The sequence below is a fragment of the Rhamphochromis sp. 'chilingali' genome, assembly GCF_963969265.1.
Source record: "Rhamphochromis sp. 'chilingali' genome assembly, chromosome: 2".
Lineage (NCBI taxonomy): Eukaryota > Metazoa > Chordata > Actinopteri > Cichliformes > Cichlidae > Rhamphochromis > Rhamphochromis sp. 'chilingali'.
This window is the reverse complement of record NC_137930.1, coordinates 40,023,571-40,074,300: the sequence shown is the minus strand read 5'-3', so window position 1 is coordinate 40,074,300 and position 50,730 is coordinate 40,023,571. Positions and strand designations below refer to the sequence as shown.

Genomic DNA, 50,730 nt, shown 5'->3' with positions numbered 1-50,730 from the left:
TGCCCCAGAGGAGATCGAGACAGAAGACAGTCCCGACTGATCCACCACGTTGTTGGTCTACTCGAGGCATCCTCTCTTCTTCCAACAGAAACAGGAAAGCCACAGTCCAGATGTTCACAGACAACAGCTGCTTCCTTCCGAGTCCATGAATCGCCCTTCACTGCTCTCCACTCTCCCTGATGTTTCAGCTCCAGTATTCCTGCACAGCGACTGGCTCCTCCCACAAGCTTGAAATCATCAGACTCTGAATAGAAAAGGAATTTATGTCTGAAAATATTAAAATCAAACTTGGTAGATTCTGCTCCAGCAATTCTTTAAATCTCTTTTTTTCTCTTCTTACCTGTTGACTTCTCTTCAGCCTGGGCTCCTGAGGAGGACATGAGAGAAAACTCATGAACATAAAGAGCAATTCTGAGTGGAGATCAGTCGAGGACAGAACAAACATGCCAGTATACTTTATGTTTTGTCAGTGTGCATGTGAATTAAGGATCTGAAAACACAGCTCACTGTACAAATGAAAACACCACAATTAATGATTTTTGAAAATCAACAAAAGAAAAAATGTTCTTTGCCACATTTATTGAAAACCCACAAACGTGCAGGTTCAACAAAAACAAAGAAAGCAAGAAGCGTGTCCAGCATGTCTGCCTTCAGCACAGAGGCCGACAGAGACAACTTCTCCTTCTGTTGTTATATAATACTGATATTCTTACTTTTAATTGTATCTGACGTTAATTTTATGCACCAATTATTCAGCAAGTTGTGTCCAAATCCTTCAATAAAAAAAGTTACATGCTTAAAAGTGTCATACATTTTTACCTTGTACAACATGTGAGTGTATAAGACTGCTTAACAGTTACACAGTTTTTAGTGAAGTCTTTGGAAGCAGAGATCAGTCTTCATGAAGAAAGTACAAAGTCAAAATTTGTGGTAACCCTACAGAATCAATCATCAACTACAAAGCACACGAGAGTTATCTCGACAGAGTTATAGTCAAGGTCAATGTGTAGTATCAGAAGCAGTTAACATCATGATGTATTTAAAATCCAGGCAGCACATAATGTCAGTCACTGTAGTCAGTTGTTATTCTCTCAGAGCAAAGCTTCATGTACACGTTAGAATGAACCATTAATCTGAGAAAATCATCATTCCCAGCATCGGCGTAGTCGAGTTTATGTTTAATCACTCAGTGCAGAATCAGAAGACCCACATACGTATCAGCAAGGTGACAAGTAGGGACTTTTATCCTTTGGCTGCTCAGTTCAAACAAGCAGAGACAAAGGCTCCTTCAGCTCTGCACCACTTTCATCAGGTCACCACACTGTTCTCTTTTCTTCCGCCTGGTATCACCAATTCAACTCAGTCTTCTTAATCAACGTGCTTTAGACGGTGACCACAAAGCAAGAGGGCAGTGTGCTCATAGCTGCTGTCTGCCACGTTCTCTGTGAGCCTGCAGGGTCCTCTGGATACTCCAGCTGATACCCAGAATGTTATGTGTGTCGTGTCATGTCATGTCATGTCGTGCGTGTGCGTGTGTGTGTGTGATCAGGTTCTTTAATGGTCCAGTCAACTCAGTGAATACTAACTGGGAATTTTTAAAGTACAGTCTATTAGATTATTCTGTTATTATATGTTACCTTATATATGTAATCAAAGTAGTTGAATTAGAATACTGCTGTAGATCACATTATACCCTTTAATATAGAGTGTGTGAGCTGTATGTAGTTTAGTTCTCATTATACTTTTGAGTTAACAGAACATATTCACATATTAGTTCATTAGATAAATGTGCATCACTCTGTATCCTTGATCTGCTGGGAATGTGTTACACTGTTTTCTTGACATGCTTAATTGTTGAATCATGAAGAGAAGGTTGTAAGCAGGAGACTCTGTGTCTAAAGACAGGGGAGATAGATAGACCACATTCCACACCCCCACCTTACAGAAAGCAGAGAAACAACTGCCGAGGTCATAACTTAGGCGCTGTAACAGAGAAAGAATGTGATGTTTTGGCTTTTACGACTAGCTGGGGGCCACTAGAGACTATAAAAAGCTGAGCAACCCGTCACCATTTTGAGACATGTGCCTGACCCTCTGGTAGCATCTCTCCCGTCCGGACGTTGTAATGCTCTGACTGTTGAATTGTATGGAAATAAATGATTGTTGATTGAGCATTGATACACCGAGTATTGTCCCTCCTTCAGCCCAAAGATTCAAAGAATTGGGAGATTTCAACAACTTGGTGCCGTGTGACCCGGATCTTTGGTGTGCTGAGGAGGTGTAGATTTGGCCTTTGGTGAGATCGTGGGGCAAAGTGAACAGAAGGCCGGCCTAAAACAGAAAGGTAAGCACAGCCTGTTGTATTATAAATACCAAATGTGCATATTGGGCTTTCCAAATTAATCTGTTCGCTGAGTCACAGGTTGAATTCCTCGTTTCAGTGGTTGAAATTGTTGTGTGCCTGTCCCCTGACGAGTGTGAAATTAAAATAAAGAGGGAATTTGGAGCCACATAGAGATAGACGGGCATAATTGGGTGTATTACTCTGTGGTGTAATAAAAATAAAAAGGAGAGATAGTAAGAGGTGTGCAGTGGAGAATTATGGAGGAGTAGAGAGAGGAATGTGTTGGGAGACTGGCGTACAGTTTACACTGTCAAGGTAGGCGTGTTGCCTGCTTATCGGTTTAACAGTGATGAAAATGAAATTAAATAAATCTCTTAGTGTGTTAATACAGGAAGCTGCGGACCTGGACCAACTGCCCCCACAAGCACAGCGGCCGAAGCAAAATTATAGGTAATGGGAACCACACCCAGCACGAATCAGCAGCTGTGAAAAAGACAGCAGCGAGGAGAGAATTAGAGGAGAAATTAAGAGAAGTTTTAACACATAAAATTGGGGCCAACGGACTTGTGGAGGTTGGGAAGGCGTCCGGAGCATCACAACAAAAAGGTGAAACAAAAACACACACAAGCAGAGAAATCTGAGAGAAAGGCTCCTTTTAAGGTAACGCCTAGTTTGAGAAAAGATAAAATTAACCTGCTTTTATACAAATGCACATACACGCAATGAAGAAACAGCTTACACTCATGAACACGTGAAGATTTTCCAGCAAGGTTAAAGAAAAATTAACATACTTAAATGATGAAGTCTATACATTACTGACAAAGAAACCCTCTGGGTTGCAGGACAACAATTTAACTAAAAAAAAAAAAAAAAAAGGAACACTGGTCTAACCAACCAGGCAAGACGCAACAAATTTAGTGGTAAAAAGATTCAAATTGTGACATGTTTTCTGTTGATTGATTAATAAAAGTGATTACTGAATGAAAGAAAGTTCCTTTTTTGGGTTTTTAAACATGATCTTAAGAATTTTAATATGTACTTGTGTTGTCCTGTCAACTTGGTGGGTTAGGAGTTGATTATATCGGGAGAGAAAAAAAAAAAAAAAAGGGGGGAGAGAAGGCTGACACAGGGCCTGGCCCCATTGTCTCCCCTCTGAATAACACAGCCAACACAACATCATTTTCCTGTTCGTTTGTTTTTGTTTTTTGTTTGTTTTTGTTTTGTTTTGTTTTTGTTTTTTCTATACATATTTAATTACAGGCTGCTTTGCCGGCCCTGAAAGCCGAGGCTGACTGGACTCCTGCTCTCCCCCATACGTGACACTGACCAAATGCTGCAACAGCTGGACCCACAACAACGACCTGAGAATGTCAACAGACCTGCAGGAATGTGATCTCATGCAGCCGAGACGGAGAGCACTAAACCTAAGGCCCGTTTCACTACACGGGGGAAAATTCCCAGACTGCGTCAGCTGACAGAGCTGTGACGAGACGCCCGCCAAGCCCGAATGAAAAGTAAGGCCGAGCGAAAGAATGCTGACCTTGATAACTTTGCATTCACACTGTGCAGGACAGTGATGGACCAACACGGATGATCGGGTGGCGAAAAAGGGCGTGACCGAGACAAGAGGAGTAACTGAGGACAGAAGGCACCTCAGAATGGACAAAAACACAGAAGAAGATGCAGGTTTCACCTGCGGTGAACATCGACACTGGAGAAAGGACTGCCCCAATTGGGGTCAGAACCAGGACGGACTGAATTTTGAGCAGCAGCAGCAGCAATGGTCGCAAACAAACTGAAAAGGAGGGGGGCAGGACCCCAGGGCACGCTTCAGGCCGTGGTTTACCCAGAACACCAGAACAGGAAAGTGATGAACACAAACACCCACACAAACACACACATCTACATGCACTGACTCAGAATGAAGAGAAACAAACACACACACACACACACACACACACACACACACACACACACACACACACACACACGTCTCCAAACACACAGATTCAGAATGAAGTGAAATACACAAAATGAACACGTGCACTCGTTGAATGAGTGAGAAATGACACACACACACACACACACATACACACACACACACATTGGAATGCTGATTCACTGAGAAGTGATCCAAATACACACACACACACACACACACACACACACGCTGATGCAATGAAGAATGCTTTGCTTATGCTGATATGCAAAATGCTGCACACAAACATCCCAATGCATAATTTTTATGAGGAGCCATTGATTACTTAGAATGTGTTATATGTCACCCAGAGGGCATTTATGTAGATTTTAGGAATAAGGTCTAAAAAGTTTGGTTATGAAAACAATGTCTGTGCGTGATGTCTGTTTATGGCTCAAGGCCTTGACTGAATTCTTTGCTGTGCTTCACACAGCCCTGATGAGGAACAGTGGCACAGAGTGAAATTGATGAATTAATAGTGTAAGTTTAGGTCGGAGTACGGCATTTTCTGTGATTGAGTTTTAATTCAAGGAGGAACAAAAGGTGTTACGGCACCTGAGGTTCTCATTCCCACACAATATTGTCCCGGCAGGAAGCAAAATGTTCCTGTGAATTTCTGGTTGATTGTTTGGTTTTGTTTAGCGCTAGCTTGATTTTATCAGTGAGCTTTGGCTTGTGTTCTTTCTCGTAAGCGAGAGAGGATAGTTTTATGCTTGGACATGTCTGCAACGGGCCCTAGTTTGTGTTATTTTAGTAGTATTTTGTTGGTTATGTCTGTTTTCGTTTTGTTACAGTGCACTGAGATAAGAAAATCTGAGAGGTGTGATCCACCGGTGGTGATATGTTGACATTTTGTGAGTTTATGATTTAACAATCAGCTCTTTAAACCAGGCCTGAAAGATTGAAATTTAAAGCGCTATGAAATATTCTTACAAAAACAGTTGCAAAGTGTGCTTCTCCATGATTGTAATTGGCTTGGGAGAAATTCACTTATAGGGAACACTGATCTAAAAGGATTGCACCGAGTCAATCCGGCCCAAAAAACAACAAGGAATTGTTTTCCTTTAAAATGATGACGTCATCTTGCTGGTGATGGATGCTCGAATAGGTTGCGCGTGAGACTCCATTATCAGCAACATCTGGTATGAATGTGTAGGGAGGTATGCATGTGAATGGACTGTGATGGACTGACGACTAAAAGCTTTGACTGACTTGATACTGAGACAATGACTGCACCAACTTTAGGATTAGTAAATGCCAATAAACAATTCACCCAGCGGACAAGAGAAGGGTGGATGCTTCGCTTTGTTTTGTTTTGTTTTTTCAGGAGCAGGAGGATAAGAGAGACTGGAGGAGGAGACTCTAGCTTCACATAAGTATGAACTGCAGACTTAACACTGTGGTTGCTGATTTTGAGTTACTGATGTTTGCATTAAGAAACTGTGCTATATTAGCTGTGTTTTGATTAAGGTATCATGTTATATTATTGGGAATGCCAAATGCTACAGTGGAGATAACTATTGATATCACTCATGACTGGAATATGTTACTATTAACCACAGCAGGCCACTGTAAAAAAGTCAATTAAATTTTATAGAGGAAAATCGCCAAAATTTAACAATACCTATGAATGACTTGCCACATTCAGAATAGAGATATGCAATAATAAACATTGGTCCACGTGATTTAGGTTCTCACTTGAAATAGTAAGTTATTAAATGTAGAATATAATCGACAGGGACATTTTCGGGATCGAAGATCCTCAGGGATGACAAGGCTGGAGCAACGGTACTCGAGAGAAGAATTTCTGATACTTTCTGAGATATGATGTCACCAACCTTCTCTTTTAATTGTCTAGCTCCAATGAATTGACACATGGGAGTGTGTCAAAAAGGGGGAAGTTGAGTCCGAACATCAAACAATGGTTTTATGAACATCTTATGACGTTATTTCTGTGTTTAATAATTTAGCTATGGTAAAACTTAAGCTTATAATGTGTTAGACTTAGAAAGGGTTCACTAATTTTTGATTTCTTTTACACACACATAGATTATGATTAGAATAGGTCCTGAACATAATATTTTAAACCAAATTTGAATCATTAGAACAACAATGGATAACAATATTAGATTATCAAGGCTAGGGAGAGAGGTGTTTTGGTTTTCTGTCTCTTGCAGAGAAAGGAAGAGACACCAGACGGGGACACGGAGATGTGAGGACCCTTCACAGCAGAGACAGATGTAGGGACAGCCGAGACAGCAACTGGGGTCAAGTGTCATGACGTTTGGGCTCCTGGAGAAGATGGATCCCACAAACACAGCAATAACCATGAAGGGGTTGGCGAAAACCAGGAACACCAGACCAACGAGGTTCGAGAGGCTCTTGGCAAAAAGGGGGACACGCCGGTAAACCCAAAACACACAGATCCTTGTTTGAAATCGGGGCAGAATAATCCCCAGAACTGTGCAATGACTAAAGGGTGGTCTAACCCCGGAGGTCGAAGAAAGAAGCTGAGAATCACCCAACTGGAAGACACTGGTAGCTGCAGCAATAAAAATAAAGGTTAAAAGCTCCTTAGACAGAGGTTCTAGTCTAAGTACATTTGAAAGATATAAGGTGGCATTAAAATGGGAGTGGAAAACTGGAGCACCAAAATAAAGCTGTGGGAGAATTGGGGAGTGATGGGAGAGTCATCTGTAACTGCTGTTATGGTTGTAAATCTAACTTTGCTTGCATCTGAATTGCGTGAACACAGAGGTCATCCCACATATGGTCCACCCGTTAAAGGGGGACAGAGGGCCTCAGGATCAAGAAAAACCTGGACCTTGCGACCCTGGAGTGCATGTTGTAAGTGATCTCTTTCAGAGATCAAAAGGGGGAATTATTAGATTATTCTGTTATTATATGTTACCTTATATATGTAATCAAAGTAGTTGAATTAGAATACTGCTGTAGATCACATTATACCCTTTAATATAGAGTGTGTGAGCTGTATGTAGTGTAGTTCTCATTATACTTTTGAGTTAACAGAACATATTCACATATTAGTTCATTAGATAAATGTGCATCACTCTGTATCCTTGATCTGCTGGGAATGTGTTACACTGTTTTCTTGACATGCTTAAGTGTTGAATCATGAAGAGAAGGTTGTAAGCAGGAGACTCTGTGTCTAAAGACAGGGGAGATAGATAGACCACATTCCACACCCCCACCTTACAGAAAGCAGAGAAACAACTGCCGAGGTCATAACTTAGGCGCTGTAACAGAGAAAGAATGTGATGTTTTGGCTTTTACGACTAGCTGGGGGCCACTAGAGACTATAAAAAGCTGAGCAACCCGTCACCATTTTGAGACATGTGCCTGACCCTCTGGTAGCATCTCTCCCGTCCGGACGTTGTAATGCTCTGACTGTTGAATTGTATGGAAATAAATGATTGTTGATTGAGCATTGATACACCGAGTATTGTCCCTCCTTCAGCCCAAAGATTCAAAGAATTGGGAGATTTCAACAACTTGGTGCCGTGTGACCCGGATCTTTGGTGTGCTGAGGAGGTGTAGATTTGGCCTTTGGTGAGATCGTGAGGCGAGGTGAACAGAAGGCCGGCCTAAAACAGAAAGGTAAGCACAGCCTGTTGTATTATAAATACCAAATGTGCATATTGGGCTTTCCAAATTAATCTGTTCGCTGAGTCACAGGTTGAATTCCTCGTTTCAGTGGTTGAAATTGTTGTGTGCCTGTCCCCTGATGAGTGTGAAATTAAAATAAAGAGGGAATTTGGAGCCACATAGAGATAGACGGGCATAATTGGGTGTATTACTCTGTGGTGTAATAAAAATAAAAAGGAGAGATAGTAAGAGGTGTGCAGTGGAGAATTATGGAGGAGTAGAGAGAGGAATGTGTTGGGAGACTGGCGTACAGTTTACACTGTCAAGGTAGGCGTGTTGCCTGCTTATCTGTTTAACAGTGATGAAAATGAAATTAAATAAATCTCTTAGTGTGTTAATACAGGAAGCTGCGGACCTGGACCAACTGCCCCCACAAGCACAGCGGCCGAAGCAAAATTATAGGTAATGGGAACCACACCCAGCACGAATCAGCAGCTGTGAAAAAGACAGCAGCGAGGAGAGAATTAGAGGAGAAATTAAGAGAAGTTTTAACACATAAAATTGGGGCCAACGGACTTGTGGAGGTTGGGAAGGCGTCCGGAGCATCACAACAAAAAGGTGAAACAAAAACACACACAAGCAGAGAAATCTGAGAGAAAGGCTCCTTTTAAGGTAACGCCTAGTTTGAGAAAAGATAAAATTAACCTGCTTTTATACAAATGCACACACACGCAATGAAGAAACAGCTTACACTCATGAACACGTGAAGATTTTCCAGCAAGGTTAAAGAAAAATTAACATACTTAAATGATGAAGTCTATACATTACTGACAAAGAAACCCTCTGGGTTGCAGGACAACAATTTAACTAAAAAAAAAAAAAAAAAGGAACACTGGTCTAACCAACCAGGCAAGACGCAACAAATTTAGTGGTAAAAAGAGTCAAATTGTGACATGTTTTCTGTTGATTGATTAATAAAAGTGATTACTGAATGAAAGAAAATTCCTTTTTTGGGTTTTTAAACATGATCTTAAGAATTTTAATATGTACTTGTGTTGTCCTGTCAACTTGGTGGGTTAGGAGTTGATTATATCGGGAGAGAAAAAACAAAAAAAAAAGGGGGAGAGAAGGCTGACACAGGGCCTGGTCCCGGTGTGTCTCCCCTCTGAATAACACAGCCAACACAACAACATTTTCCTGTTCGTTTGTTTTTGTTTTGTTTTGTTTTTGTTTTTTCTATACATATTTAATTACAGGCTGCTTTGCCGGCCCTGAAAGCCGAGGCTGACTGGACTCCTGCTCTCCCCCATACGTGACACTGACCAAATGCTGCAACAGCTGGACCCACAACAACGACCTGAGAATGTCAACAGACCTGCAGGAATGTGATCTCATGCAGCCGAGACGGAGAGCACTAAACCTAAGGCCCGTTTCACTACACGGGGGAAAATTCCCAGACTGCGTCAGCTGACAGAGCTGTGACGAGACGCCCGCCAAGCCCGAATGAAAAGTAAGGCCGAGCGAAAGAATGCTGACCTTGATAACTTTGCATTCACACTGTGCAGGACAGTGATGGACCAACAAGGATGATCGGGTGGCGAAAAAGGGCGTGACCGAGACAAGAGGAGTAACTGAGGACAGAAGGCACCTCAGAATGGACAAAAACACAGAAGAAGATGCAGGTTTCACCTGCGGTGAACATCGACACTGGAGAAAGGACTGCCCCAATTGGGGTCAGAACCAGGACGGACTGAATTTTGAGCAGCAGCAGCAGCAATGGTCGCAAACAAACTGAAAAGGAGGGGGGCAGGACCCCAGGGCATGCTTCAGGCCGTGGTTTACCCAGAACACCAGAACAGGAAAGTGATGAACACACACACACACACACACACACACACACACACATCTACATGCACTGACTCAGAATGAAGAGAAACAAACACACACACACACACACACACACACACACACACACACACACACACACACACACACACACACACACACACACACACACACACACGTCTCCAAACACACAGATTCAGAATGAAGTGAAATACACACATGAACACGTGCACTCGTTGAGTGAGTGAGAAATGACACACACACACACACACACATACACACACACACACACACACATTGGAATGCTGATTCACTGAGAAGTGATCCACATACACACACACACACACACACACACGCTGATGCAATGAAGAATGCTTTGCTTATGCTGATATGCAAAATGCTGCACACAAACATCCCAATGCATAATTTTTATGAGGAGCCATTGATTACTTAGAATGTGTTATATGTCACCCAGAGGGCATTTATGTAGATTTTAGGAATAAGGTCTAAAAAGTTTGGTTATGAAAACAATGTCTGTGCGTGATGTCTGTTTATGGCTCAAGGCCTTGACTGAATTCTTTGCTGTGCTTCACACAGCCCTGATGAGGAACAGTGGCACAGAGTGAAATTGATGAATTAATAGTGTAAGGTTAGGTTGGAGTACGGCATTTTCTGTGATTGAGTTTTAATTCAAGGAGGAACAAAAGGTGTTACGGCACCTGAGGTTCTCATTCCCACACAATATTGTCCCGGCAGGAAGCAAAATGTTCCTGTGAATTTCTGGTTGATTGTTTGGTTTTGTTTAGCGCTAGCTTGATTTTATCAGTGAGCTTTGGCTTGTGTTCTTTCTCGTAAGGGAGAGAGGGATAGTTTTATGCTTGGACATGTCTGCAACGGGCCCTAGTTTGTGTTATTGTTGTTAGTGTTTTGTTGGTTATGTCTGTTTTCGTTTTGTTACAGTGCACTGAGATAAGAAAATCTGAGAGGTGTGATCCACCGGTGGTGATATGTTGATATTTTGTGAGTTTATGATTTAACAATCAGCTCTTTAAACCAGGCCTGAAAGATTGAAATTTAAAGCGCTATGAAATATTCTTACAAAAACAGTTGCAAAGTGTGCTTCTCCATGATTGTAATTGGCTTGGGAGAAATTCACTTATAGGGAACACTGATCTAAAAGGATTGCACCGAGTCAATCCGGCCCAAAAAACAACAAGGAATTGTTTTCCTTTAAAATGATGACGTCATCTTGCTGGTGATGGATGCTCGAATAGGTTGCGCGTGAGACTCCATTATCAGCAACATCTGGTATGAATGTGTATGGAGGTATGCATGTGAATGGACTGTGATGGACTGACGACTAAAAGCTTTGACTGACTTGATACTGAGACAATGACTGCACCAACTTTAGGATTAGTAAATGCCAATAAACAATTCATAAACAATTCACCCAGCCGACAAGAGAAGGGTGGATGCTTCGCTTTGTTTTGTTTTGTTTTTTCAGGAGCAGGAGGATAAGAGAGACTGGAGGAGGAGACTCTAGCTTCACGTAAGTATGAACTGCAGACTTAACACTGTGGTTGCTGATTTTGAGTTACTGATGTTTGCATTAAGAAACTGTGCTATATTAGCTGTGTTTTGATTAAGGTATCATGTTATATTATTGGGAATGCCAAATGCTACAGTGGAGATAACTATTGATATCACTCATGACTGGAATATGTTACTATTAACCATAGCAGGCCACTGTAAAAATGTCAATTAAATTTTATAGAGGAAAATCGCCAAAATTTAACAATACCTATGAATGACTTGCCACATTCAGAATAGAGATATGCAATAATAAACATTGGTCCACGTGATTTAGGTTCTCACTTGAAATAGTAAGTTATTAAATGTAGAATATAATCGACAGGGACATTTTCGGGATCGAAGATCCTCAGGGATGACAAGGCTGGAGCAACGGTACTCGAGAGAAGAATTTCTGATACTTTCTGAGATATAATGTCACCAACCTTCTCTTTTAATTGTCTAGCTCCAATGAATTGACACATGGGAGTGTGTCAAAAAGGGGGAAGTTGAGTCCGAACATCAAACAATGGTTTTATGAACATCTTATGACGTTATTTCTGTGTTTAATAATTTAGCTATGGTAAAACTTAAGCTTATAATGTGTTAGACTTAGAAAGGGTTCACTAATTTTTGATTTCTTTTACACACACGCCGGTGAACCCAAAACACACAGATCTTTGTTTGAAATCGGGGCAGAATAATCCCCAGAACTGTGCAATGACTAAAGGGTGGTCTAACCCCGGAGGTCGAAGAAAGAAGCTGAGAATCACCCAACTGGAAGACACTGGTAGCTGCAGCAATAAAAATAAAGGTTAAAAGCTCCTTAGACAGAGGTTCTAGTCTAAGTACATTTGAAAGGTATAAGGTGGCATTAAAATGGGAGTGGAAAACTGGAGCACCAAAATAAAGCTGTGGGAGAATTGGGGAGTGATGGGAGAGTCATCTGTAACTGCTGTTATGGTTGTAAATCTAACTTTGCTTGCATCTGAACTGCGTGAACACAGAGGTCATCCCACATATGGTCCACCCGTTAAAGGGGGACAGAGGGCCTCAGGATCAAGAAAAACCTGGACCTTGCGACCCTGGAGTGCATGTTGTAAGTGATCTCTTTCAGAGATCAAAAGGGGGAATTATTAGATTATTCTGTTATTATATGTTACCTTATATATGTAATCAAAGTAGTTGAATTAGAATACTGCTGTAGATCACATTATACCCTTTAATATAGAGTGTGTGAGCTGTATGTAGTGTAGTTCTCATTATACTTTTGAGTTAACAGAACATATTCACATATTAGTTCATTAGATAAATGTGCATCACTCTGTATCCTTGATCTGCTGGGAATGTGTTACACTGTTTTCTTGACATGCTTAAGTGTTGAATCATGAAGAGAAGGTTGTAAGCAGGAGACTCTGTGTCTAAAGACAGGGGAGATAGATAGACCACATTCCACACCCCCACCTTACAGAAAGCAGAGAAACAACTGCCGAGGTCATAACTTAGGCGCTGTAACAGAGAAAAAATGTGATGTTTTGGCTTTTACGACTAGCTGGGGGCCACTAGAGACTATAAAAAGCTGAGCAACCCGTCACCATTTTGAGACATGTGCCTGACCCTCTGGTAGCATCTCTCCCGTCCGGACGTTGTAATGCTCTGACTGTTGAATTGTATGGAAATAAATGATTGTTGATTGAGCATTGATACACCGAGTATTGTCCCTCCTTCAGCCCAAAGATTCAAAGAATTGGGAGATTTCAACAACTCCTACCTGAGCTCCACAGCAGCAGCAGCAACAGCAGCAGATGATGATGATGATGCATGATCCATGTACACAGACGTCTCTGATGGTCTTCTGTGCTGTGCTCAGTATTTATCTGTAGGGAGAGGCAGGACTTGAGTCCACTGTGTCTAATTTTGTCATTTCATCTTCAAATCTGTTGACCTCATTTGAACCCATATATTCCCGGCTGTGTTTAGCAGACTTCCCGTAAGTCCTCTGACATTCCCATTTATGGTCATGTAACGTAGTACAAGAAGAACGAGGTTAAATACTGACTGTTTTCCTACAGTAAATATTAACCTGCACTTTGTTCTTAAAATAAATGAACTGAACTTCAGTGTGTTTTTTTTCTTTCTGTGTAAAGTGATCCTTTGACCTTTCAGCATGGTTATCCACACTCAGACTCCCATCATGCCCCCTGGCCCGTTTGCTTTGTGATGTAAAGACAAAAATAATCAATTTGAGATAATCCATTTTTATTTTTAATTTTTTTTACATGGATCTTGTCATCCAGCTCATTTTTTGTCCTGATTATTCAAAAAGCATTGGATTGTCACGTCATCTATGGCAGATGTATGGAGTGAAAAGAGTGTGGACCCAGATGCAGGAATACAATGACTAAACTAACAAAACCTAAGAAGGGAGGAAAGTAAAAACAAGTAAAAATAAACTAAACACCTGAAACTTGAAACACAGAACCTGGTGGTCACTAACCACTGGCTTTCATGTTTCATGCAAGTGGTGTGTATGAAGATCCTCGATCCTGTCAGGCAGCCTTTGCAATCAGAACTGTGATCTGAATGAGTGGTGCTGCCAAACAAGAAAAGCTACATAGAATCTCTATAGGTTCCTCCTCTTATAGCTGGTTATTTATTCATTTCTATTTGTGCTACTTCCATTATTACCTTATATCTGGTACACTATTATCATGTCTAAGGCAAGCCAGGCAAGAGAATAAAAAAAGAGGATTGATTACATCACATCACATCACATTATATTATATTATATTATATTATATTATATTATATTATATTATATTATATTATATTATATTATATTATATTATATATTAGAGACATCAACAAAAACTCCACAGAGCTCTTTAGGTCATTTTTTACAATTTAAGTTCACATTGTTGACAAACACAACCAGCTCAAACACACAGTCATTTTTCTGTTACTGCTACACTCAAACATCTGCAGTAAGATATGTTGTAGTTATTATTTGGAAATGGACGTCATTAAGGGGATACGTCCTGTTGGAAATCTTTGATCTTAAATAAAATTAGTATTTTTTTATTGAAATTATGATAAATTAATCAATACAATATTTGAAAAAATAGATTTTTAAAATTTAGAACAATTTTACAGTATTTTTGTTAAAAGTTGGTGTTAGTAAATCTTTAGTAAATACTTCATCCAGTCATATTCATTGATAAATATCTCAAGGCGAATTGCAGCCGTGTTTTTGATACGATCACTTGCAGGCACAAACATTCCTCCAAACAAATGATCTGTCTGTATGAACTTTATTAGATGATAATGATAAGTTGTTCCATTTAATTGGCTCATTACAAAAAGCAGAGCAAATTATTTTCATGCACATCAAAGAAAACTTGATACAGAACAGGAAAAGTGTGTAATCATTGGTTGAGCATTAGTGCAGAAATTCATTTGGATATGAGATGATGCTCTTTGGAGATCATCCTCTGCTCCCTGAGTTTTGTCCTCTTAAACTTCTCAAACACAGAGGTCCCAGTAAACCTGCTCAGCGCCCTCCTGTCAACTCTAGTTCTGACTGTTGCTAGTCTGGAGAGACATGACAGCACACAGATCAGACCGACTGCATCACTCATGTCTGAAAGTAAAAACAGTAAAAGTAGTAAATCACTCACATTCAACTGTAACACACAGGCGAGTATGTGGCAGGTCTGAATGTTGTGTGACACAAGACATTTGTGCTTCATTTGTAGTGACTGCAATCCTAATATTTTTATCTACTATTTTATTACTCTGTTACTTAGCACCAGTTAGTAGATATCTGTAGGTGTGTAATGCACCCATTGTGCATTACACAGTGCATGGATACACCTTGTTAACCAAACTCAGTAGCATTAACTGATAACTAGGGGTGGATTTTAAAAAATTATTTCCCCGATTTAATTCGATTTTAGTATGAATAATGCGATATCAATTCATTAACTCCTGAATCCATTTTTAAAATAAATGTATTTTGCCAGAAATGCAAGAATGTACACAAATATGTGCTAAAGGTCAACAAGTCATGGATTCTGAAGATGCAAGCTTCACTGAGCCAGCAGAAAAAGAAGATCAAAACTATGCTTCACATTTGAAAAACATCGTCATGAATTCCCTCTTACTCTTAGCAACTATTCGGTGCTTTAAGTTCAAATTCCAGCATGTGTTCTTTCATGCTGATTGTTGATGCATTAACGCAACAGGTGTGTGTGTTTATTGGTGGACTTCGTAAAAGTGGAAGAAAGAATGAAAAAAAACCCCTGTCACCCTGTATTTGAAGCTAACACTTTATTGCACTTTTCACTCCCTGCGTTAACATATGGTTCTGGTAATCCAATCCTAAATGGACATCCAATAGAGGTGTGAATTCACCCAAGGTGTACTCAGCATTAAGGATGGGTACCAAGCACTGGTATTAAACTGGTAGAAAACTTGTTAGTATTGATAAGCACAGAGAAAATCACTGCTGCTTTCAATCATAGTTCCACAATAGATCATTTTAACACTGCTGTTAAAACCTTTATCTAATAACAAACAATTCAGGAATCCAGGTTAATTGGCAACAAGAGGGCTGTGTGTGTGTGTGTGTGTGTGTGTGTGTGTGTGTGTGTGTGTGTGTGTGTGTGTGTGTGTGTGTGTGTGTGTGTGTGTGTGTACTGCCCTCTTATTTATCAGAGCACATGTTATGCAACCAGTTTAGTCATAGACTGCAGTCTTAGGACATCATTTCATTCACCATTCCATCAGTTTGTACAGAACCTGGGGCGAAGGCATTCTCCTTTGTGGCCCTGTCGTCATGGAATACATTGATAGATAGATAGAAGGATTTAAAGCTCTCTGAACTGATTTCACTTGCAGACTTCGAAAACGTTCAAATGTTTTTTTGAAATCATCACTGGTTACTTGTTGTTGTCTTTGATATGACTGTGTACATTAGACAAATGTAGCTATTTTATTGTTTCTTTTATTGTTGTAATTTTAATATTTGTCTGGAAGAGGTCTCTCTTCTAAATGAGACACTGAGTCTCAATGGGACTACCTGTATAAACAAAGGTTAAATTTAAAAAAAATGTCTGTCTTGATAGCTGTCCCTCCCTGAGCCTGGTTCTGTTGGAGGTTTCTTCCTGTTAAAAGGGAGTTTTCCTTCCTACTGTTGACAAAGCACTTGCTCATAGGGGTCCGTATGATTCTTGGGGTTTTCTCTGTTTTCTTTGCCTTGAGGCGACTATTTTTGTGACTCAATATAATAAAATTCAGTAAAATTGAACTGAATTTAAAAAAGCTGGAACAGGGTTAACACAAGGTTGGAAATATAAGTGGTATTTAAACGAAAATCTTAAAATGCTACATTTTCTTAGTTTGAACATTTGATTCGTTTTCTATATGCTCTATTATGATTAAAATATTAATTAACACATTTTGCAAATTATTGCATTCTGTTTTCACATTGTTCTAACTTTTTTAAATTATTTAGTAAACATCTTATCATGTTTTAATTAAAGTAACTGTTCTGTAGCTGAGAACTTCCTCTTAGCTCTCTTACCTGAGCATTTTAGATCCAGTGCATGTGAATATATATATATATGTGTGTGATACTGCACAGCCGCTCGGGGATCCAGAATTAATACAGTCAAAACTCATCTCCCACACATATCCAAGTTGATGTTTGTTTTTTAAAGAAACAACAGAGCCACAGTCCAGATATTGACAGAAAAGTCTGGCTTCATTTGGTGCCAAGCTTTTAACAATGAGCGGTCTCCATTCTCCCAGCTTAAACTCCAGAATACCTGAACAGCGACTGGCTCCTCCCACTAACCTGAAATAATCAGGCTCTGAACAGAAAGCAGAGAGTCATCAGTAAAAGAATAAAGTGAGTTTGAACCACATCAAAGCTGCAGCTCCTCTTCTACCTGAGCAGGTGAGTCCAACAGCTTTGCCAGCTGAGCAGCTGTTTCTAGCTGAGCCTGAGCTTCTACAGTCCAGGAGAGCAGACTCATGGCCTCCACACTGGAGCCTCCACTTCTCCATAGAGCGCCCCCTGTTGTCCATGCTATATACATAAGCATGGACAACAATACAGCGCAGCAGCAGCACAGTGCATCAAAAACACATATAATATGATACAAGTCCATAGCTGCTCAGGGACCCTGGGTCGCTCAGATCCAGGTACCTAACAAGAAAGAGAGACACTGGGGAGCAAAATGCTTGGGAGTGGTGCAAAAGGACTTGGTCTGAGTGTAGAGTCCATGTGTGAGTGGCCTGAGGGTTACTCAGACTATGGCTCAGATTAGTGAGGTGGTGGGCAGGGGTGGGGTGTTTGGGGATAGTGTTTGTTAGCAGTCAGAATGGCTCAGGGGAAAAAGCTGTTAGTGAGTCTGCAGGTGTGGGTTCTGATTGACATAAGGCACCAAACAGGAGGCAGCGGATCAAACAGGTGGTGGGCGGGGTGCAAGGGGTCACCTGTGATGGCCCTGGTTTTCCTAAGATAGGAGGATCTGGAAATGGCCTCCAGGGGTGGCAGAGGGCAGCAACTTTTTTCTGGGCAGTGTTAATTAGCACCAGAGGGACAAGTTCTTGACCTCCACCCTGTACACTGTTTCATCTCAGCGATGAGCCCAACCACAATGATGTCAATTCAATTCAATTCAATTTTATACAGCACCAAATCACAACAACAGTTGCATCAAGGCACATTGTATTGTAAGGTAGACCCTACAATAATACATGCAGAGAAAAACCCAACAATCAAATGACCCAAATTGGCGACAGTGGGAGGGAAAAACTCCCTTTTAACAGGAAGACAAATCCAGCAGAAACAGGATCAGGGAGGGGCAGCCATCTGCCGTTGGCATACTTGATGATGATGTTGGTTGGGTGGGTTGGTGTGAAGTCATTAGTGTACTGGGTGTAGAGTAGGACAGCAGTCCCCAACTCCCGGGCCTCGGACCGGTACCGGTCCGTGAGTCGTTTGGTACCGGGCCGCGAGAGTTGAGGCTCAGGTGTGAAATGTATGGTTTTCAGGGTTTTTATCGGTTTTCAGCGTTATTTTGTTATCGTTTTTATCGTTAACTCGGTTTTCCTGGGTCTTTTCACATGTGTTATTAATAAATCTTCTTTTTTTCGGTACCGGTACTAGTTTTATTCTGTTGTATTTATCCGCGACACCTTAAAGGCCGGTCCGTGAACATATTGTCGGGTATAAACCGGTCCGTCGCGCAAAAAAGGTTGGAGACCGCTGGAGTAGGGGGCTGAGAACGCAGCCCTGTGGGGATCTGGTGTTGAGTGACAGTGGGGGCAAGAGCTGGGGGGCCAAGTCAGATAGCACCATGATCTGACCAGAGTTAAACTGCCACCTTTTAAAGAGATGCCCAATGTGAAAGACTCTGTGTGGGTGAGGAGAAACTGATGAAGTTCAGAGTCCAGAGAACACCTGAAGATCTGTTTTTTGATGATAGCTTGATGCTGGTGGTGGTTGTTTCAAGGCACCACGAGTGCGGGTATTATCGGTGGAATTGTTGCAAAGCAGAAAATTCTGTTTGCTGAAATAGTCCCCTTTTTCTAATAGTAGAAACCCAATCATTTTGAATGGGGAGCAATGCCTCTATTTGTGAGTTCAAATGCAGCATGAGATTTTTTTTTCACAACCATATTTTTATTTTTATTGCAAATTACACTGCAACACACTTTTCAGAAATCTTTTTTTTCTCCTCATCATCTCAGAAAGGAAATTAGAAATTTTTTCCATGAACAAACAGATTCATACATTCATACATGCAGAGGAACAGCTTTACTAGAAATGTCTCTGAATTTTTCCAGATATTACACAGACTAGTTGTCACATGTTATGAAAAGATGATAGCGAAAATGGTTTTACCTGAACAGGTATGTCAAAAGATGCTGGTAGGTGACAGTTCGCAAGTTCCAGTATTCCTGCACAGCGACTGGCTCTTCCCAAGCCTGACATTATCAGACTCTGAACAGAAAAGGAATTTATGTCTGAAAATATTAAAATCAAACTTAGTAGATTCTGCTCCAGCAATTCTTTAAATCTCTTTTTCTTCTTCTTACCTGTAGACTTCTCTTCAGCCTGGACTCCTGAGGAGGACATGAGAGAAAAATCATGAACATAAAGAGCAATTCTGACTGGAGATCAGTCGAGGACAGAACAAACATGTCAGTGTGCGTGTGAGATGAGAATCTGAAAACACAGATCATTTTACAAATGAAGACAACACAATTAAACGATTTATGAAATAAACAAGAAAAGTTGTTCACAAAAAAAAAGTTACATACTTAGAAGTGTCATATATTTTTACCTTGTACAACAGGTACACTCTAAGAAATGACACACTGATGTTGGTTGCATTATGTAAATGCTTCATGTTAAAACTAATGCCACCAATTGATTTTTAACTTTAAACACAAGTATGTTGTTTTGAATTTAATTAACAAGATAATATTTCAATACAACAAAATGCAGTAAATTAAATCCAATGTAAAAAGTTCATTTAAAATGAAGAGCACTTTAATTTAAAGAGGATTGTCCTAATAGGCTCTCCGTACTTCTGAGTTTGCACATGTGCAGTGTGGAAGTTTGATCATCCGCCATTTTCAACTGAGACTTGCATATGCTTAGCATCCTGGATAGAATCCATCGCCATCTGAGGATTATTTGGTAAGTACAACAATTTAAGGAGGACAAATTTGATTAATGTATACTAACTGATACACATCTGACACTTTCGGGAATACTTTTGCATTTTTTTTTAAACAAATGATGCCTGGCAAATTTTTTAACACTCTAGCTCAGGGCTGCCCAATCCCGGTCCTCGAGAGCTACTATCCTGCAGCTTTTAGATGCATCCCTACTCCAACACAGCTGAATCAAATGGTTTGATTACCTCTTCAGCATGCCATCATGTTTGGCAAAGGCCTGATAACAAGCCATTCATTTGATTCAGGTGTGTGGGAACAAGGATGCATCTAAAAGCTGCAGGACGGTAGCTCTCGAGGACCGGGACTGGGCACCCCTGCTCTAGCTTGTATACCTCTCACACATGTTAGAAGTATGAAAACATTTAACAAATATTGTTGAACCTGCTTCGGTGTAATTTTCCAAAATCTTTTGCGATTCTTGTTAAGATGAGACTTGCCTACTAAGACCGACAGTTTTAAAATTACTCCCAACATCTACCGCACCTGCTCCCTGACATCAGTAATGACCACTGGGAGCGCCAGCGATCCTGTAGTTTGAAGAATGAAATGAATGTGTAGTGTATTTTAGAAATGTGCATCAATTAAGTTGCTACATTGTTTGAAAGAATTCGACTCCATGTTGATTTCTGGTTTAGTGTCAGAAATCTTCACTGAAGAAGCTTCACTTTTCTTTCCAAGCTCCTCAGACTACGATGACCTGGATGACTGTGAACCTTCACAGACTTATTGTTATCCACAAAATGTCATGATAGGATTTTAAGTCCATATTGCCCAGTTCTAATCTTCTATTTAATTTTAATATTTTTAGGGGCACAATTATTAAATATATTGTTGAACAATCTAGAATTGATTAAAGCAAAAATGAAAGCTTTCATGTAATGTCAAAATTGAAAAGCTTCGATTTTTGGGTTCATATATTTGTTAATCTGACACAGAGGAGTCAGTGCCTTACCAATCATGAACCTCACTGCACATCACTGATGTGAGTTATGAAACATTGCTTAATCACATATCTGCTATGTGTTAATATTTTTGACTTTCTTTTGTAAAGAGGTTGAAAGGAACCAAAATAGGAAACTTCTCTCATATTGAGTTCTTATCTCCACCAGAATCCCAGCGTTGATGTTTGACAGGAATGCATTCTGAAAGCTGTCTGTGTCTACTTAAATGAAAAGCCAGATGACCTGTTCAAGGAATTCTTGGTAAGTTAAAAAAGGAAAACGATCAGTTATTTTCCTTTTTTAAATTTGGGATTGGAAATGGAAGGTGGACTTACTTGTCCATATGTATATGTACGCAATTAACTTATCTTTTTTTTAATTTTTATTTAAAGGATGTGGATCTTGGTGCAAGCAGAGAAACAGAGCAGCTGACTTTGGGAGTCTATGTTGTCAGACATGAGAGCAAACTCTGCAGATACACCTGAGGACATTGGTGTCATCATAGAAGGATGCACTGTGCTGCAAGCTCTTAGTGATGTGGCAAAGGGTTGTGCCCTCCTGCTTGGACTAATCTATAGTCTAAATCTGAGCTACCCAAAGCACCTGAAATACACATTTGAATTTCTTCAGAAGGTGCCGATGGAGTTGGATGGGAACAACCTATCCATGAAGGTGCAGGTTCTGAAAAACAAACTGCTTGAGTGAAACAGCCTGCACTGAACTATAGAGGACACTGAACTTTAAGGTTCTCGAACCCTTCTCCTTGCACTTCATAAACTGTTCAGTTTGAATTGCCACAAGAACTTCTGCAAGGCCTTTCACTTTTCTGCGTTCTTTGTTCTTGAACCTTTACCAACATCCAACTACACTGAAAAAGACTGCTCCTAACTTTGGACTTCAGTTTAAGTTTTGAAGCAAAGGTTATTTTTCTAAATATGGACAAAAATGACACAAAAGTAATTTCTACCTGCTGTTTGCAGGGCTGTATTGTGGGATTTTCATTGTAGCCCAATCAAGTTTAAATTAAGTCATGTTAATGTTAAAAATGTTGGAATCACAACACTTTCCAGTTTTAATCATTTCAGTTTAACATGACATTCTGTATCTTGTCTTCCTGCACCTAAAATGCACTTGAATATATGTAAAGATTGTTTGGGGGAAAAGATCTAGAAGCATTTGAATTGCTCAAAGTGTGCTTCAACAAGTTTTACACAAAGTGTTATTAAAGTTAGGTTAACTGAATAAACTTGTGTTCGATTTATTTAATTTACAAACTTTAACAGAATTGCAACTTAGTCTATTTAAGTGATTTAATCCTATAGTTTCAGTAGAGCGTGTTTTGGGTGAGTAGATTTATCAGATTTACTTAAAATTTGTTGTTCAAATTAAATATATCATACATTTTATATTTCACTAACCCAGTTGTGTGGAACCGGTTGACATAACTGGGTGGAGTAAATACAACATGTTATTTCTCAAAGTAAGTACAGCTTGTTTTGGTTGAGTAGGTTTTATTTAGTCTTCTCAATTTAAATCAACAAGGTTAGTTATATCAACATTACGATATTCAGCTAATACAACATGATTCTTTTGATTTGCATTTAATTATCCAAACCTTATCAGATGTACTTAAAATTTCTTGTTCAAATTAAATGTATCATACATTTTATATTTCACTAACCCAGTTGTGTGGAACCGGTTGACATAACTGGGTGGAGTAAATACAACATTTTATTTCTTAGAGTGTAGGTGTATAAGACTGCTGAACACCTGGATTACAGTTTTTAGGGGAGTCTTTGGAAATTTACAGAGATCAGTCTAAATAAAGTTTAAATAAAGACAGAACAAACAGGTTGACATTTAATGACAAATTCACATTAATTATGTTATTGTGCACTTTTTTTTATTATTACTGTAAGTGTTTATATGAATATTTAATGTGAAAAGGTTTACCTACAGACCAACCTGGTGTGATCTTACCAGGAGGCTTGTTGGAGGTGCTTTGACCTGTGCTGTGTAGAAGAGATGAAACACAATGTTTGCTCTTGCAGAGGAATCAGCAGCATTTCTGGATGAGCTTCACATACAGCTCCTTCTTTGCATGATGGAGCTCCAGCCTGCATTTGTGGATGGCAAAGTGAACTGTTTTCACAGAGATGGATTCACATGACAGGATCATTCCTGTTTTTGAAGCAGTGCTGCCTGAGGGACCGAAGATTTTTTTTCTGGAGTTTTTTTGTGTGTCAGCTAAAAAAGTAATATAAAGAAGTGTTAAGCTCCATGCAGGTCAACACATAAATACACAGCAGTGACCCATCTAACCATCTGTGAGCCATGTGAGCTTATAAAACACGTCATCATGATTGTATCGACTCACAAAAAACACAAACTGTCATTGAATGACTGGGAAGCCGTACCTTACACCTGAAAAATACAACTGTAGTTCTCAAGGAAACTACCAAGAAGGATTTTGGTCTATCCTCTGGACAGAGGCTAGATGATATGGAGACTTCATGATAGAACAAGGAAGTGCAAGAACGTATTTAAAGTGGGATAGTCAGGGAGATAAAGAAAGAAAAACTGGAGAATCGAGTTCTGGGTGTTCAGAAAAAAGAGAATTCAAATAAGTTTTGTTTTTATAAATATTTGTATATATATTGTATATTTTTAACTTAGTTTCAGGGGTTTATTTAACAAATCAGTGGGAAAAAATAAATAAATCTGGAGCTACAAAGAAAAGCTGAAACCCAAACAAAACCAAGAACAGATGTACTTTATTATAATATTTGACAAAAAAAAAGGTAAAGGAAATCTCCACTGAGAAGTACCCAGAGATGCTACAAACTATTCAGAAATGTCTCACTGAAAACCAAAACTGTCTCAATGCCTTCTAGGTGTGGGGAGGGGAGCTCACTAAAGGTGTCTAACCTCCCAAACAGAAGACTTCCGCTTCACTAAGAGGACAAACTAAAAAAATTTACTTCAGGCTGTGCTCGAAAGCTGATCAGCTAAGATCCTCCCACAGACTGTGGACTCTCTGGATGCTAGTGACGATCAGAAATAGAAGAAAAACCACAAACTGTCTCCATGTGTGAACAGGTGAGATTCAAACTGTATTCATGCTGACATGAAAAGAGCAGAGATTTGTTTCAAACACAGTACAAAAACTACAGAATAATTCCAGTTTTATTAGTAAAGGGAAGTAAAATCTTTCACTGAGATAATGGTCAGTTGTGTTTCTGCTGACAGATTAATCAAGATGTTAGGTGAGCTGCTCAGACGTCCTCCTGTTCTCCATGAGCTCCTTCGTCTCCACAAACACCAACTTTACCGTCCACCATCTCAGTGTGCTCCTGTCTGCTGGACCTCTGCTTCCTCCTGTTCTGGAGTGGCACACAGATTAGACTGACTGCATCGCTCCTCACTTCAGTTCAATGAACAGACTTCATTCCTGCTGCTAAAAAGATTTATTCTTTACCTTACAGCAGAAATATAAGACGATGTTCTCCAACAGCAGAATCAGCGGCAGGAGGATCACTCTGACGGTAAGACCTGTGTGATCTGATCAGACACATCACAACCATCATGAGTCCAACAGCTCAGGCTATAGCAACATGAAAACAGAATAAACCTGTTTGAGTCAGTTACCTTTGAAACCTAACAAATATTAACAAGCTCAATTAACGCTGCTGCCTCTTGGCAAAGGACACTCTTACAATTAATCTTCATTTTTATTCTCCAGATATTTTATTGCTTGTTAAACTGAAGCTTATAATATGCATGTGAATTAGATTTTTTTTTGCTGTGTCACCTCAAAATTTATGTTTTGTCAAGTGTTTGTCTTTTTCCTTTTTCTCTTTTCCTTTTGTCCTCAAACTCATGTTGATATTGATGGCTGATGTCAGCTTCAGCTTACCTGAGACAACGACAGACAGCAGTCGGCTCTCAGAGGAGACGTTATGAAAAAAAACATGAACGTGATAAACACAGCTGTAGTTTCCTTGGTGGGCGGGTTCTGCAGCAGGAAACAGGAAATGGGCAGAGTGATTGACAGCTGCTTGGGTGTATTTGTATGCTTTGTTGAAGGTAAGCTGAAAGGAGCCTCCAGGGTACTGTGGCTGGATGAAACAACTGATGGTGAAGTTGGAACTTCTGGATACCCGAAACCCCTGCTGCTGGGCCTCAGAGACCCCGTCATTGGTGGACAAAGAAATGACTGGCTGAACAAGCAGGTCTGTAGGAGACAGAGATGATGTAGATAACAATGAAAGGTGTGTCATGTCAGGTGAGGTTCAGTAGTCCATGGAGGATTTGAATCTTTTCAATTCACTCCAATGGAAAACGTTAACTGTCGCTGGACACATGAGTGTTATTCATTGTGTCACAGATTATGGTGCGCTTACCTGAGCAGGTGATATTCACAATGGAGGAAGAGTCATTTGATGTTGCACAGTCTCTCAGAGATGATCCAACCTGAACACAGTCAGGTCTCATCACCCACACTGGCAAGTCTGAGGACTCTACCCTATGTCCTACAGAAACAGCTAAGCCACAGTCCAGTTGTTCACACACAACAGCTGCTTCCTCCAGGGTCCAGTCAGAGACATCCACTGGTCTCCACTCTCCCAAATGTTTCACCTTGAGTGTGCCTGCACACCGATGGGCTCCTCCCACCAGCCTGACGGGTTCTAACAGAAGCAGAGAGTCATCAGCAAAGAACAAAGTGAGTTTAAAAAAAAAATCAAAGCCAAATCAAAGCTGCAGCTCCTCTTCTACCTGAGCAGGTGAGTCCAACAGCTTTGCCAGGTGAGCAGCTGTTTCTAGCTGAGCCTGAGCTTCTACAGTCCAGGAGAGCAGACTCATGGCCTCCACACTGGAACTCTTTGCTCCACACTGGAGCCTCCACTTCTCCATAGAGCGCCCCCTGGAGGACCGAAGGAGGCCCACAGCCGAGCTCCCTACAGACCACCTCTGCATCCTGCTGGTCAAAGTCAGCTTCACACACTGAGGACCAGCTCTGGTTAGACTTCACCTCCAGTCTGCCTGAACACAGACTGGAACCATTCAGCAGCCTGACAGAGTCTGGAGACATCAGAGAAGATCAAACAGAAATTTATTTACCATTTAGAGAGGGACCAGAGGAACATGTCACCGGGTCTGCCGTGGTGTTTCACAGACATATTACTGGAAATGCTAAGTAAACTCTCTATACAGCTGTAAAGAGACTAAACAGCCCTCAACAACGGACCCAACATCCCACGCTCCTGAAACACCTCTAACAGGACACCCACAGGAATATGGTTGAATGCCTTCTCCAACTCCATAATACACATGTAGACTGGTCACTCAAACTCCCACACATGCTTGAATATCAGAATCAGAATATCTTTATTGTCATTGTAACAAGTACAACGAAATTAGGTGCAGTCCCTGCAGTGTCAAGAAATGAAAGTTTAAACATGATTACAAAAGAATAATATAAAAAAGGTAGAACACAGTCATTCAGTAATAAATAAAACCTTATTGTACATTTAACACTATTGCACAGGATGTCATCCATTGCACTGTACTTGTCAGGTTAAAATGGAGGTAATTATGGGTCATTCAGTCCCCTAACAGCTACAGGGTACAAACTGCTATTCATCTATTTGTCTTTGCTCTGATGCTCTTGCATCTTTTGCCTGATGGCAGCAGTTGGAACAGTTTATGTGCGGAGTGTGAAGAGTCTTTTATGGTATTTTCTGCTTTCCTGAGACAGCGAGAGCTGTGCAGTTCATCCAGGGAGGCTGAAGAGCAGCCGATGATCCCCTGGGCAACCTTTATAATCCCCTTAAGTGTTTTCCTCTGCACTGTTCTGCATCTGGAAAACCACAAACAGTGGCAGTTGCACAGGATGCTCTTGGTAGAAGGACACCAGCAGCTTTTGAAATAAAGACTTTGCTGAGCCTACTGACAGCTCTGCAGCATCGTTCACACACCAGGATAGGTCCTCCATGACGTGAAGCAGGGAAGCAGAAGTCCGACACAATCTCCACCCCATCCCTACTGATAAAAAGTGGTTTAATGTCTGTTCTCTTATCCTGAAATCTACAGTAATCTCCTTGGTCTTGGTTGTGTTCAGGAGCAGGTTGTTGTCCCTGCACCACGCTGTCAGTCACTCCACTTCGTCCCTGTAGGCAGACACCCCCAACCCCCCCCCCCCCCCCCCCCCCCCCCCCCCCCACAGTTGTAAGTGTACGGCATGAAAGGCAGAGGGCTCAGGACACAGCCCTGGGGAGAGCCGGTGCTGATGCTGATGGTCGAGAAGATGTGGGGGCCCACCGTAACCCTTTGTGTGCATTGTGTTACAAAGTCCTTAATCCAAAGACAGGTGGAGTATAGGAGTCCTAGGGCTGACAGCTTGCTCACCAACCTGTGAGGGAGGATGGTGTAAAAGGCAGAATTAAAGTCAATAAAGAGGAGGTGTGTGTAGCTCCCCTGGTGCTCCAGGTGGTACAGGGAACAATGAAGAGCAGCAGCAACAGCATCCTCAGTAGACCTGTTAGCCCTGCAACCAAATTGGTGAGCATCAAAGGTGGAAGGGATGAAGGACATGATATGACTCCAAACTTGTCTCTCAAAGCACTTCATATACTCAAAAGGATAAAGAGTTGGTCCAATGATCCACAACCAGGATGAAAACGACATTGTTCCACTTGAATCTGAGGTGCAACTAACAGATGGACAATCTTCTCCTGGCCCTTGGCGTAGACCTTTTACTGGCAGACTGAGGAGTGTGACTCCCGGAAGTTGGAACATGCCCACCAGTTGCCTTTCTTGAAGATGGGAGCCACTGCTCCATTCAGATGACAGTGCCTCTCAACTGTCTGAAAGAATCTTATAGAAGTGTGTCAGCCAAGACTGGCCACCTGCGTTTAGAAGGACACCTGTTTCTTTTGCTATCAATTTCTCTGTTCAGTGGCCATTCGTGATATACTGGGTACATCTTTACTTGGTTTTCTCTGTTTATATAGCATAGCACCACTGGAAGTCATTCATACCCCCTCTGTCTGTAACATTCTTCATTAGCTGGCTCTGAGCTGGATCTTTCTGATATATATTTTAATGCCCTTACTACCATCTTCTTTCCTCACTTTTCTTTTCCTGACTCTAACCTAACAAAGTACTGACAGAAATTGTAGATTCGATCCACATAAAGAAAATTATTTGGATTGAAATGATATGCTTACCTGTGCAGTTGAGCTTTATCATGGAGGAAGATGACATGAATGTTGTACACGTCCTTAGAGCAGATCCAGATTTAACACAGTCAGAGCGTACTGTCAGCGGATAGAATCCAGTGGCCTTTGTCCGTCTTACAGAAACAGCAGAGCCACAATCCAGATGTGCACAGACAGAAGCTGCTCCCTTCAGGCTCCAGTCAGAGACATCCACTGGGCTCCACTGCCTCAGATAATTTACCTCTAATGTACCTGAGCAGCGACTGGCACCTCCCACCAACCTAACAGGATCTGAATAGAAAGGATAAATTCATCAGTAAAGAATAAAGTGAGTTTGAACCACATCAAAGCTGCAGCTCCTCTTCTACCTGAGCAGGTGAGTCCAACAGCTTTGCCAGGTGAGCAGCTGTTTCTAGCTGAGCCTGAGCTTCTACAGTCCAGGAGAGCAGACTCATGGCCTCCACACTGGAACTCTTTGCTCCACACTGGAGCCTCCACTTCTCCATACAGCGCCCCCTGGAGGACCGAAGGAGGCCCACAGCCGAGCTGCCTACAGACCACCTCTGCATCCTGCTGGTCAAAGTCGGTTTCACACACTGAGGACCAGCTCTGGTTAGACTTCACCTCCAGTCTGCCTGAACACAGACTGGAACCATTCAGCAGCCTGACAGAGTCTGGAGACATCAGAGAAGATCAAACAGAGAGATCAGAGACAGCAGACACACAAGAAAAAGATGGCAGCAAACAACTATTCACTGATTCAACCTCGGCACAACTCAACATGACTTCATCATTAACAACAGAACACATCTTTATAACAGCACGCACTGGAGACATGTTGAGATGAGACAAGTTGTTCTTTTTTAAAAATATTTTGTTGAATCATCAGATTCTGAATTGACCTCAAGATGGTCTTCAAAGTTGAGTCCAGAACTTCCAGGGCTGTCAGCTGTTTACTTTTGCTGCTAATTTTGTAAAACTCTGAAAGGAAACTTTGTAACATGTAGCTGCAGTCTTGTTTGGACTCCTTTGCAGAAACTTGCCTTGCTCCTTTTCTGCTGAATTTCCACTAAGGGTGGGTGGAGTTTGCCCACAGAAACACAAAAGTTCCCCATCAAAACTGATAACAACCCGCTCATTCTCGCACTTTATACACGAGGTCAATAGTGTGTGTGTGTGTGTGTGTGTGTGTAGGTGTGTGTGTGGGTGTGTGTGTGGTTTGGGTGAAGTATGTTTCACAGTCAAATTCAAATAGTTTTTGACCCCTTTAACCTCCTCTTTGATGTATCTATGTAATATAAACATGCAGACCAGAGTTACAAATATATAACATGAACAAATATCATTTTATATTTTTATTACACTTTTTCATATTAAAAAAGTACTTTGAACTAATTCTTTTAGATTTTTTAACTTCACACAACATGACGGTAGGGTTAATTAATGATACAAGTTATTTATTTTTCCTCAGATAAGCTGTGTGTTTAATGAACATTATTCCTGTTAATATGTTTGAAACTTTATATCATATGTATATTTTTGTCCCTGGGGACAGCTTCACACAGTATATGGGCAATAATGTGTTTAATTACATCCTGACAAAAACTAAAGCAGAAAGCTAAGTTCTCCCTGTACAGCATCAGTTAAAGAAACTTTAGTAAGATCACTGTCAATGATGCCATGCATTTAAGAAAAATAATGTAATCATTTGAACATATTGTATTCTATTGCCAGTTATAGCTCATGATCAGTGTGTGTCTTTTGAGTAAGCTTAAAGTTAGGATAACTGTGGAAACATCAATATACAAATGTTTAGATGACACCAACCGCTGCAAGTAGAAATCATGTTTATGTCCACAGAATTTTTATTTGCTTACCTGAGCATTTAAGTTCTCTGAATAGGCCTTTTTGTGAAAATGTGATGGCAGAGAAACTCAAACACTCTCTCAAAGGAGATCCAGCCTGAGCACAATCACGTTTTATTTCCCAATCGTCTGAGACTAGCCCGGAACGGGACATGGTCATTCCCACAGCAAAGCCACAGTCAAGACGTTCACAGAGAGCAGTGACTTCCTCCAGGTTGTGTGCAGTATTAATCACATATCTCCACATTCCCAGTTGTTTCACCTGCACTTCACCTGCACAGCGACTGGCTCTTCCCACCAGTCTGACATCATCAGGCTCTGAACAGAAAGCAGAGAGTCATCAGTAAAAGAATAAAGTGAGTTTGAACCACATCAAAGCTGCAGCTCCTCTTCTACCTGTAGCTCAGGTGGCAGAGCAGGTCAGCCACTAATCAGAAGGTCGATGGTTTGATCCCAGGCTGCATCCTGGCTGCATGCCAAATATCCTTGGGCAAGATACTAACCCCATGTTTGCCTACTGGTGGTGGTCAGAGGGCCCAGTGGCGCCTGTGTCCGGCAGCCTCGCCTCTGTCAGTGCGCCCCAGAGCAGCTGTGGCTACAATGTAGCTTGCTATCGCCAGTGTGTGAATGTGTGTGTGAATGACTGAATGTAGTGTAAAGCGCTTTGGGGTCCTATGGACTAGAAAAGTGCTATACAAATGCAGGCCATTTACCATTTACCTGAGCAGGTGAGTCCAACAGCTTTGCCAGGTGAGCAGCTGTTTCTAGCTGAGCCTGAGCTTCTACAGTCCAGGAGAGCAGACTCATGGCCTCCACACTGGAACTCTTTGCTCCACGCTAGAGCCTCCACTTCTCCATAGAGCGCCCCCTGGAGGACCGAAGGAGGCCCACAGCCGAGCTCCCTACAGACCACCTCTGCATCCTGCTGGTCAAAGTCAGCTTCACACACTGAGGACCAGCTCTGGTTAGACTTCACCTCCAGTCTGCCTGAACACAGACTGGAACCATTCAGCAGCCTGACAGAGTCTGGAGAAAGAAAAAAATGCTGCTGCTGAAAACCATCATCTAAGAAAACTTGCATATGTGTCAAACTGTTGAATTAATGTCAAACACAATGACATAGATTATGTCACTAATAAGCTCACCCAAACAGGTGAGAATCAGGGCTGTATAAGAATTATCTGGTGTTGCACACTCCCTCAGAGTAGATCCTGACCAAACACAGTCAAGTTTGATCTTCCACAAAGATGCAGGCATCTGCGGTTTCAATCCGAAAGCAACAGCAGAGCCACAGTCCAGATGTTCACAGACCACGGCTGCTTCCTTCAGGGTCCAGTCAATGACATTCACTGGTCTCCACTCTCCCAGATGTTTCACCTCCAATGTACCAGCACACAAACTGGGTCCTTCCACCAATCTGACATCATCAGACTCTGAACAGAAAGCAGAGAGCCATCAATAAAGAAATTTACTCCTGAAAATGTTAAAGTCAACCTTTCCTGCTGAGTATTTTATTTTTTTGTTTTGTTTTTTGTTCACCTGTTGAGTTGTGTTTCCCTTCAGCTTGGACTCCTGAAGAGAAAACCAAAGAAAACCATCAGTTTGAAGCCAGATGTGCCAGATCAATAAGTGCAAGCTACATGTGTGGAATGAATAGTGCATTTTAATGATCAAGAGTGGAGGCAATAATGGGTAAAAGCAGCAGGAGTAATGGAGGTAGACGGCAGGTGAATTCATGAATGCATGAATCCATTACATTACCCAGCACATCGGACTAAAAGCGTTGCACAATAAACTACTTTTCTAAACATACGCTTTGAAACATCCACATCCATCCAGGGGTAGAATGTGAAGCACTGGCCAAGCTGTCCTCATTCTTTGGGCCAAAAGCTGAGCTCTCAGTGGCTGTGGCTCAGGTGGTAGAGCAGATCAGCTACTGATTGGAAGGTTGGTGGTTCGATCCTTGGCTTCCCCAGTCTGCATGCCAAATATCCTTGGGCAAGATTGTAACCCCAAGTTGCCCTCCGATGTGTTCATCGGAGTATGAATGTAGTTTAGTTTGCACTTGTGTTTAGAAGTGCTTGTATGAGTGGGTGAATGAGGCATGTTGTATACAGCGCTTTGAGTACTCCGGGAGAGCTATATAAGAATCAGTCCATTTACCATTCAGTGCGTTTTTCAGCTGTGCTGCTTGATTTCCCTGTAACTAAATTTTCTGCAGTCAATCTGTGAGAGAAGAGACTCTGTCTACCCTGCGTTCTATGGCTCATCACATTCATCCCCCTGACAGTGAGAGGAGCAGCACAGTTTGATGTTAAGTTCAAATTGACCGATTTTGCAGAGTTTCTTATTTTCCTTTGATCGTCAGATATGAGTGTGTGATGGACCGAGTTGAAAAACAGGAGTCGTCCCAGGAATTATTAGAAAAATATAGTTTCCATTTATTTAACCCCCAAAAATTATATTTACAAGAGTAATAAATGTTGAGCTCATAAAAGAGGTCAAAGAAACAAAACTGAACTCAGGCAAAGACTGCAGACTTAACAAACCAAATGACTGCCCAAACATACATAATTGACCTAAACATGAAATGACATACAAGGGTATAAACAAGGAAGTGCAGAATTATTAGGCAAGTTGTATTTTTGAGGAATAATTTTATTATTGAACAACAACCATGTTCTCAATGAACCCAAAAAACTCATTAATATCAAAGCTGAATGTTTTTGGAAGTAGTTTTTAGTTTTAGCTATTTTAGGGGGATATCTGTGTGTGCAGGTGACTATTACTGTGCATAATTATTAGGCAACTTAACAAAAAACAAATATATACCCATTTCAATCATTTATTTTTACCAGTGAAACCAATATAACATCTCCACATTCACAAATATACATTTCTGACATTCAAAAACAAAACAAAAACAAATCAGCGACCAATATAGCCACCTTTCTTTGCAAGGACACTCAAAAGCCTGCCATCCATGGATTCTGTCAGTGTTTTGATATGTTCACCATCAACATTGCGTGCAGCAGCAACCACAGCCTCCCAGACACTGTTCAGAGAGGTGTACTGTTTTCCCTCCTTGTAAATCTCACATTTGATGATGGACCACAGGTTCCCAATGGGGTTCAGATCAGGTGAACAAGGAGGCCATGTCATTAGTTTTTCTTCTTTTATACCCTTTCTTGCCAGCCACGCTGTGGAGTACTTGGACGCGTGTGATGGAGCATTGTCCTGCATGAAAATCGTGTTTTTCTTGAAGGATGCAGACTTCTTCCTGTACCACTGCTTGAAGAAGGTGTCTTCCAGAAACTGGCAGTAGGACTGGGAGTTGAGCTTGACTCCATCCTCAACCCGAAAAGGCCCCACAAGCTCATCTTTGATGATACCAGCCCAAACCAGTACTCCACCTCCACCTTGCTGGCGTCTGAGTCGGAGTGGAGCTCTCTTTTTTTTTTTTTTTTTGGCCTGTCCCATTTGGTTCTTTAGCCATCAGAATTGTTGTCTGAAGACCAACAAGGATACCCAATGGATTTACTTTGCCAAATGGATCATCGTAGCATTGCCGTATTGGTCCATTTGATCGACCTTTGTTTTTATTATTTATTATATTTTATTTTCAGTTGTTACAGACGGGACAGACATGAGTGAGGGATAGGAAAGGGAGAGGGAAAGAGGAAGGAAAAGAAAAACAGAAGGGGAGAGGGACAGTGAGAAAGGGGGGGAGAAAAAAAAAATCTCCTGGATCACCTGTTGAGAGAAGAATAGAAAACAAGCAAAAAAAAACCCCAAAGCAACATACTAAACACAACACCATCGCATTAATCTAGCTAAGTGTAAACAGCAGTAAATACTAAAAATTCAATGTTGTTGTGCAGCACGCAGGACAGACAGCGCACAATGTGCTTTGAAGTAGCAGCCAAGAAAGGTGTAATTTAAGTCTACGAGCAGTGAACATCCGTGTGCATACCTGTGTGGATCAGCGCGCTTGTATTCAAATGGTTTCCACATGTAATGGTATGCAAGAGGATGTAGCGAGCCATAGCCCCGTCCCCCAGGGCATGAAGCAGGCATGGAGGAGATCCAGGCCCCAGACATCCAGAGGCCCCAGAGTGCGAGAGCCCAAGGAGGACCACCGGAGGGGCATCCGTGCCACCCTCATGGGAAGGGCTGAGGATCCCCAGACGAGGCGTCACCCAGTAGCCACCGAGCAGAAGCTAGAGGGGGCTGCACGGGCACGCCGGTGCAGGACTGGAGCTCTCTGCCCTTTACCAATCCAGCCACGGGCCCATCCATCTGGCCCATCAAGACTCACTCTCATTTCATCAGTCCATAAAACCTTAGAAAAACCAGTCTTGAGATATTTCTTGGCCCAGTCTTGACGTTTCAGCTTGTGTGTCTTGTTCAGTGGTGGTCGTCTTTCAGCTTTTCTTACCTTGGCCATGTCTCTGAGTATTGCACACCTTGTGCTTTTGGGCACTCCAGTGATGTTGCAGCTCTGAAATATGGCCAAACTGGTGGCAAGTGGCATCTCGGCAGCTGCACGCTTGACTTTTCTCAGTTTATGGGCAGTTATTTTGCGCCTTGGTTTTTCCACACGCTTCTTGCGACCCTGTTGACTATTTTGAATGAAACGCTTGATTGTTTGATGATCACGCTTCAGAAGCTTTGCAATTTTGAGACTGCTGCATCCCTCTGCAAGATATCTCACTATTTTTGACTTTTCTGAGCCTGTCAAGTCCTTCTTTTGACCCTTTTTGCCAAAGGAAAGGACGTTGCCTAATAATTGTGCACACCTGATATAGGGTGTTGATGTCATTAGACCACACCCCTTCTCATTGCAGAGATGCACATCATCAGGGCTGTGCAGAGAGGTTTAAAGGGGCGGGTGCTCAAAGTTAAAAAGGGGCACATTGAACCAGGCTGAATAACAACAACACACATTCATCAAGAATCTAATATGGGCAACAAGGCAAAGCAAACATCGCCGATGTTTTACCTGATGGGTACATGGTAAATGGCCTGCATTTGTATAGCGCTTTTCTAGTCCTTAAGGACCCCAAAGCGCTTTACACTACATTCAGTCATTCACCCACAGGCGATAGCAAGCTACATTGTAGCCACAGCCACCCTGGGGCGCACTGACAGAGGCGAGGCTGCCGGACACTGGCGCCACCGGGCCCTCTGACCACCGCCAGTAGGCAAACATGGGGTTAGTATCTTGCCCTATCTATCCACTCTGTGCAGGGGCAAAGCTTATTAAATTTTTAAACTGTAGAGATACAATCATTTTACTGTTGTAAAATCCAAATTTTGTCTTATTTAAAATATAAATCTAATATAATCTGCTTCTTAATGTATGTTTTTTAAAATACAGCGTGTGTTTTTTAAAATATTATTATAATGCATAATTATGTGGACATGCATATTAGATCGTTTTTTAGTGAAATATAATCCCTCCAGAAAGGCAGGAAAAGCCCGGAAACTTACTTTAAAACTAAATATGTTCTAAATACTTTAAAACTAAATATGTTCCCTAAAACGGTGACAGAGCTACAGACCCATGACAGCCTTACACAGGTAGCCAGCAGCTATGACCAGCACTACTTGTGCAGTTAATAAAAGGACAGGTAATGTTTGTCACGCTGTTGCACACACAGCACGCTCGTTTGTTTCAGTTCGTCAGTTGCAACAAGACAGCTTACCAACGTGTACGTAATAAGCTGATACTCCTGTGTGCTACACACTACAGTGTACGCTGTACACCTACTTACTGGTTTTGTCGCATCAGTCTGTGTCTCTGAGTTAACTTGTGTTTCTCCTACAGCTCCGGACCGCAACAAATGCGCGTGCTCTTTGTGAGCTCGTAACCAGCGCGTTCTGCCGTCAAGGGCGATCATTGGTTAAATGTGATCATGTGACTGATGCAAGCCAGATCCTTTTATTTAGCAAAACTGTGATTAATAGTTAAATATTATTGTTGAGGGGCACAGACAGGACTCCGCACGCACACACACATTAAAAAAATAATAATAATAATTTTTTTTTTTTAAAAAGTTGCCTCAACAAAAGGGCACTTTGGGAACCCAACAACAACAACAATCTTTATTTATAGAGCACATTTAAAAGCCTTGGGCATACCAAAGTGCTTTACATCCATTCATCCATTCGCTTCCGCTTATCCTTTTCAGGGTCGCGGGGGGCGCTGGAGCCTATCCCAGCTGTCATAGGGCGAGAGGCGGGGTACACCCTGGACAGGTCGCCAGTCTGTCGCAGGGCCTACATACAGGGACAGACAACCATTCGCGCTCACATTCACACCTAGTGGCAATTTGGATTATCCAATTAACCTATCCCCACAAGCTGCATGTCTTTGGACGGTGGGAGGAAGCCGGAGTACCCGGAGGGAACCCACGCAAACATGGGGAGAACATGCAAACTCCACACAGAAAGACCCCGGCCTGATGTTGGAATTGAACTCAGGACCTTCTTGCTGTGCGGCAACAGTGCTAACCACCGTGCCACCGTGCTTTACATAAAACAATAAAAAATAAAACAGTTCACACATTAACATCAAATTCATAAAAGTAACGGATTATGTTCACAGATAAAAGCCACCAATAAGAGTAAACTGCAGCACATAGATTATAGCAAGGTAAGACTGTACCACCATGATAAAAGACACCAATAATGGAAAGATAGCAGAGAATTTAATACAATAGGTCACTGCAAGCAAGCCAGCATTTAACTGGTAGAAAAGGCAAGTTTAAAAAGATATGTTTTTAGCCGTGATTTAAAAGAATGAATAGAATCAGACGCCCGGATGCCAATCGGGAGATTGTTCTACAGCTCCGGTGCAACTAGAGCAAACGATCGATCACCTCTAGATTTCAGTCGAGATCTGGGCTGAACCAACAGTAACTGTGAGGAAGACCTTAAAGCCCTAGCAGGAGCATATGGGTTTAAAAGTTCCTTAAGATAGCTTGGTGCAGTGTTATTGGTAATTTTAAAAGTAAACAACAAAATTTTAAATTGAATACGATATTTGACAGGCAACCAGTGCAGATCAGCAAGGACAGGAGTAATGTGGGCAAACTTCTTGGTTTGCCCACATCACATTACCCTTTCCATCAGGAAAGGGGCGGGTGCTCAAGCCCGTCTAGCCCCCCCCCCTCTGCACGTGCCTGCACATCACCTAATATGCTTAATTGGTAGTAGGCTTTCGAGCCTATACAGCTTGGAGTAAGACAACATGCATGAAGAGGATGATGTGGACAAAATACTCATTTGCCTAATAATTCTGCACTCCCTGTAGAATGGCTGATCAGACCATTGTGACACATGAGGGGTAACAAACAAAACAAAATCATAAATCAAAAACGAAGCAGTACAATCTAGTTTGTTAATAAACTAAACACTAAAGAAGAAAATTAAAAACCCCATTAAACCCTAAACTCAAATATTTAATTAAATACAAATACTTTGTTTTTAAAGTAAAGAAAATACACATCCTCCCCTTCAGCAGGAAGTGGTGGTGTGGTCCAATTATCTTCCTTCATATTTAATGGTTTCAAACCCTGGCTACCATCTTTTGTCCAGCAACTCCCAGGGATGATACCAGGTAAGAAATAAAAAGACAAAGGTTGGTCAGAAAGCAAAGAAATGAAGTAGTATGAATACATAAGTAAACTAAATGTGCGCGCTTACAAATAGAACAAATGTATCCAAACCAATCAATAAAGTTATTGGCAACTAAAATGTATTACTATGTTCAAATGAAGAATGAAAATACAAAATTTACCGACTTTAGAGTGTGGCCACGGGTTTGGCCATCACAGAGTGTATGGGTGTTTGTATGTGTGTCATGTTGGTGTGTGAGCCTGTTCAAAGTGCGTTAAAGCCAAAATCTACGAGAGAAAGATGCAAATAATGAAAAATGAACAAAAGTACCCATTCAAATCTGAATTTATAATTCGTTTTTTATCATGTAATAGAGATTTGGAAACCAAAGAAGTCTTGAGTCTAGTTAATTTCATACCCTGAGCACTAAAACTTCAATTAACGTGCTTATCTGAAATTGTTACTGATCGTGTTTTTACCAACTGTCTTTTTAAACTGTGATAGACGGATTTCTTTAATCTTTATTAAGTTTAAACTGTTCCCATGAGCTCTGACCAGTCTGAGGAGCTGAGTCAGTGACAGTGACAAGAAGAGTATGTTAAAAATGAATCATCCATGTCAACTTTTATTTTGACAGCATCTAAAACAGTTGCTTCACACACACACAAAATGTATCTGGCGTCAAACAAACCTTAAAGAATCTTTAAGACAAATTAATCATGTAAAAAAAGTTTTTAAAATAAAGACATAAAAAGGCAATATTAATCCGCTCCGTACGCCATACTTACAAAGTATGATGCTGAAATATTGTCTTTGCACAAAATTACCATGAAATTATGCTGCAGTTAAAATTAGTTACAGTATGATTTATCATTTCCTGTAAAATATATGGTGTTATGCTAAAAATTACTCATGTGTTGTGTAAGATTACTTACACATTAATAAAGACTAATGCAATAATTCATTATTTATACAGTACATTTTATGTTTGTAATCTGACTTACCCCCTTATTTTAGTGTCCCTACCTTTAAATAATACAATTTATATGAATATAATTACTTTGTAACTTCTAAGAAAATACATAAAAATTCCTTTTAATTACAGGGCAATTATGTCCTTAGTGACAAGCCGTATTATGAAGGGTTAATTTTTTTAAACTTAGTTTTTCACCAAATTTTACACTGAGATTTCTAATGTTTATGTTACAGTTATTTTTAATAAACTATTTGGTTAAAGAAATGTTTAAATGTACCAGCAAACCTCTGTGCTATGCATGGTGTTTGCTTTGGGGTTAGGTAAATAAAGAATGATGCATTTTTCTACATTGGGATTAAATAAAATGTTTCATGGGTTTTCATGTTAGTAAGTATATGTTTAAATGTTCTCTGTGTTTCATTCATGTGGGTTTTGCTTGTTTAAACACTAAACATGTTAGAAATATTGAAGTTTAATAATTTTATTTCTACATGTAATTTGGGGTTTATTAAGTCAACAAAGCATTACAGTCACTATAAGATGAGCTTATGACAGAAGATTTACAGTATATACTGGTAAATGTAACAGAACAATACTAAATCATAATGTCACCATTTGACCTGTCAGATGTACAAATACATACAATTGCATGAAAAATATTTGTGTACATCATAATGTTGGCACTCACAGTGGCCTCAGCAATGTTTATTCAAAGTTTCATCATGATTGGTCCACTTGTCTAGGATGAGATAAGGGACTTACAAACACACATACAGCAAAATCATAATGTATATAATTTTCTCACTGCCGTTTGGTGAAATCCTCCAGTCAGATCAGTGAAAGCTTACAGATGATGTTTAAACCAGTCCTACCTGAGCTCCACAACAGCAGCAGCAGGTGATCCATGTCCAGGTAGATGTCTCTCTGCCTGCTCGCTGCTCTGATCATCAAACCTGCTGTCCTCAGTAAGTATCTGCCTGCAGGAAGAGACCAATCACATTTACTTTTTTATCGTGAATAGGAAGTGGCCTTACCTCACTGACACATGTTCAGTATTTCCTGGGTGTTTGTTTTTGTCTGCAATGTTGGAAACTATCACATAACCCATAAAACAGAAATTATTTTTACAAATAATAAACTGTTCATTTACCTGTGGGTATAAACACCTGTGGTCATTTCAAATGGTAGGGGGGAAAAGCTCACGCTTTTATAACGCTTTCCTACTCTGCTGGATCACCCAAAGCACTTTATACAACATGACTCTTTTACCAGCACTTCCTACTATCTAATATTCAAACTCTGATTCATGCATCAGAGAGCAATTCGGGATTAGTATGTTGCCCAAGGATATTTGGCATGCAGACAGAGCAGCCAGGGATCAAACCGCCAACATTCTGATAAATAGATCACCTGCTCTATCGCCTAAGCTACAAGCACTTTATAACTGTTTAACCCTACTGATGGTATTGTTTTAGTGGTATATGCATGCTAGGTAAAAGTTCACAAATACACAAGTGTGCACCGTAATGCAGGTCTTGAAACTGTGTGCTAACAACTAGATGAAATCTTCCTTCTTCCTCTGTAACTGAGGAGTGAACACAGTTTCTGGATCTGATGATTTGTTTTTAATGTAGCACTTCTTTTATTTAAACTGTGTGTGTGTGTGTGTGTGTGTGTGTGTGTGTGTGTGTGTGTGTGTGTGTGTGTGTGTGTGTGTGTGTGTGTGTGCGCGCGCAGTGTGAATGTGTGAGTGTGTGGGAGGAGGATGAGCATGACTGATAAGCAGAAAGCGCTGTTATCACAGTCAGGACAGGAACCCAAAAAGGGTTCCTGGATGATTGAGAATGCATCAAGACGTCAGGACAGGAACTCCACCCACTGAGAGTGAACGCCTAGACCTCTGACAAAACCACCTGTTATCCATAAGCATGTTTTTTAGTCATTAGTTATTATTATATTTTCTGCATGGTTTGTTCTTCATTCACATCATTCAAGTTTCTATTTTATGCCTCATTTAGTTTTCCTAATTCTAATCTTTGCCTTTCTTAGTTTTAGTTCTCTTATAATCCATCATTTTATTTATTTATTTTACTTTATTCCCTGAGTTTCACTCCACTGAAAATGATCGCACAGCCTTTTTATAGAAACTGCAGAATATTTAAATGAAGAAAAGCTTGTCTCATTTCCTTCACACAGAAAGATGCTCACGTGCAGCACATGAAATATTAGCCCGCTTTAGTCAGACCTCGTCATGAGGGGTCAGTGAGGCAGAGCAGTTTCATCTGTTTCTGGTTTCTGCTGGTTCACAGTTCTGTTCCTGTTTGAACAACATAAAGATAAAGTTTGTATTTGGAGATTTTCTAAAGAAAATTGATGATAACCTGTAATTTGATAAGAAGCTGCTGTCAGATTACAGGGCTGTGGTTTTTAACCTCTCCATTAAACAGGAATTGAAACTCTTGAGATTAAGAGTGTTTGATGTGAGCGTATCCTGGATTCACACCAGCAGCAGTGACCCAGCATGACCTTCAATGCAGGAGCAACTGGAGCTCCGGAAGGAACCAGGACAAGCACAGGGAAAAACATCGAGAATCCACACAGAAGTGTCCCACCTGAACGTCACTGCTGCTGCCATTGAGTTACCATGACAACCTCACTGAGATGCTCTCATCGGATTACAGCTCATTTCAGCTACGAGTGATAACGCTTGCTAAGAAACCACAGTGCAGCTCAGGATGATGTTCACTGTTTTACTCTGATAACCACACTAATGTCCAGTTCAGGGTTCCAGGAGAAGGATCAGTTGGGTTTCTTCTGACCGGTGGTCTGGACCCTCAGGTGCCACACAGGGTGATGAACAGATACAAATATAAGTTGCTATTAAATGTAAACACACAAAACTTAAAACAGTGTAAATCAGGCAGTCGATAAAACAAGTCTGGAGTTGGACTGAAGAGTTTTTTTTCTGTTTCTGCTGTTTTGATTCGTGGCATGCCAACCTGCTTATATGGCCAACTTACAGAAAAGCTGATGTTTGACACACCTGCAGGTAATTTTTCAAAGTGCAGGGTTATTAGTGTGAAGATGCTGGGAAAGGGGGGTAAATTAAATGATAATAATTTTTAAATAACTTAGGTAGTTATAGACAGGGCTGCACATAAGTGATCCGCAGGTGCACATGCGCTGTCAAAATAAAAGACGCCCACAAGATAAGAAGTTACAACGCGCGTTTGCGTACATAAGATTTTCTGGAGGAGGACAGACATTTGTTTAGAACTCTTAAAGATGTCGAAGAAGCTCCTTTAAGCAATTACTGTGATGTTCCTCCACCTCCAAAGAAATGTCAGAAGGAGTCCGAACCACAAAACCCATTTCTTTGGGTTAAGCTGAATGTGAATGCAATCATGACTATGTTTCCCAGGGTCATATATCAGTATATGATTGCGTAAATAACCTTTTCACATCCACCAGGTATTTGATAGGTTTAGGGGAAGTGGTTGGGTTTATTAAACTCAAATAGAAGTTGCCAAAATATCTTAGACTCAGTTTAAAATCAAAGTTCTAGTTTCTGAAAATCTCCCTTTTTTACCTTGTGACTTAAGTCACACCCAACCCTAAAGCTAACCGTCAGCTGTTTACTGTTGACTTGGTGGATTTTAAAGAGAACATGAAATGATAAACGTACAAATCAGTTTACGTGCATCACTTTTATGTTGCACCTGTGTGTAACAATGAGTTTTTGTTAAGAAAATGAGGACATATTGTCCACGTTCACTGTCTTGAATGAGCACGTCGATAGGACCACTGTGTACATTTACTTACTTAAGTGCTTTAAGTGAACCTCCAACCTGGACTGCTTCCTCTTGTCTGATCAGTATCACTAAAATTAAAAACATCCTGCCTATGAGTGAAGCTGAAAAACAAGTCAGTGTATTGTTAAATGTCACTCAGAGTGAAGTGTTCTCATCTTTGCAGTAATGTTTTGTGGCACACAGGCCTATCTGTAAGTTCTAAAAGTTCATTCTTGTGAACACCGTATTTGGCTGTGATTTCAGGCTATGGACTTAGAAGAATTGCTGAAACATAGAGACGTTCCTGTGCATTACTCGTAAAACTAAAGACAGCATTTTTCTACACATCACATTTTACAGGGGATTAAACCTAATTTCAAGTAAAGTTTACTGAACTTTCCAGTATTGAATAATAGTTTATGAAAATGTTTCATAAATTTTTTTCACTAAACAAAGCTGACTGTGGATCATGTCAGGCAAAGAAAAACAAGATAAGGGTTTTAATTTAAGTCACTGATGAAAGATGATGGAAGTGATATATATCACCACATATTTCACTGTGTCGAATCATCTAAATCATCGAAATTACCTTAGTATCAAAAGTGTTAAACGGGGCTGAGGTGACTCACAGTAACAAATAAAGTTTAGTGTCGCTGCCGACCTGCAGAGGGTTATTCGTGGGTGTGCAGAGAGGAGGCAGAACGATCTGAACGATTCGCATTAAGTCAGACTTTGAAACAAACCAAACTTTGTGCTATAATTACCATACTATGATTTAAAAACCTTTTTTCACTTAAAAAAAAACGTTTTAAATAAAAAGAACTTACAAAAAAAACTCCAAAACTTACACTCTCGTGCTTTAGGGGGCGGGGCAGCCCCGGAAAAATACGGCGCCCACGCTGATGCACCGGAGCAGCATGTCGGCTGCGGTGACGCATGCGCATACAGTGAGCTGTGACCTACGTCTTCTCTGTTTGTTGCTTCCATGGTAACGGAAAGCGAAGGTCTCCTCTGTGTTTTAACTTTTTACTAAGACTTACGGAGCTCCGAGAGCTGAAACGAAGAGTCGTGAACCGGAGAGCAGAGGCAGACCCCCGGACACCAAGAGCCCAATCCCGCGGGATGCTGCTCAGTCAGAGGAGAACGAGGTGCAGGGAGATCACCGGACCCACGCCCCACTCTGTGGCTGTGGTAAGAGGGACACCAACAAAGAAGCAGCACCACGCCTTTAGTAAAAATGGTCCATAATAGTAAGGTAAATAGGTAAATTTACTGCAGGGTAAAAGTACAACAGAATGCAGCGGTGTAAAGGCAACATTTAAAGTAATAGCACTTATACTGCTGTTAAGTAAAAGTACAATTTCTGCAGTGTGAAGGTATAAGCGCTGTGAGTGATCTCTTAGAGAAGAAAGTGCTACATAATCACCAGTCCATTTACCATTTACTATGCAAAGTGTCCTATTTCAGAGTAAATCTATAAAGTATTATAGTTGCCGTTGCTTCAGTATTAACCTGCAACGTAACTAAACAGGAGTAGTGGCGTAAGATATGTTTGTGAGTTACAGTGAATAGAATAGATTAGATTAAAAAAGAATAGAATAGAATAGCTCTTTATTGTCACTGTTACAAGAACAATGAAAGGCAGTTTGGCATCTCTCCGTGTGAAATACACAATAGCGTAAGTAAGTGGGAGTGAGTGTCCAGGTTGCGAGGGGTCTTTGAGGATGATGCTGGCTTTCTTCTGAAGTCTGCCAGGATAAATGTCTCTGAGGGGGGTTAGTGAAGTGCCAATTGCCAGCTCTGCTGCCCTCACCACCCGCTGCAGTTTCCTCTTGTCCTCCAAAGTGCAGCACTTGAACCAGAGTGTGCAGCAGTAGGACAGAAGGCTCTCCATGGTGGAGTAGAAAATATGAATACTACTCCTCACAGTACTGCAGTGTTACTGATGTCAGTTTCTGTCTGTGTGGTTGTTGTTCTGGATCTGTGTGGTGTCTCAGAGAGCCCGGCCTCCTGCTCTGAGGCCTGCAGAGCAGCTGATGCTGCAGAGGCAGAGGCAGGACGCGGCCCGAGACAAAGTGCTGGAGTTCTCCAAGTACCAACAGAGCTGCAACATCAAGACGTCATGGCTGAAAGACACGGAGCAGCGATTCCTGAAAGGAGCCGTGGAGAGGGGAGTCCAAGCCGCCGTGAGCCAGCACGAGACTGACGTCGAGCAGAGGAGACGCAGGTTTGATGACAAAGTCCACCCACAGCACCTTTAGTACTCAGATTACTTTATACTCTGATTACACAACACACATGTAACCTTAGTACCTGCTAATCAAGTGACTTTTTACCGGTTTTCATCATCCAGTATCCCACCTAAAATCAGAGATTATTAAAGCTCAGAATAATAATGCATCATAGTTTTAATCCTCGGCTGTAGTGAGAGTAGAGAGCATGTGGAGGAGAGCCTGGAGATGAGAGAAGAACTGGAGATAAGAGGAATAAGCACACAGGTGGAAAGATAAACATGCAAGCAGCAGATGAAGGTGGATGAGTTTAAATATCTGGGGTCAACCATCCAATGTACAAGGGTGCACAAGATGTGAAGAAGAAAGTGCAAGCAGAGTGGAGGAGAGGAAAACCTCAGAGGAGGTTCATGGATGTAGTGAAGGAGGACATGCAGAGGGTTGGTGTGACAGAGGAGGGTGCTGAGTGGATGGTGGGATACAGTATTTACAGTCTGTGCTTGCTGTGACATCTTTCTCACCCAATCGTGTCCTAAGGCTGGCAGAGCTGCTGGAGGTGGAGGAGCAGCAGTTCCTGCAGGAGATGGAGGAAAAAAAGGAGACAACATTAGAGAAAGAGGCAAAGATGAGAGAGAAAGCCAAAGCGCTGAGACACAAGAGAGAGAGCGAGCGACAGCAGCTGGTGTCTGAGAAACTGGAGCAGCAGTTTAGGTACCCTGCACCCTCCACCTAAACATCCACCGCAGCATGTCTTATAGAGATGGTGATTCACTTTAATTAAATAGCAGAAAACAGTTACAAATATTCATCTCAATTACAAACATTCCCAAGATAAATCATTAATATTGGAGCCAGTGAACTCCCCTGAAGGAATTCATTTCAAACTACTGATTCACACTGGAACAAGTTAAACGGGAGCACAACTCGAGGCAGGAAGCTAGTTTGGCCTACCTGAACTGAAGCTGCTTAAAAACAAGTTCAGAAAGTTAGACTTTAAAATGCTGATGCAGTCCTGTAACCAACATCAGAAAATCCTTTTAATTTTTAATGAATAGTCTCAGCTGTGTGGTTACTGCTGTGCTCAGGGAGCAGTGCGAGGAGCTGCGCAGCATCTGCAGCAGGCTCACGGAGCAGCAGGTGTCCCAGGAGCGAACCGCTCAGGTGAGGAGCCGGCAGGCGCAACAGCGGCGGCAGCAGGAGGAGGACCTGCTCTTCTCTGAACTGTGGGCGGGTGACGGGCGAGCCAAAGAGGAGCTGGAGGGCGCTCGAGCCCAGAGCCGGCGACACAGGAACGAGGAGCAGCGCAGCATCCTGTGCAGGCAGATGGAGGCGGCCGAGCAGCAGAGGCAGCGGGAGAGGGAGCTGAAAGAAGAGGAAGCCCGGCTTCTGGTCTGTTCCTCAGTCATTACAGTCGCACTCATCTCAAATCACCACAAGGGGGAGACACAGCTCACAAACACACACAACCACTGCAGATCATTCTGATGCTTGAAAGATGATTTAAAGGGTCATTCTGAGCATGCCCAGGAGCCTCCTGTTCATACACATTCACCTGTGACACATTCACCTTTTGCACATTTGGCAGACGTGGTAACTGAATGTATGATAACTGTGTGGCGTGCAGGCGCAGCAGCGGCAGACGAGCCTCCTGCAGGAGCAGCGGGAGCAGCAGCAGAAGCTCCAAGCACAGCAGGGCCAGCGGCGGCTGCTGGACCATGGTTTAAGGCTGAAGATGAAGCGCCTGGCCCGGGAGCAGCGCGAGGAGCTGGAGCTGGACATGAGCATCCTGCAGGCACTGCTCAAGCAGGAAATAGATGAGAAACAAGGAGCTGCTCAGAGGAAGGTAAGAGAACCTGAACGTCAAGGCCGGATTGAGCCAGGAAATGTAAAATCAATTCTATAAATGATTGTTCTCTTGTTTGTAACACTGGGGTTTAACACAAGATGAGATCTGTGTCCTCTCGAGGATGCTCACAGACTTAGATTGGTGGCTGTTGGACTTCAGTCAGGGCGCTTTTTATCACTGAGTTTGTGAACCACTTCTTTTTTTTTGTGCCGATTATGTAGTTCTGCTGATCTGATTAAGGGATGGCCTCAAACTAGCACTATGGCAGGAAATAGCATTAACATGTCTGAGGTCATGTGTTCAGCTGTAAAAGGTCAGAGAGCACTCTGCTATAAGTGTCTCTGCTCCTGTTCTTCAGTGAGAGAAGGACGGCGCAGCAGACTGCAGGTGGATGCTATGATAGACTGCTTTGGTAATAAAAGAGAACTGAGTGTAAAAGTAAAGCTGACCACGAGCTCTGGGTAGAGACCAGAAGAATGAAGCTGAGAGCTGTTCACCTGCATCAAAAGGATCAGGCTGAGGTGGAATGAGGAGGCTCAGACACGACCGGGTTTAAGTGTTCGATCTCCTGCTGGGAGGAGGCCTCAGTGCAGACACAGGACACACTGCAGAGGTCTGGGGGGTCTGACTACTGCTCCTGAGACCTGAACTTCAGGAACAGCACTCAGAAGATGAATGAACATTATTTGATTGGTGGATGAGTTTTCTGTGCTGTTCCTTCTATGGTTCAGTGACAGATTGATTCTTAGCACTGATCCTCTCAGACAAATTCAAATGACTTCAGTGGAGGAATGAAAATATTCAGGCAGTGTTAGCCACAGTGAGTGCACTTCCTCATTCAGGCCAGCAGGGGGCCTCAGAGCACTGCAGTCAGCTGTAGCTGACACAAGAGTGAACATTGATGAAGCAGGTCAGACATTTACTAAGGACCTGAAGCTGCCTACAAGCTGAAGTTAATCAGTATGGTCTAACACAGAGTAAAGATTAAATTAATGTTTCAAAATTGGAAAAAATGTAAATAAAACGTATTTCTTGTGAGGTGATGAGAATCAAGAAATTCAGATAAAAGATGGAGAACAGTATTTGCAGTTTTCAGCAGCGAAGAGAAAGGTTTTCACTTGTGAATGAACACGAGAACGCACTCATCTGATTTACCACGTGCATGCTTGTGTGTGTGTGTGTGTGTGTGTGTGTGTGTGTGTGTGTGTGTGTGTGTGTGTGTGTGTGTGTGTGTGTGTGTGTGTGTGTGTGTGTGCATTCAGGCGGAGCTGCGTGAGGAGCAGCGCAGGTACCGAGAGTATCTGTTCGAGGAGCTGCAGAGACAGAGGAAAGAGGAGGAGGAGATGGAGCAGCTGATAGAGGAGCAGCTGAAGGAGGTCTGGGCTAAACGAGAGGAGAAGAGCCGGCTGGAGAGGGAGGCCAGGAAGAGGCTGATAGAGGAGGTGATGGAGGCGCAGCACCTGCAGATCCAGAACAAATGTGAGGCAGTTTTTATACTTCGGTTTGAATTCTTTAATCGTTTCAGTGTTTAAATGCTCACTTAATGTGTGTGTGTGTGTGTGTGTGTGTGTGTGTGTGTGTGTGTGTGTGTGTGTGTGTGTGTGTGTGTGTGTGTGTGTGTGTGTCTGTGCACTCCAGTGTATGCTAATCTGCAGAAACAAGCCCAGGTGAAAAAGGAGTGTGAGGAGCTGGAGCGAGTTATCGAGGAGGAGAATCAGAAGGAGGAGGAGGAGAAGAGACGGTAGGTCAGCAAACGGCCGAGTGCTGTTCGTGTGTCTGATATCCGTGTGTCTGACTTACTGTCTGTCCGTCCCACAGGCAGAAGCAGGCAGCTGGAGCATACCAAGCCGACCTCCGTGCTCAGATGCAGCAGCAGCAGCAGCTCCACTCAGAGCTGAAGGCTCAGGAGCAGCGGGAGCACCAGCAGGGCCTGTTGCTGGAGCAGCTCCTCAGCACCAAGAAAGAGCACATACTGTCCAGATTTATGTCCCACAGTGCTGGCACCCACCCTTTTAGGAGAGTGGAGGTCTCCAGGTCTGCACCCCAGACCCGGCTTACAGACTACTGAACCTCCACAGTTTAATTGGGGGACGGGGTGTGTATCAGGTTTCCTCCACGTGTATTTTGTTTGGATGTTTCTCTTTTATTTAACACACAAAATTCATTAAAAAGAGTGATTTCAAGAGAAGTTTTAGTCTGGTTATGTTTCTGTGAAGCTGTTCAGACTATTTAAATTTAAAGAAATTGAATCACAGCTGAAAAAAGTTTGGAATACAGAAAAATAACACTTAATACCTAAGCTCATGTTGGTATTAATAACAGCGGTTCTCTGAAGCAGTTTTATTTATATCATGATAATAAACACCTGAAGTAGGTGACAGAGTTGTGCTGCTTTGGTTTGCCCTTTAAATGCTTCACTGTGAAGTGACTGATGGGGTGGGTGATGTCAGAGGAGCCTGTTTGTGATTCACACTCTCTGTTGGGTAATATTTACTGAAGGAGAGGGAAGAGAGCCACATTACAAAACATCTCAGTCTTTTATTGTGAAAGAATCGTCATGTGGTAAAAAGAAAATAAGCAACAGCAGCAGTTTGATGTAACTGGGTGACTCACTGTAAACCATCTCTAATAATTATAAATGACTCTTCTTTATGAACATCACTGCAAGCTGCTGACAGAAGACTCTCCGGATGAAGCTCCAGCTCAGCAAGCATCACGTCTTTAATGTATTTAATGAACAGGTAACACTTAACATGAAGGTGCACATACTCACCTTTCTTTTTCTGTTTATTAGCAGCATATTGGTTCTTCGTTATAAAGCGCTTATTTTATTCGAACCTCATCCTACATGACTATATTCAGGTAGGATGGGAGGTTTAAGCAGAATAAATGGATAAAACTATTTGACTGTTTTTTGAAGATCGCTCCAAATGGCTTTTGCATTACCTTTGGTAGACATGTGACCTCCTCTTCTGGCGGAGTTTGTACCCGGCCTCTTTTTCATATATTTGTCATTAATAATCTGCTGTGTTGTTTGGATTACACACTATGAAAATGTCTCGATCCTAAGATCCTAAGCCTGACTCCATTAAGTCAGTCCAAGAATCGTTCACACTAGTTTTCCTTTAACGTTCCCTTTATGCGGGGCCCAAAACCACCTCTTTGCCCGGGGCCATGCTTAGCGTTTAATCCGGCCCTACTGTAATGCTGTCACTTTGCATATGCTTACATCATTGTTACAAATCACTAATTGGAGAAGTTAATGAGTATTTAATGTACACTAGAGTCTGTTACTAACAACATACTGTTGCTGCTTGTGTTAATAAAGTTTTTCAATCATCATCTTAAGGAAATGTCACACTAACACACTCTGACACATGCTGAGGTTTTCATGGGTAAACTTGTGCAAGCACAAATAAACTCTGCATCATTTAATCATTACATCATAGCTGGAGGTGGGATGGACAGAATAACATGAACACCTCAGCAAGACCACAGTGGTTTTTTTGGGTTTTTTTTTTAAGAATGCTGAGAAATAGCAAAACAATCACCTGAAGTTCAAAATGACTTTTAAAAAAAACGGTCTCTGCATGCCTGAACTCACCTGAACAACATATTTAACTCAATATTTTCATTTATTTCAGTTCATCTTTGTTTCACCTGATCATGTTTGTAAACCAAACATAAACTGTATATCAAAGATGGACACAGCATATAGGTCAGTAAAGTGAAGCATTGCATTACTCCTACTATGCAGGAAAAAGAAGTAAAAAAGGAGTCTGACTGAATAGAACTCTGTGACAAAATGAGTCTACTGCTCACCTGATCTCTGACCTCAGTGAATTTTTCTTCAAACTCCACCCTTTCCTCTAAATATGGTTGCTTCTGGTCCCACAGAAAGTAACATGGCAGCTGCCAAATGGCTAAGAAGTAAGCTTGAAACACTTGTTGCTGTTCCTCAGCACACCTCTGAAAACTGGTGAAAGAAATCAGCTCATCCAAAGCTCTGAATCATGCACAGCTACGCTTGTAGAGTCAAAGAGTAAAAAATGCTTACATGTTTATACTGTCCATTTTCTTGTGTAACTAACTGTGTCTCTATTGCACAGACTGACCACAGGACTGAACAGTGATTTGT

At 41.5% G+C, this 50,730-nt stretch overlaps 3 protein-coding genes and 1 long non-coding RNA gene across 6 annotated transcripts in view; 2 read left to right on the top strand and 2 right to left on the bottom strand.

The window, feature by feature from the left end:
• LOC308392612 (scavenger receptor cysteine-rich type 1 protein M130-like) overlaps positions 1–1,335 on the bottom strand; it is an 8,823-nt gene extending 7,488 nt beyond the window's left edge. Inside the window, exons 1-3 of the mRNA XM_080875700.1 lie at positions 1,215–1,335; positions 341–367; positions 1–244 (exon numbers count right to left, since the gene is read on the bottom strand). The exon at positions 1–244 is cut by the window's left edge and continues 56 nt beyond it. The gene's annotated coding sequence lies outside the window, so the exon portion shown is untranslated. The remainder of the gene's footprint in view (positions 245–340; positions 368–1,214) is intronic.
• An 18,583-nt stretch (positions 1,336–19,918) lies between these two features.
• Positions 19,919–22,358, top strand: LOC308392572. The gene is made up of 3 exons (XR_013970833.1): positions 19,919–20,058; positions 21,209–21,301; positions 21,433–22,358. It is a non-coding gene; the product is annotated as an uncharacterized lncRNA (long non-coding RNA).
• Positions 22,359–23,818: 1,460 nt separating this feature from the next.
• LOC308392222 (scavenger receptor cysteine-rich type 1 protein M130-like) lies at positions 23,819–43,502 on the bottom strand (the record flags this gene model as incomplete). Of its 2 annotated transcripts, XM_080875163.1 has the most annotated exons (13): positions 23,819–24,423; positions 24,519–24,601; positions 24,957–25,274; positions 25,444–25,728; positions 25,817–26,122; positions 28,270–28,551; positions 28,629–28,934; positions 30,138–30,443; positions 30,846–31,151; positions 31,271–31,558; positions 31,665–31,697; positions 39,597–39,701; positions 43,364–43,502. In XM_080875163.1, 13 exons carry the CDS (start codon positions 43,500–43,502, stop codon positions 24,316–24,318), a joined length of 2,865 nt encoding a protein of 954 aa, XP_080731289.1. In that variant the 3' UTR covers positions 23,819–24,315. The 2 variants fall into 2 exon arrangements, with proteins under 2 accessions (XP_080731289.1, XP_080731290.1); XM_080875164.1 differs by lacking the exons at positions 39,597–39,701; positions 43,364–43,502 and adding an exon at positions 35,903–35,984.
• cfap53 (cilia and flagella associated protein 53) lies at positions 43,490–49,845 on the top strand. 2 transcript variants are annotated; one of them, XM_080875166.1, is made up of 8 exons: positions 43,490–43,706; positions 44,513–44,742; positions 45,284–45,457; positions 45,832–46,135; positions 46,371–46,589; positions 47,855–48,071; positions 48,231–48,333; positions 48,411–49,836. In XM_080875166.1, the coding sequence occupies exons 1-8, from the start codon at positions 43,638–43,640 to the stop codon at positions 48,658–48,660; spliced, it is 1,566 nt and encodes a 521-aa protein (XP_080731292.1). In that variant the 5' UTR covers positions 43,490–43,637; the 3' UTR covers positions 48,661–49,836. The 2 variants fall into 2 exon arrangements, with proteins under 2 accessions (XP_080731292.1, XP_080731291.1); XM_080875165.1 differs by lacking the exon at positions 45,284–45,457 and having other exon boundaries at positions 48,411–49,845.
• Positions 49,846–50,730: the final 885 nt, after the last annotated feature.

Excerpts from the sequence above, each read along its gene's own strand:
- cfap53 (XM_080875166.1), top strand. The coding sequence starts at position 43,638 with ATGCTGCTCAGTCAGAGGAGAACGAGGTGCAGGGAGATCACCGGACCC. Across the intron at positions 44,743-45,283 it reads GTCGAGCAGAGGAGACGCAG|GCTGGCAGAGCTGCTGGAGG; the intron begins GTTTGATGACAA and ends TCGTGTCCTAAG. Across the intron at positions 45,458-45,831 it reads AAACTGGAGCAGCAGTTTAG|GGAGCAGTGCGAGGAGCTGC; the intron begins GTACCCTGCACC and ends TGCTGTGCTCAG.